At 42.9% G+C, this 60948-nt stretch overlaps 1 pseudogene; it reads right to left on the minus strand.

The window, feature by feature from the left end:
* Positions 1 to 21845: 21845 nt before the first annotated feature.
* LOC113183087 (splicing factor 3B subunit 4 pseudogene) lies at positions 21846 to 60252 on the minus strand (annotated as a pseudogene).
* Positions 60253 to 60948: the final 696 nt, after the last annotated feature.

A 60948-nucleotide genomic window follows, 5' to 3' on the forward strand; every position in this document is an offset into this window, starting at 1 on the left:
ATGGAGTTATAGTTACAAGGATGGATTCTGAAGCCACCCAGCTTTAAATCCTGCTCTGCAGCTTGCTGGCTGTATGACCTTGGGCAGATTGTAAACTTTTTGCACTACAGTTTTCTGTTCTGTCAAAAGAGAAAATAATTGTGAGCTACTTGGGAGAATTAAATGACTTGATGCACACGAAGCACATTGACCAGGACCTGGGGCACAGTTGAAGTATGATGGTAGGGCTCCTTATCATCATTGCTGGAGCTATTATTATTATTATTATCTAGTAGTTCAGGACCATTTCTTAAGGTCTCAGAATCTAGCCTCCCTTGGGGCTGATGCATAAAGAACTGTGCCCTAATTGTAGGCTATGATACTATGATATAACAAGAAATGTATATTTGATCTCAGTCTTCCCCATCCACTTCCTGGCACACAAACCCTTGGAGTCTGCCAGGTACAAGTGGCCTTCAGGATGTTAGTGAGATGACAGGTGGCCCGGGGCTTCTGGATAGCCTGAGGATGGGGGCAGCTGTCAGAATAACAACCATGTGATTAGAGAATTGGAACTTCCAGCCCCACCCTCATCATTTCCTGGAAGCAGGGGGGGGGGGGCTAAAGGTTGAGTCAATCACTAATGGCCAATGCTGTAATCAATCATGCCTAAGGAATGTGGCCCCCATACAAACCCAGAAGGACAGGGTTCGGAGAGCTTCCAGGCTGCTGAACTTGTGTCTCTGTGGGGAGGGTGGCACACCTGGAGAGGGCGTGAAAGCTCTGCACCCCTTGCCCTGAATCTCGCTTTATGCATCTCTTCCACTTGACTTCCTGAGTTGCATCCTCCAACAGGTAATTGGAAGTAAAGTGTTTCTCTGAGTTCTGTGAACCACTCTAGCTAGTGATTGAACCCCAAAGAGCAGTTGTGAGAACCTCTGAAATGCAGTAAGTCAGACAAAGGTTGTGGGTAACATAACCTGGGGACATACTGCTTGCAACCAGCATCTCAAATGAGTGCAGTCTTATGGGACTGAGCTCTTATCCTGGGGGGTCTGTGTTAACTCTGATTAGCTTCAGAATTGAATTCAACTGGTGTAGGACACTGTGTTGGTGTCTACAGAGAGTTACAGAAGTGCTTGGTATATGAGGGGAGGGAACAATGTACTTTTTGGTGACACTGTGTTGTGAGAAGATAGAAAAGGAAATAAGACAGTTACTTTCAGTTCCATATATTTATTGGCAAATGCCATAATTCCATTCTTCTTTATGGCTGAATAATATTCCACTGTGTCTATATACCACATTTTCTTTATCTATTCATCTGTTGAAGGGCACCTAGGTTGGTTCCATAGCTTGGCTACTGTGAATTGAGCTGCTATGAACATTGATGTGGTTATGTCACTGTAGTATGCTGATTTTAAATCCTTTGGGTATACACTGAGGAGTGGGAAGGCCAAATGTTCTCTATGATATGTGGAGGTTAACAAGAATAGAAGTGCAGTGGATTAGACAAAGGAGAATGAAAGAAAGGGAGGGAGGATGGGAATGGGAAAGACAGTGGAACGAATTGGACATAACTTTCCTACATTCATATAGAATATGCAACCAGTGAAACTCCACATCATGTTCAACCACAAGAATGGGAAGTTATACTCCAGTATGTATATGTCAAAATACAGTCTACTGTCATGTATATCTAAAAAGAACAAATTTTAAAAAGTACAGTTGCTTTTTCTATAAACAAACTATAGCTCTTTTCCAAAGTCATTCAAAATGTGCCACCTTCCCTCTCTACCCACTTAGCCAGCGGAAGAGAACAGGCCAGGGGTGGGGGGCGTGGAGAGGGGATGGTCACTTACTCCACACACTTTCAGGGCAGTCACATGAACAGGGGAAGGTTCATCTCTGCTTCCCACGGCAGACCTTGACCCAGCGTGGAAGACACAGGGAAGCCCAGCCCAGGCCCAATGGAGCAGAACTTGGTAGCAGGTGTCAGGCAGCAGGTCAGCCCAGGGGCCTGTGAAGAAGCAGGCTGTCAGCGGGTGCTCACACTGATCCGCATTATCTTTTGTTGCTATTGCTATGGAAACAATTAGCATCCCTATGATAAATAAGATGCCACATAATTTAGTGGCTTAAATGATAAAATTTTATTATCTCCCAATGTTCCTGGGTCAGGAATTTAGGGGCAATTGGGGCTCATGAAACTGCAGCCTTCCTCTGAGTTGACTGGGGCTGGAGGATCTGCTTCTCAATGGTCACCAGGAAGGCTCTGGGGAAGAGACCTCGTTGTCTCCCCCACAGGGGCCTCTCCCTAGGGCTGCTTGAATATCCCCATAACATGGTAGCTGGCTTCCTGAAGAGTACATGATCCAAAAGAGAAAGCAAAAACAGAAGCAGTGTCTTCTCTAACATCCTTGAAGGTCACGTTCCATCATTTCTACCACATTCACTGATCAGAAGTGAATTGCCCAGAGCTGGCCTGGTGGTGTATGGCTGTAATCCCAGTGAATCAGGAGGCTGAGACGGGAGGAGCACAAGTTCTGAGCAACCTGGGCAATTTAGTGAGAACCGTATCAAAATAAAAAATTAAAAGGGCCTGGGTATGTAGTTCAGTAGTACAGCACCTCTGGGTTCAATCTCCAGTAGCAAAAAGAGAGAGAGAGAGAGAGAGAGAGAGAGAGAGAGAGAGAGAGAGAGAGAAAGGAGAAGAGAATCACTCTGAATAAGTCACTCTCTAGACTAGGCTGCATCAAAGGGAGACATTTCAAAGCATATGTGGACTTAACTTTGAAACCCTTGATAACGGTGGTCCACTTTATGCTTTGGATATAGCCCTTGATGCTCTGCCACTGCGACTTAAAAGGACATGTCCCTTTCTCTTCCTCTCTCCTTCCTCCACTGTAGTCTCTCCCCCTCCCTAATTTCTTCCTCCTCCTAGGCAGAGTTCTCTGTCCTTGAGCACACACCCACACAGGAACCAAGTAATTCAGATTTGGAAATGGTACCAGAAGTTCTAACAAATGATTATCTCCCAAATTACCAAGTGAATTACAGCTCCTGGACAGAGGACACTTGGAATGTAGCCTTTGGATCACCTCTTTAAAAAAAAAAAAAAAAAAAACCCTATTCCCGCTGATGGGCAGAAGCACAGCCTCTGGGACAGGAGTGGCCTGTGTTTTTCCTTTGCTAGAAAAGCAATAAAACTTCTTATTCCTTTTTCTCAAACCATGTCCCCATTATTGTATTGTTGGGGACAAAGGTCTGAGCTTTTGGTAACACCTTCAGCGCTGTTAGGGTCTAACGCATTCCTAGACTGAAGGTGGATGTATTTTAATCCACACTGATGCTAAGTTCCTTTGCTAAAGTTATGCAAACGACAGGAGTCACCTCCTTTCTCCCTCCCCAGGTGTTAGCCTGATGCTGGGAGACTGGGGCTCCTGATGCGCCCTTCCCTGAAGATTCCCTTAAGGGGGAGGAATGAATGGAAGGTGTTAGGAAGAAGCTGAATCTCAATAATGAAACACCTACAAAGGAAATGGGCCAGGGTCTACCTGAGAGCTCTCCACAATCCTAAGGTCTTTGAAAATGTTCTCTCTCCTTTGCTCTCATGCCACAAGTCTTTAAAATTTGGGGTGATGTCTAGGTTTACAAGGCACTGTGGATTCATTTTGGGGTGAGGATTCTGGATTTTTCCAGTTTGCACGCTTAAAGGTCAGTTCTGTTTAATAGTCAAATTCCTATGGCCTGGGGATGAGGTGGGGAACCATAACTTAGAATAGTCCCCGAGGACATGTATGTAGAGTGCAATGGCATCCATTTATCTTACAGCTGTCTTTCTCCATTTGGTGAATGGACACACAGCTGATATTCTGAATGACAGGTCAACAGAAGGAGACAGAAGGAATAATAGAAAGTGCTTTCTTAAGTGGCCTTAGGGGAGGTGTGTGCATGTTTTAAGGCAAGAGGAGTGGCAAGTGCATATTTTGCTAGAGAAAGTGCCAGGCCTTCCCTATGGTGGCTCTAAAATTAATGCTCACAACAACTTGTAAAGTGGGTTCCTTTTTTTTTTTTTTTTTCAGTTTAGAAGGATGAAACTCTGGTGATCAGCTTCAATGACTTTGCAAGTAATCAAGTAAATAAGCAGAGATAGACCTCAGTTTTCAAATAGGTAACTTAAACTTTGTCTACCCTGTGGGTAAATTCCTCATTCTTACTACTGTGAGAACAGGTGTGAGGGGCCAAAACCTTCAGAGCTTTCAAAGAACTGGAGTAGAGCTGGGGTTGTGGCTCAATGGTAGTGCACCTACTTGGCATGTGTGAGGCACTGGGTTAGATTCTCAGCATCACATATAAATAAATAAAGGTCTATCAACAAATTAAAAAATTACAAAAAAAAACCCCACAAGTTATTCTTTAAAAAGAGAAAGAAAGAAAGAGGGTCAGGGTTATGGTTCAGTGATAGAGCACTTGCCTTGCCTGTGTGAGGCACTGGATTCAATTCTCAGCACCACATATAAATAAATGAATAAAATAAAGCTCCATCAACAACTAAAATATATATATATATATATATATATATATATATATATAAAGAAAGAAAGAAAAAAAGAACTGGAGTAGCACTGTGTAGGAAAATTCAGGTGCTGACCAGCCAAGATGCCACCTGCTTCTGGCATTGATGGTATGATCTAGAACACATGCCTTTCTCTCTCTGGTTGCTGGTTTCTCACCTGAAAAAGGAAGTAGTGTATGTGTGTGGGGTGGGGGGTGGGGGGGAGTGGCTGTGTGTGTGTGTGTGTGTGTGTGTGTGATTAGTGTTGCCTGAACACAGAGATCACCTGTTTTTTTTGTTTTAAATAAATACATAAAAGGCCTATCCCACTGGGCCTGGCCTTCAAATGAGAACCTCTAGAGTTGGGGGACACCAATCTATTAAACCAACTCTCTAGGGGCTGCAGTTACACAGCCCTTGCCACACATGAGGTTTTGGGAATCACGAAGCTGGCAATCTCTAAAGTCCCTTCAAGTTCCAGTGTTTAATCCATCGTAGGACAAAGAAGGAGGAAGACGCTGTGAAAAGTCCGGACAGTTGGGGAAATGGATCCAGAAAAGGCTACTTTGCTCCCTCTCACCTCCTGGCACATGGCTGCAACTTTCCACTTCATCTTCTCTTGAGACCTTACTTTGTACTATTTGGAGAAATATTTGAATGGAAACTCAACCTCTTTTTAAAGTCAAATATGATAGCCAGCTTAAAGGGGCTTCTCACTGGTCAAATCTGAGCTAATGCAGCATCAAGATAATGGTACCAATTTATTACCAGCTCAAATATAATAGGAACTCATGAGCCCATGTTTATATAAATAAGTAGATCGAGGAGAAGAAAAAGCTGCCCTTTATAATAGACAACCAAATAACAGGTATAGAGAAAAGGACAAAGTTAAAAAGACATCATTTGGTGACCATCATAGTAACCAGCCAAGGATCATCAATGGATGCTAGAATAAATGAGGAAAAGTTTGAAGAGAAACAGAATATCCTCGTAGTCTCACGGTGTATCCCTACACAATCCTTACTAATTACGGACAAAATGCTCCTTAACTTTACAGAGAAACCTGGCTGAAACCATGGTCACCAAGCCCTAGAAGCCAACAGCACCATTTGAGTCAAGAGGACATGGAGCCACCTGACAAGGTCCCCTGAGAACACAGCATCAGTTCACTGCTGTTCCTGCCAAACTAAGGGAACCCCCAAATCTAAAGAGGAAACATCAGGAAAAACCCAGACTGAAGGAATGTCGGCAAAGCAATTAACCTGTGCTCTTCAAAAACGAAAACTGGAGAACTATTGCAGATTAAAGAGATTAAAGAGACATAACAAATGAACGCCTCATGTCACCATGTACAGCATCCAGGACCAGAAAGGAAAGAGTCAAAAATGATGATGTTTGTTGTTGCTGCTGCTGTGTTCATATAAAAGATGTTACTGGGATAACCAGCAAAAGGTGAGTAGGTTTCATAGAGAATGGTCTTAAATCAAGGTTAACATCCTGATTTTGGAACATATGCTGTAGCTATTAGAAGATTGTCCTTGTTCTTAGGAGATGCACACTGAAGCATTTGGGGATACAATTGCAACTTACTCCTGAAAGGTTCAGAAAAAGGCTTTACACACACACACACACACACACACACACACACACACACATTGGGAGACATAATAAAACAAATGTATTTTTCAAGAATATACAGGAAATCTTTTTTTGGGTAACTTTTCTGTAAGTGTGAAATTATTTTTTAACAGGTTAGAAAAAAATTAAAAATCAGATACCTTTAGGTAGGTTATTGGGTCATCGATCATTCACCTGATAGTATGAATTTATCTAACCAGATTGCATTTTTCTTAATGTATCTAGATGACATCAGCTTCCCTGAGGAAAATGGAAGCTTATTGGGTCATGGGCAAAGAATATCAGTTTGAGAATCTGAAATATTTGGGGGAATAGAATATTCAGACAGAATAGGTGTACTACCACTGGCAGCTTAGAAATAATAAAAACACAAAGATCTAAAGGAAAATAACCCAAGGAGGTAGAAGATAAATTCATAAAATTAGGCAGGAAGAAGTAAAACAGTCTTATCAACAAATTCAAGAAAACAAAGTAGGTTTTTTTTTCATTAGTTTACTTAATTTAGTGCCACTGTATTCCACAAACCTGATAGGTGCTTCCTCCTGCCTCTGTGCCAACATTCAGCCTGTTTCTGACCATCCCTCCCTCTTGCTTCCAACCTTACACCCTTGAAATCTCATCCTTCTTCAAGACTCATATCAAACGCCTCTTCCTTCAAGAGGAAGTTCCCTGGGATCATTCCAGTTGGATTTGATTTCATTTCCCTGGCACCTCTTGTACCTCTATAATAGCACAATTATAACCTACTTTGTTTTCTTGAATTTGTTGATAAGACTGTTTCATCCATTAAATCATAGAGTTGCCCAAAGACAGCCTAAAATGATGGTAAAGGCCAGGGCTTTGGAGACAGGTTGTGGGAACCTTACAGATGTGCCCCCAATACTTTGCTATTCTTTTCTTCAAGAGGTGGAGCTTAATTCTCTCTCTCTCTCTCTCTCTCTCTCTCTCTCTCTCTCTCTCTCTCTCTGTGTGTGTGTGTGTGTGTGTGTGTGTGGTTTTTTCCTTTTTCTTTTTTTTTTCAGTACCGAGGATTGAACCCAGGGGCACTTAGCCATTAAGCCACATCCCCAGCCCCCAGCCCTTTTTATTTTTCATTTTAAGACAGGGTCTTGCTAAGCTGCTTAGGGCCTTGGTAAGTTGCTGGGGCTGGCTTTGAACTCACGATCCTCCTGCCTCAGCCTCCAAACCCCTGGTATTACAGGCGTGAGCTTCCATACCCAGCAATTTCCCTCCTCTTGAGTGTAAGCTGGACATAATGACTCATTTCTAACAAGTAGAATAAGGCAGAAGTGACAGTGTGACTCTGACACTAAGTCATAAAAAGGACTGGGACTCCTCCTTGCTCACTCTCTCTCACTGGGTCTAGGCGATTGCAGCTGCCACATCATGAGGACACAGACTGCACTCAGAGTGACTCTGTGGTCTCTGGCCAGCAGCCAGGGAGGAACCAACCACCACCAAGAATGGGTCACCTTGAGAAAATCCTTCAGCCTCAGTCAAGTCTTCACCCCTACAAAGCAGGACCCTGTGGGCCAGTAACCAGGCCAGGTTTCCTGGGAAAACCTTATAGGCCTCCTGAGTTCCATTAAATGAGATCATTCTCAAACATGATATACCAGCCCAGGCTTTGGGTGCACAATTGATTTTTCTGAGTATATTCTGATTTTTTTTTAAAGACAGATTTTTGCAGAACTGAGGCAAATAACTATATTGCCATGAAAAGTAAAGAAGCGTAAGGAGAGTTTCTGATTTCAGGGGGATGGGTGAGATTCAGATATCATCTCACAATGCTACATTTCAGTATATAAAAGCAGAGCTTTGCAAATTGTTGTGGGTTACACAAAGTTTAAGGAGAAAAGGAAAGGGCTTGCTTGCCTTCAAATGTGCAAAAGAGGACATTCAAACATTAACAGTACTCTAAGCCAATAACTACAGTAAGCTTTTCCTCCTCAGTTCATCCAGTCGAGTGCAGCTAACACTGGATACACCGCATCTGTAGGTTCAGACTTAAAACACTGGTAAGGCCGAAAAGCTGCCCAAGTCATGCCTCGGAGACCTATATTTAAATGTTGATTCTTTTTTTCTTTCCTTTTTGAAAAAAAATTTTTTTCATTGATTTATTTTTAAATTGGCTTTATTGTAGTTATATATAAAAGTGGAGTTAACTGTAATAGATTCACGCACGCACGTGACATAGTTTGGCTCATTTCATTCCACTGTTCCTCCATTTCCCATCTCTCCTCCCTCCTCCCTCCCCCTTATTCCCTTTCCTCTACTCCACTGTTCTCCCTTCTATTTTCATAAGAAAATTCCTTCTTTCCCTCTGGCTTTCACACATAAGAGAAAACATTCAATCCTTGATTCCCTGCATCTGGTTTATGTCACCCAGCGTGATATTCTCCAGTTCCATCCATTTACCAGCAAATGCAAAAGTCTATTCTTTGAAGAGTCAATAGTTCCAAGTACCTGGGATAGTCCTTCTCTGTGAGGGCAGTGAGATGGTGCTTTTTTGTTGTTGTTGTTGAAGGCCTGTAGCTGATAGCAGACAAGCATCAGAGCAAAATAAAACTATGTTGGATGATAAGTAACTGGTTAATTTATTATTGATTATTTTTAAATATAAAGGTCTGATGAGAGTTCCTAATAAGAACAATGTAACTTGACAATTAGAGTTTGATTGTTCCTGTGGCATGCATAACAAGATGATAAAGCCATTCCAAGATAGGATTTTAGACAACATGTCTCTAAGAGTAGTGATTAAGCCTATTTCCAGAGAAGTCAGTGAATGTTCTGATTTATAAAAATGGATGAACATAATTTTAAGAGAGGAAAAACTTTGAGATGTAACATAATAATTCTGAGACATAATGCAGTAATATACCAAGATTACAGCAAGCATGTATCAGGAATACACCCAGAGTATAAAGAGATTCAATAAATATGGCATAGAGGTCTGTAGTTTTATGTGACTCCATAGGATAAGTCTGATGTGTATCCCCGGTGTAGAACATACTAGATTCAAGTGAAAGAATTAAGATTCTGACCAGGTTAACATTTTAAATAACCGAAATTAAGACTAATATCACTGTTGTCTAATATCATCATGCAAAATGTCATCAGGATTCTGACTTATGGAAAACTCAGCCGAGTGTAGCTAGTGTTTCCTCTGAAGTTCAATGTGTGGAAAGCAAGGACACTGACAAATATCCAGGGACTGCCCATGAATTATGTAACACCTGAAATCTATATTAAAATATTTTACCTATCCAAATTTAACTGTCTCTTCTGATTTGACAACTTCTCCCATGAAACTTCACAATAGTAATGTATCAAACAACCCTAATTATTTCTAGCGCCTCTCTTTTTATAAGGTGAAAGAACAAATCTTTGCAATTTCACAGGAGCCCTCTGGGAAATCTCAGAATGGATTTTTATATAAAAGATATCCTGAATCACGCTCCCTCCTCCCCTTATAGTTCTATAATTGGATCTGATTTTGAGGAGGCAAAATTCAAAAAGATGTCAGAAGAGATTTAGACATCTTATTAAGATGGGATTATGAGTGCCTGAAAAATGATATTTGGCTATTTAATCAAAATAGCAATCACAATTTTAAAAACTATATAAAGTGAGATGGTAGTAAAAACATTTAAGTTCTTTCGTAGTTGTGATACTTTTTTCTTGAATAATAAAGATTATAACAAAGTTAACATTAAAGAATCTTTGCTATGTAGGCAGATTACACAGAAAGTGAAGAAAACCTGCATCTGATAGGTGAAGAATTAATCAGTAAATCAAGGCAGCAATCTCATCAAAGTAGACACGACTTTGCCAAAACATTAGCACATTTCATACCTTCTCTTAGAAATCGGGTATTATAAACCAAGGCAAGTAAACTTCACTTAACAAGCCTTGTCCTTTATTATGCTCCTTCATTTTCTGGAACAATCTGAAATGTTCCAACATTATCTTCAGGTTTCATAAACCTTAGATTGAAACTAATTTCATAATAATTGTGCTAAGATGTTCTGTTAATGTGCAATGTGTTCCTCACGGCCAACTTCAAATGAAAAGAAGTTTTTTAAAAAATATTTCTCAGTTTTAATTTTTAAGGCAGTATCAAGAGTTACTACCCACACAAAGAAAGTTTCTTGGGAGGGAGGGGCTGTGATAAATTTTTAGAGTGTAAAGGGGCCCCGAGTCCCATTTTGAAAGCTACTGCTCTATACAAACTGACACTCGTGGTACTGGGCCTGTAATAGATAACATGCATGAATTCAGAAGCCAAGGGAGAGGGTGAGGAGTTGCCCCACTTACCATCACTCCTAAGACCCACGGGGAGAACTTATATTTTCCAACCCTGTAACTCTGCCCTTCGTGAGTTTAGAGGTTCTGATTTTCAGAGAAAAAATGCTTCCTCTAGGAGACCCAGAAAGATTCCCATGAAGCTTTTAGTTATGGCTGTCGATGGGCCATTTTGCCTGCTGGTGCCAACAGCAGAGCAGGAAAGCAGTCACCATCTGGTTTGATTATATAGAGAGGGTAGGGTATGGTTACCCCTTGGGGGCCAGGGAGAAAATGCTCAACATCCAAGATTGATGATAAACAGAAGCACAGCTGCCATGGCTCCAAGGCTCAGTCCCTTAGGGTGAAAAGCTGGACAGCTCTGAGGCCAGCCACCTAGACCAACAGAGTGGCCAGCTGTGATGAAGGGCTCTGGAATGGTACTCAGGGAAGGAGACAAGCAGGCTCAGTTGCAGCCTCTATGTGATCTACAGCCATGGGGCTGTAGTTCCTCCCATTTCATTTCTCTTGTAAATTTCCCCAGGAAAAATGACTCACCAGAATTCTGGAGAAGCTGGTCCCAGTATTTAACCTACAAAGCGAGTGGATCCAAATGGCACAAAATGTGGGCTATCAAGGATGCTGCTGTGGTGTTCCTCCATTGCCCTTTTGAAGGTTGATGCACTCATTCAGGATTGTTGATGGACACACTCTAAGAACCTGGGGACAAGCCTAACATTTTGTGCCAGTCACAGACTATTCCTCTTTTGAGAAAGCCCAGGTACCTTCAGTTGAATGCAGCGCATCTTTGTCTATGTTAACACATGAGCCCTTCCTCCTGCCTTAGTGTGCAGGTCTCTTCTTGTCTGGCTGTCACCCAGGATGTGTGTCTGTCTGTAAACTCCTAATAAACTGCATTCTGGGCAATCCTGGATTTGTACACCTCTTTTTTTTTTATTGGTTGTTCACAACATTACAAAGCTCTTGACATATCATATTTCATACATTAGAATCAAGTGGGTTATGAACTCCCATTTTTACCCCAAATACAGATTGCAGAATCACTTCGGTTACACATCCACATTTTTACATACTGCCATATTAGTGACTGTTGTATTCTGCTACCTTTCCTATCCTCTACTATCCCCCCTCCCCTCCCCTCCCATCTTCTCTCTCTACCCCATCTACTGTAATTCATTTCCCTCCATGTTTGTTATCCCATTCCCCTCACAACCTCTTATATGTAATTTTGTATAACAATGAGGGTCTCCCTCCATTTCCATGCAATTTCCCTTTTTTCCTCCCTTTCCCTCCCACCTCATGTCTCTGTTTAATGTTAATCTTTTCTTCCTGCTCTTCCTCCCTGCTCTGTTCTTAGTTGCTCTCATTATATCAAAGAAGTTGTACACCTCTTTTTCTGGTCTCTGTGCACCTTCTGCCCAGGGTACCAGTTCTTGTACCCTGAATTTTTATGAAACATTATTATTTATATTAATATTATTATTAATATTTCCTAGAAGTAGTTTCCTATAGGGCACAGCTTGGGAAATACTAGTCCACATTTTTAAACACTTAATTAGCAATAATTTTGTTTGGCATCTTTAAAAGATAAAAGGGCTTTGGGGGATGCTTTAATAAGTCACTTATAAAAGCCATTTGAGGAAGTTAGAGCTGATGCCTCTGTTTGCTCTCCATAAATTGCTCAGTAAGAGTCAGAGATATTGAAAATCGATTCACTGAACTCCACACTGCCTCAAAGTTGGAGTCAATATTTTGAATAATTAGCTCCATCAGGACTTTAGCTGTAACAGCTCATAAAAATGTCTCTGGAGAATAACTCTACTGAAAGAGTTGAAGTTCATTCATTCATAAATTAAGATGTCTCCTTGCATAGCTGGCTCACAGATGCCCTTTAGCAAAAGGGACTCAAAACCCCTTCCTGCCTCAGCTGCTGTGGCTCTTGCCAAGTGAACTGAGTAGCACAATTCTGATGACCTCACCCCAAATGATGAGCCTGTGGGTTGACTAAATATAAGAAAAGCCAAACCTGTGGGAAGAGTTGACACAAATCACTTCCCAGAGAAGGAGCACTCTATTTGGATGGTAACCACCTGACTCAGTCAAATTCCCTGTTGTTGTGTTTGTACTGGGAATTGAACCTCGGGGCTCTTAACCACTGAGCCACATCCCCAGCCATTTTTCATATTTTATTTAGAGACAGTCTCACTAAGTTGCTGAGGCTGGCTTTGAACCTGGGATCCTCCTGCTTCAGCTTCCTGAGCTGTTGGGATTACAGGCACTCGCCACCGCACCCAGCTCAAATTCCCTATTGTAGGAAGTATATTATGTCAGCTCTCTCCAGAGAAGTTTGTAAACCCATGCAGCCCTGAGCGCTTGTTCTCAGGTATTCTAGTTCTGCATTCACAGTTTTAGCAAAATGTGGAACCAGAGTAAGTGGGCTGCTAGGAGTAAGTGGGCTACCCTGTGCATCTTAGTGTACATTCCCCTTACCAAAAGGAATCTTCCCACTCACATAAAAACCCGACCAACACAGAAATTAACCTTAAGAGTGGAGTTGCAAGAGGGCCTCCGTGGAGGGGAGAACTGGATTCACATGGCGCTGAGTGGTGGAATGTGCGGTAGTCCACATCTTGAGTGGAAGGCTGGCAAGTCTGTGTGTACTGTTGCAGTGAAGCCATGTTTAAGCTCTCTATTTTGGTCTCGACTCCAGAAGAGGTGCCCACCAAGACTGAGGCAATGACAGATGCCGTTTCATGGGGTAGGGCGGAGTCTCCAGGTAAGGACAGGTAAGTTGCTGCTAATGGCTAAGTAACCTCATGTGGAAAAAGGATCGAACTCTGGCTGCAGTCGGTACTGCTCCAGGTAGATAAGGAAACAGTGACTCTATTCAGGACATGTCATTTGCTTTGATTTGTCTTCTGCAGAATGAAATCAGAAATTGATTAGATTTAGAACTTAGGTGGAAGCTGAATACTTTGTTTGGTACCAGGGATTGAACCCAGGGGCATTTAACCACTGAGCCACATCCCCAGCCCTTTTTAGTTTTATTTTGAGGCAGGGTCTCACTAAGTTGCGTAGAGCCTTGCAGAAGTGCTGAGGCTGGCCTTGAACTTGTGATCCTTCTGTCTCGGACTCCTGAGCCACTGGGATTCTAGGTGTGGACCGCCATGCCCAGCAGCAGCTGAATTCTTAGGTAGGAAGTGTTTACAGTCAATGTTATGGCCCCAGCTGGCAAAAACAGGAATTGTAAAAACTAAAGGGATAGCTGGGAATTCTCAGATGAGCCTGTGATTAGCTTATTCCCATTGCAATAGTCTGTACTTCAAAAGTCTCCCAAAGATTCATGTGTGGAAACCTTGGTCTTCAGCCTATGGTACTATTGGGAGGTAATAGAACCTTTAGGAGGTGGGCTATAGTGAAAGAAAGTTAAATCAATGCAGGTGTGTCCTTGAAGGGGCTATTAGGACCCTGGCCCCCTTCCTCTCATTCTGCTTTCTGGCTGTCCTGAGGTGAACTGGCCTCCTCTGTCACAGCAATGGGTCCAAGTCCCCATGGACTGAAACCTCTGAAAATGTGAGTCAAAATAAACCTTTCTCCCTTTTAAGTTGATTACTTGAGGCATTTGATCATAGTAACAGAAGGCTCACTAATACAGCTTATAACCTCTTTCTCCCCTCTGGAATAGTTTTGCTATAAATGGCTCAAGATATTTTTTTTTTCCATGAAGCACCCAACCCTACCATGAATGAAAATCATTATTCTGAGCTTTTTAAAAATAATGACATCTGACTTTTAAATTTTCCTGGGACATTTCCAATTGATGCCTATAATCCTGCCCAATTAGCACCTCCTCCCACTTTCCAAAGAGCCTGGTGTGGAAGGTAAGTTTTATGCCTATCCTATTTCTAAATAAAAGGCATGTTATTTTTCTCAACTTCTTTACCCTAAGCTAATTGGCTATTCTTGACTTACTCTTTGAAGTACCTGTCTTACCATACAGCATGTTTTCACTTTAACCAAAAATAGAATCACTGGAGGGGGAGGGGAGTGGGAATAGTAAAGCAGTAACTTGACAAATAGACAGTGCTCAGAGCAGAGGTGAGGAGATAGGAATGCTGGCTTCCTCCTCCCCAACACATCTCCAGAAGCTGCTATCTCTGTATTTATTGGCAGCTCATCCAAACCCAGAGTGTCGATAAACAGGATGAAGATTCTGTCTTCAGATGGCTGGCACATGAGAAATCGGCTCTTGTGTTTTCAACTGAATGTCAAAAGTGATATATGAGGGGATTCTGGAATCCCTTTGCATGAAGTATCTGCCAAGTCCTCCTCCAAGTGAGAAGTTGGACTAAGCTAAACCTCCTTACACACAGTCCGAGGAAATACAAGCCAGGAATCAGGCTTCATGAGTCGAGAGCCTGTGCTAACCAGGGGCTTACTCTTTAGAGAAAATCCTTCTGCTTCGTGGAAAGGAGGGAGATTCACCTAGGAATACAGGGAAACCCCAGACACAAAGGTTGTCGACTTTCTACCCTACATTTTAGGTAGCTAGAAGCAAACATTCATTGGGATTTCCACGTGTTCTTACTAAGAAAAGCCTTGTGGAGGATCCAAAGACAATCTTTGCCCCCAAGGAATCAGAAATTGCAAACTCAGCTGCTTGCAAGGGATAATCAGGAACATGAGTGACTAAAGATTTGGCATAAGAAAAATGATAACAGCAACTACCATTCAGTCTCCAAGTCCAAGAGACAGTAGGGAATGAGGGGGGCTGGGGGAGACTTGGAAAGTCCACACCTCTATACCAGAAGAAGTATCCACCTCTCAGATCCAGCAGGTTAAGTCTACAAAGATCCACTGCCAGATTTTTATGATTTTCCAATAAAATCTAGAAACATAGGTTTTATTCAATATGTACCTATTCTTTAGCTATTGGTAAATGTATTACTTTTTCTTTTTAAATTCTGTGCCCTTATAACACTATGGACCAAACAAAACATTTCTGTGGAGTAGATTCAGTCCTTGGGCCCCAGCACGTGCCTGGGTGTAAGTTGGCTTCCTGTTACTACAGTGAAATACCTAAGACAATTAACTTATAAAGATAAAAGGTTTTTGGCTCATGGGTTTGAAGATTCCAGCCCAAGATCAAGTGGCCCTATTGCTTTGGTCCTCTGACAAGGATAGCACATCATGGCAGCACTGTGCAGCAGAGCAAACCACTTACATGATGAACCAGAAGCAAAAAGAGAGAGGAAAAAAAACGGAATCCCCCAGTCTCCTATGAATGCATGCCCCACCTCTTAAAATTTACATCACCTCCCCAAATTGCCAACCTGGGACCAATTCTTTAACAACCGGGTCTTTGTGGGACATCCAGCATCAAAACTCTGGCAGCCTCAATCCTAGATTTGCAGCTCATGACTTTGCACATTTCAGGGGGCAAATGGGGTTTGGCACATCCAATACTTGAGATGCAACTGTTCAAACAACTGCTGTCAATCACAGAGCCAGAAGGAAACTTAGAGCTCATCAAGTCGAAGTTCCTCATTTAGCCAAAGAGGAAACTGAAATTCAGATGCAGAAAGAAGGGAGCTAGCCCTGCCCAAAGTGAGATTCTGCCAGCCTGGTGTGAGTCACCGTGGAGACTTGGAGAACAGTTCAGGCAGTGAGGGGGGCACTCAAATGGTCATCCTCCTGTCACACACCAGCTGGCCATGTGCCAGGCCCCTGGAAGGCTGTGCGTGTGCTTGGATGGTTCTAGGTGGCTCCCTGGTCCTGGGGCCTCATCCTTTCCTGAGCCCACTAGGATCAGTTACAGCCTAGAGCGGAGGAGGGAAGAGAGGAAGAACATTTTGGTTGATGACATGACTAGACAGTTAGGAAGGTTCTAAATAGTTCCTTCTGGAAGGTTTTTGGTGGCAAGTTAAATTTAAAGCAGTGATTTGACTTTAGGACCTAAGAAGGTCATCTCCACCATCCCTCTGCCACCAAGGAACATTGCTTTGGTTTTACACTCTCTGAGAGTTTCTAAAGGCAGGATAAGACCAATCCTGTCACTAGACCACTATTCTGCCTTTATTTGGACATGCCTGAGGGAGAACACCTTGGTAATATGGATTTTTTAAAAAAATAATCCCATTCAGATGTTATTAGGTAAACAAAACACACCTTGTAGAAATTTGAAGTGTAAATAAAAGCATACAGAAGACAAAATTGTGTACATATACATATATGTATACACACATTCGTACATATATCCATAAAATACAAGCAGAATTTCAGATTGTTTATATATGCATATATCTATAAAATACAAAATATATACATATATGTATGTATAATGGTATATATATATATATAATTACATGTCTGATATTGAATAAGATATAATATTTATATACATATGTTTCACAATTGTAAAAATTGAGATTACATACATATTCTTTGGAGACCTGTTGTTCAATTTACTATAAATATTTTTGCATGTTTTAATGATCCTTTGATGATTTTTCTATGGTCTATAATATTCCATGACATGAATTATCAATTTCATTTGATCGCTTCTTTGAGGGAATCAGAAACTGCTTAGCAAAGAAGTTTCTGGCACAGTTTAATTCAAGAATCTTGAATCTTTTCTTGGAGGGGAAAAAAAAAAAAGAGCTACTTGATTTCTCCCCAAGCCAGGTTATGGTGACATACAGTCTCCTAAAGTGGAGTAGGAAGAGATGAAGAGGGAAATGTACCTTGGTCACTTCCTGGGACACCTACCAAGTCATATTCAAAATCAGCTGGTTAGCTTTTTTGTGACACTTGGCTTCAAACATTCACAGTGAACTGGGAAAATGTCCTAAATTTAGAGAGACATCGGCCTGGGACTCTGGCTGGTATTGCCCTATGCAAAGCACCAGCCGATTGACAGGGACACCAAAAATGGCCATTCCCTAGGTACAAAGCTGAAGAGGGTGTCGCTGGTGAGCCCAGCAGGGTCCCCGACTCTTCCCCTGCCCACAGCCTCTCCTGGGGCCACTGCGGTGCTGGTGCTGGCAAAGCTGACCTGCAAAGCCCCCTCCTCTGTCCCAGCCGAGCAGGCTGAGTGGCGTTTCCTCCTCCTACCCAGGGCCTGCCCGCGTCCTGCTGACCAACGAGTGACAGGCCTTCTCCAGAGGCAGCTGGGTCCTTCCCAGAAAGAGCCCACAGCAGACCCAGGACATAAAGCTTTTCCTCCAGGGGAAAAAAAAAAAAAATAGAGTAGACACAAGATCCCCTCATGGCACCAAGGCAGGATTCATTGCCTGTAGTTTTTCTGTAAAAAGTCACTCATCTTCCCTTCTTTCCCTGTCCCCCTCCTCCCTGGCCACAGAAGCTATTTTTAAATCGCCCTAGCAACAAGAGGACACAGGCTGGGCCTCCTGTGATGCCACAGCCACCAGGAACAGTGAGTGTGACTGTCCTGCAGAAGGTGCAGCCTGTTCCTGTCCTGTCCTGTCCTGCCGAAGGGTGTCCTCGCAGAACGTGAAGACCCATGTTCTGGGCCCCACCTCTGCCTCAGTTCCTAAGTTGGATATGATTAGATTTTTTTTTTTTCCCTGAAAAAACTTCTCAGACTTCAGCTCCCAGGAAAACTCTGAGGGGGCTCAGAAACCCCCTCTGGTATGGGGACGTCCTGGGCAGGGGTGAGCAGGTATTGGGTCGAGTGGCTCCCTGCTGGTACACTGAATAAAGACCTATGTCATCCGTGGAGACTTTAAAAATCAATAATAATAATTTAGGAGCCAACATAAAACTGGTCTGCTTTTTATTACCATCATGGGGCAGCAATTCTTTTGTCAGTGATAAATAGTCCTTGATGGTCCCCTTCCCTGCTGGTGTACCTGCTGCTTTGGTGGCTCCCCTTCTTTCGGGGGGGGGCCTCTTTGCTTAACTCACTTCCTGTGATGGCGGGGCACCCAGTGGACTGAAGGAAAGGCACTCCTCACTCAAACTCTATCAAGTCCCCTGTGCTGGTGCTTAGCTATGAGAATCAAATCTCCTGGTTACTTGGACAACTGCAATCACAGCCCTGAAAGATGGCATGTCTGTTGTCTGAGGAACCCCACCACGTCCGACTCCCCACCTCCATAGGGCCCTCTCTCCCCCCTCAGAATGTGCCCAAAGCCAGTGGGAGAGATTTACTCCTCCAGGTCCTGAATGGAACATGAACTTCATACCCTTGGCCAAAATGCACTCGGGACGGGGATAGACGGACCCGGGAGAGCTAAGATAAATGGAAAAGGGGGATGGAAGAAATGGCCACAAAAAGTCATTTGCTTGAAAGTTTTGGCCTAGGACCTCCCACTGTATATTTTGGTTCTGAGACCAAGTTTGTAAACACTACGAACACAGGCTAGATGAATGAAATCCTACTGCATGGCCAAGTTTCATGCCATCCCCTGAAGGCACATTTTGTAAGTGCAGCAAGCTCAGAGCTCGCCCATGCCTGGGCTGAATTGGGACCTTTGGTGGTATTTACTCTTTAAAGGAATGAAATGTTCCTTCTGCGTTTTTATACTGCCCCATCTGGAACTGTTCCCTCAACTTCCCTTATATGTTCCTCAGCTGAGCTAAATTCCCTCTCATTTTGGTAAGAGCGCCATTCACACGGAGGTGCGTAAGACCCAGGAGTTCAGGACCTTGGCAATCTGAAAATACATTTGTGGTTTGGATGACTTTTCTCTTTCTCTATTTTTAATCCTCTTGCATATTTACATGGGACCTTTCTTCTCTGGGGTTCCTATTGCTTCTCAGCTATGATCTGTTCTTCTCAGCTTCTCCTAAAGGAGGTGATTAGGTATTGCTATGCCACTCACTCAAGACCAAGAAAAATCCGTCTTCCGATAGCAGGCCCCAGATCTGCAGAATTAAGAACCCCTCACTCCCTACCCCCGGCAACCTTGGGCTAGTCCTGGCAACCTTGGGAAGGGACTAACCCAAGATTGCCGGGGGTAGGGAATAGTATAAAAACTACTAGGGGTAGTAGTATAAAAAAACTAGGGGTAGTGTAAAAACGCATGGCTGTGCATTTCCCTTTTCATCTTGTACTGTTTTTATTATTATTATTTTTTAAAATAACTCTTTGGTTTAGTCACCAAAGAGTCACTTATGAGCATTGCCTAAGAACAGATAGGATAATTGAAATATTTATAAAATTTATTTATTTTTTTAAAGTAAGCCTCCTTCTTTTTGTTAATATTTATTCTTTATAATATAATCACTGCAGCTCTCCAGGCACCTGTCAGTCAGAATGGACCTGCAGGCAGCAGCAAGGTCCTTGGGGATTGGGCATTCACCCTGTACTAGCTGGAGCACGTGGAGGTCTGGGGGGGTCCCAGTGGAGGACCTTGGGAAGAAAGGGAGCTGGCAACACTCCGGGTGGTTCAGGCAGCAGTTCTTTTTCAAGAGTTACAGAAATATTTTAATATTTTTAACAATTGGGGCAACTTTGCCTGTGTGCATTGCCCTGCTGAAGAATAAAGCTCAACATTTTCATTAGCTATCTCTTGAGTAGGATCAAAGCAATTTACTCCGTGTGCTCGCTGGGTTTATGCAGATTAGGATGGAGTAAGAGTCTTATGTGAGTTTTCCTTTCATAGGGTTTCAGAGCAGCCATTCTGGTCTCTGTGCAGTTGGCCTAAAGGTTATAATAACTCTCCTTGAGTCTCCTTTAGTTGAGTTCAGGTTGTATCAGGTTGCACCATATCCCTGACTTTTCCTTCTCTTTCCTAAGGGCTAGAATCACTTAGAAATTACTTAGAAAAGAAGAATAAGACCAGATCTGTTATATGATGTGTACTCTGTGCACTGTTCCATGATGAAGAAACCTCATTTTTAAATTTTATTTATTTATTTTTTTTAAAGTAAGTCTCCTTCTTTTTGTTAATATTTATTTTTTAGTTCTCGGCGGACACAACATCTTTGTTTGTATGTGGTGCTGAGGATCGAACTCAGGCCGCACACATGCCAGGCAAGCGCGCTACCGCATGAGCCACATCCCCAGCCCCAGAAACCTCATTTTTTAGAAAAAGAAATTATATAGAGATAGCTCTCAGGACAGGTATGTGTTCAACTATAGCCAAACAGAGCCACAGACTATGACTTGGGTTTGAGTTCACCTTCTTTTGGAGTCATCTCTACCATTAACTATTCCTTATGCCCATTTGGGACCATCAGGGTATTCCTCAAAAGATTGTAAAAAGAACTTATTTTAACATTTAATATTTGACTACTCATTGTGAGTGTAACTATACTAACCACAATTACTTCACAAGAGTCTAAGTATGCCTTGAGTTACTTTTGATGCAAGTTTCAAGTCCACCAAACTGTTTTCTGTTGTTCATGTAACCTCATCATTCAATTTTTCCTGTATTGATAGTTGCCTGAAATAATGTTATTTTGGATTCAGAGTGTGATTGTGAGAATTCACTTGGGTGCTTGCTATAACAATCTAAATATTTCACTGGGGTCCAGAGGACAATTACCACAGGGATGGTCTGCTAATGAACAGGACATCTAAGATGGCAAGGATAGGGCACCATCTTGGAGCAGATTGTTCATTTCCTTAGGAAGTTGGCATAGAAAAGTAAATCTGCAGAAAGCTGTTTCCTCCAAATGTAAACTTTAGACTTGATGAACTGTAGCTGCTCCAACAGGATGAACTTTCTCAGAACTCAACATAAAAGCTCCTACTTTTTATGATCTGATAGAATGTGAAAGAAAATTTGTTTGGCTCTTGGTTTCCTGAGACCAAGATGGCAAACAGCCCCTCCATGAAGTCATTCTGAAAACATTCAATCCCTTGAAATCAATGGATGATGGAGCCCAATAGCTCATTAGTTAATTCTTATAGAAAATTGTTCAAATTATAATTCTTTTTTTTTTTTTTGGTACTGGAGAATGAACTCAGGGGCACTCAACCACTGAGTCACATCCCTAGCCTTATTTTGTATTTTATTTAGAGACAGCCAAATTGCTTAGCGCCTCTCCATTGCTGAGTCTGGCTTTGAACTTGCGATCCTTCTGCCTGAGCCTCCTCCTGAGCTGCTGAGATTACAGACATGCACCTGGCTCAAATTATAATTATTTTTTTTAAAACAAGCAACATAGTTTTATTTTCTCTGGGCATCTGCAAAACACTTAGGACCAATGTAAAAAATTAAAAAATAATAAATAATTAGAAAAAGAAAAGAAAAACCTCCTTTAAAAACAATTGCATTGGCGGGGGACTGAGAGGGATTAATGCCCTAGCCCCAAGGAGCTATAGCAACTCTGATTGGTCCAAGGAATGGAAAGGATATCAGAAGGATATAACAGGAGGAAGAAGAATGAGAATTTACCAAGGGAAAGGGCCCCAAAGTGGGCCACAACAGGGAACTGGAGGTGGGGGCATCTGGATGGCGAGGGGGCCCCCATTGATAGCCATAGTGAGGGCCAGTGTATCCATGAGGTGGCATCAGTGGAGGAGGCCCACACACACCAAGAGGAGGCATAGGACCTGGGCGACCCATGGGAGATCCAAGTGGAGGTCCTGGCAGTGGGGGCATGCCCACTGGAGGAGGTTCAGGATGAGGCATTCCAGGTGGTGGTCAGGGTGGCGGTTGCCCCCCAGAGCGTGGAGGTCTAGCATGTGAGTATCCTAAGCCATGAGGGCCATGTAGGCCAGCTGCATATGGGACATTCCTGGATGGGGCATCCCACCTGGTGGGAACAGGTGAGGGTGAGAATGTCCATGACCAGGATGTCCAGCCCCTGTGGTTCCTGATGATGGAGGGCTATGTCCTCCAGCCCCAGGAGGCATAGGTGGTGGGGGCATGGCCGGAGGTGAGAGGGCTCCAGGAGGCGGCACTGGAGGTAGCAAGGAGGAGGCATGCCTGGTAGAGGAAGCCCAGACCCCAATGATGGCACCCCAGGATTGGGGGTGGAAGTGGAAGGGGTGCATCTGTGAATAGCTAATAAGGACGGTCAGTCTGGGAGAGTGGGTTCTGGGCTACTAGAAGTTGTTCAGCTGCTGAGACATGGCGGTCCCCCTTAGAGTTCTTCTTGAACAAGTAAGATATAGTGATAAGGCAGTTACAGAGGCACTGCTCATTCATGGCCTCAATGGCTGCATCTGAATCATCAAACGAAGCAAAATTAATAAAGGCTTAACCTTTGGAGTTGCCTGTATCAGGGTCCCACATAATTTTAGGTATTTGTAAGATGAGCCCAAAGGCGCTGAAAGTATTATAAAGCAGCTTCTCATCAATCTCTGGGTCCAGGTTCCCAGTGAAAATGTTGGCCCCTACATCCAGGTTTTTGTTGTGAGCAGATGCCCTGTTTACACATATTGGCTGTCCATAGAGTTTGATCAGGTTCATGATCTTAATGGCACAGTCAGCATCTTCCTCACTCAAGAATTCAACAAAGTGCTGACCAGTGGCTCTATATTTTGGCATGTGGGTGTTGACCACGGGCCCTGCCTGGAGAAAGAGTTCCCACAGAAGTGGTTCATGAACCTTCTCACCTAGGCCCCCCACGTACACTGTGGCATCCTGGTTCTGTTCGACCCGACAGCCATGGCGAAAGAGCTCCTGCCGTCTCTAAGCACCAGCTCTGCCCTCTTAAATTATAATTCTTAATCTTTCCTTGGAGTAATGAGGTTCATTATTCTCTTCAGAATGTTAATACTTTTATTGCTAATCATATCTGTTAAACGTTTTTTATTTATAGATGAAGTCATTAAAAAAATCTGGTATCACATGATTACATTTCTAGAACGACATAAATCCTTCTGCCCAATTGGGTTTTCTTTAACATTTGGCAATCGGAATTCTGTTGGTGGTTTTCTAGTCTGGAGGCCCCCGTGGTTTTTATAAAAGAATATTGTTTCTGATCCATGCTGAATTCCACTCAGAATTAACCCACATCCTAATAGGGGTAATTGATGGCCATGACATGTTTTACTCTTTTTAGCTCCACAAGCTTTTTGGAATGTGGAGGCTGCTATCCCTGTTGAATACTGTACCACTGCTCTTTGTCTTAACTGGAACTTTGGATGCCTGTCACCTTATTAATATAATTTGGCTTACCTTAATCACCCCCTGGCTTCATAAAATTTTGCAAGATTGTTCCCATTAGACTGACATTCCCAAATCAGGATGTTTGATATCAGTTTCATTCTTTTCCACATGACACGAAATATTAACGAAGGCCAATTCTTTAATTGGCTCCCCTCTTTCTAGTTCATCATCCAGAAAAAATGTTTCTTTTTAAAATACCTTTTACTTCCTGTCTTTTAGCAGGTCCCTGGACACAATGGGGGAAATGAGTAATCATTGATGAATGGGAAATACTGCAATAAACTTTACACAGATCTTCTTACAAGGTTTTGAAAATATCAATAATGCCCACTGATTCATTTTCTCATGAATGTTCCTTCTCAAACAATGTGGTATATAATATGGCATAATCTTATGAGAAATGTTCTTTAATTCCATCACCACACACAGATATATTTGCCTACTGGTTCAATAGTTAGATCTTTCAGTTTAGCATCAATCAAGCCACCTAATGTGATTGTAACTGTTTCAGTGCTATAGCATCAAAATTTCGGTTTTGTGTTATTTTTCCTGAAAGGAACACATAGAATACCTGGTCCAAGTTCTCCTTTTGATAGATGTGGAAATGGAGTCCCAGAATACTGATACGACTTTGTTAAAGCTGCCAAATGAGTATTTTTTCAGGTCAATGTTCTCCCTACCCTTCCAGCATTTTAACATGCCCATTTAAATTTTCCTGAGTTGGCATTTCCCCAATGTGTTCACCATGCAGTTGTCCAAAGGGATGGGTTTTTACTCAGTTATCTCCATTATCAGCTCGTTACATTGCTTCTTCCTGAATACTTTGGTAGGCTCTTGACCTGACTGAAAAAATGATTCAGATTTTATGCTTGGGCAGATGATTTGCAGATTGTTTTTATCTGCATCATTTTATGGTTATATATTATTGACAAGTGTTGTTTTTGTTTCTGTTTTTAGTATTAGGGTTTGAATCCAGGGGCACTTAACCACTGAGCCATATCCCCAGTCCTTTTTATATTGTATTTCAAGACAGAGTCTCATTAAGTTTCTTAGGACCTCACTAAATTGCTGAAACTGGCTTTGAACTTGCAATTCTCCTGCCTGTTTCAGTGCTGATCTGCTGGGATTATAGGCGTGCACACTGCACCCAGCTACTATTGACATTTATGTTTCCTACACAACATGGTAAACACCTTAAGACAGTGGTTATTCTCAATTAGTTTATCAGTCAGCTTTGCATTCCTACAATTATATACTTGAGTCAGCTAACTTATGGAGAAAAGTTTTATTTAGCTTACAGCTTTGGAAGTTCAAAGTCCAGAATCAGAGGCTCCATTGGTGAGGGTATGGAGGGTGACGCATCAGGGTGGAAGTGCATGTAGGAACAGTCACATTTTGAACAAGAGCAGAGAGAAAGAGGATGGGCATGGTCAGACTTTCACCAAGAACTCAAGTGGTTACATGATCTAAGGACTTCCCACTGGACTCCACTTCCCAAAGTTCCACCACTCCCCAAATACACCACCACAGGTGCCAAGACTTTAATCACAATGGATCCTTGCTGGATACTTAGACCAGACCTAAACCATAGCATTTGGTATCAATAGCATTTTCAAGTATTTCGGATACTTGAGTAAATGAATGATTGAAAGAATTACCAAGAACACACAGGTAAGCATATTGAAATCCACTGTATGTTTACTTAACTGCCCAGTAAACATATGTGCAGGTTATTCAAAGTGGTTCTGACAATCAGATTTCCAAATGTAAAAAAAAAAAAAAAGAAACTTGATCAATGCCTGGCATCATAATTAAAAATTAAGTAAAAATGGATTTTTTATAGATCTAAATGTAAAACACTAAAAAATACAACTTCTAGGGAAAAAACTTTTGTGGCCTTAAGTTAGAAGATTTGTAGATATAAAATCAAAAATTATAATTCATAAAAAAGATAAATTGAATGTTTTCAAAATGAAAACATCTGTTCTTCAAAAGATGCTTTTAAGAGAATAAAAAGACAAGCACAAAATGGGAGAAAATATTTGCAAAACACATATCTGATAAAGTCATTAGTTCCAGAACATATAAGGAACTCTCTGGATAATAATAATAAGACCAAAAACATGATTTTAAAAATTGGCAGATTTTAGCAGATCCTTCAGCAAGGAAGATATGCTTATGGGAAATAAGTATATTAAAACATGTCAACATCGTTAGTTATGAGGGAAATGCAAATGAAGTATATTTGAATAGCCATGAGCCTGGTGTACAAGTCTATTAGAATGGTGAAAAATAACAAAAGCTGGCAAAGATGTTCAGCATCTGCAACTCTCAAACATTCTGGGTGGAAATGCAAAATGGCACAGTTACTTTTGAAAGCCTTTTCACTGTTTTTTATAGAGTTAAATGTGTATTAACCATTGATCCAGCAATCCACCACCTAAGCATTAAAAAAAAAAACTATGATAATAACATGAAAAAAGGCATTTATAATAGCTTCATTCATAATTGCCAAAAACTAGGGGCTGGGGGCGTTACTCAGTGATAGAGCATATAACCATAATTGCCAAAAACTGAAAACAATATACTTCTAATGTACTTCAACCAGTAAATGAATAAATTGTTGTGGTATGTCTTGATTGTGGTCTTAGTTACATAACTATATGAATTCATGAAAAGTCATAGAACTGTATAGTAGGAAGGTGAATTTTACTCTACGTGAAATTATAGTCAATAAACTTGGCTTTAAAAATAGGCTTGTTGAATTTTGCCTTTTTTTCAGTTTCCCATATTTTGAAACAAATTATTTTACTTGGTAAAGATTAGGTTACTGGGCCTTAACAATAAAAAACTCCTGGGTATTATCATTAAAATAAGAACATCAGATCAGATGGGGGGGTACCCCTACATGCCCCCACTGACCACCTCTCTTCAGACTCAGGTGAGAACCTTCACTGTATTTCAGGATTACAGTTATTAAAATGACAGTTAAAATATTAATACCCAGGAGTTGTTTATGGTTAAGGCCCAGTAACCTATTCTTTACCAAGTAAAATAATTTGTTAAAAACATATATACTTTGATCCAGGTACAGTGGCACATGCCTGTAATCTAAGTGGCTCAGGAGACTGAGGCAGGATGACTGAGTTCAAAGTCAGCCTCAACAATTTAGTAAGGCCCTAAGCAACTCAGTGTGACCCTGTCTCTAAATAAAATACAAAAAGACCTGGGATGTGGCTCAGTGGTTAATCGCCCCTGGGTTCAATGCCTGGTACCAAAAAAAACAAAAAAACAAACAAAAATATATACACTTTGGGGATATCAGACCCTAAAACAATTTCACACCACATACCTTGCTTCCTTTACCAAAACAGCCCTGCTAAGCTACTGGTGGTGAGTGGCATAGTAAGCACACAGCTATTCCACACCTGTCTAGTAAGCTGTGTGAATACACGAAGAATTTATGTTAATATAGGGGTAAGGAAAGAATACAACTGACATTAAAAAATGTTTATGTCAAAGTGCCAGAATTATAGTTTTTAAATGATAAAATCTTTAAACAAACATGAAAGAAAATTACACAGTGAACTCACCAAAGACAGAAGATCACAGTTTCTGTTTTGGCGCTTTTGATTACTTTTTTATTAGTTCATTTTAGTTATATGTAATATTAGGATTCATTGACATAATTATACAAACATGGAATATAATTTTCTCTAATTCGGTCCCCAGTGCTTCCCCTTTCCCTCTCCTCCCCCTCCATCCCCTATTTCCTTTCCTCTACTCTACTGATCTTTCTGCTGTTTATTTATAGTATTTTTAAAAAATTTGTGCCTTGTGGATACACATAACAGTGAGATTCACTGTATTACATTCATAAATGTATGTAGAAAAGTCAGGTCAGATCCATTCCACCGTCTTCCTTTTCCCTGTTTCTCCTCCCTGCCCCCCTCCCTTCCTCTGCCTCACTGAGCTTTCTCCTATTTCCCTGAGATTCCTCCACCCATTTACGATCCATCCCCCACCAGCTAATTTTAAAAAGCATAATTGTCCTTACATATTTATAAAATAATACACACTGGTTATAGCAAATATTTGAAAATACTAAAAAGTACATGTGAATATCCACAAGTACAAATAACTAAACATTGTCACGTGAAGCACTTGTGGCACCGAGTTCCACTCTTATGTATACAAATGTTTTCCACATTCTTCGACAAACGTGGACCCAGCCTACTTTGTAACAGTCTCTTTTCCACTTAATGACATTTCATCATTCCAGACTCCTCTTCGTCTGCACCCTCTGAAATGGGCCTGACTGCTGAAGACTAATGGGACTGCTGCAGCCTGATTTGATAAGCAGCTTGCACGCCAAGCAGACTGTCTTTTTCCAGTGAAAGTTTTTTAGGCTAATGGAAGAAAAATGTATAAGTGAGATAAATGCCCCTCCGTGTTTTCTTGAGTGTCATCCAGCCTCCCCGAGGCTGGCTCATCTGCAAGGGGTAGGGGAGGGAAGAGGTTCTTTTCCCTAGGCAGTCCCTGGCTTACCTTGGCTATCATTAAAGAAACCCAGGAGCTGAAGGTGTTTGGGGCATGTGGAACCACCCAAGGAAATTCACTGTCACTAAATGTTCCAGGGCTGTTCTCTTCTAGATCCACAACTCACTTCAGGGGGCCCCACACCTGCCCTTTGGAAATCCTTACTTCCCATCTAGACAGTGTGGCTAGGCTTATGCCCCAGGAGAGTAACTGCTAAGGAGCTGGCTTGGGAAGGTGCATGGCCAGAGATTGAAGTTGTATGCAGGACACATTGGAGCTAAGAGGGCTTTGAAGACAGGGACCCTTTAGTAGCCACCAGAACAGTCCAGTTACAGAATTTCTGCAATGGAGAGGTAAGTGATAGGTAGGAAGGGCCTGGGAAATGCCTCCTTTCCAGTGATCAAGGATCAAAGCTTAGACACTATTAAAAATGTAATAGTTTCTATGAATGTAATAGTTCACAAAAGGAAATCCAGAAAATACATAAAAGTAAAAATAGAAAACTCACTCTTAATGCCACTACTCACATTTATGCATTGTAAACAGGTGTGGAGATTTCTGATCTTGCTATGTGTATAGAAAATTAGAAAATGCCATACATACCCCATTATAGCCTACCTTTTTGGGGGGAGGGGTGTACTAGGGATTGAACTCAGGGGCACTCAACCACTGAGCCACATCTCCAGTCCTATTTTGTATTTTATTTAGAGACAAGGTTTCACCAAATTGCTCATCCCTTTATCTTTGCTGAGGTTGGCTTTGAACTTGAGACCCTCCTGCCTCAGCCTTCCTAGCCACTGGGTTACAGGTATGTGCCATGGCACCTGGCTATAAACCTACTTTTATTTGCTTAATTTTAGGGAACACATCCTTTTCCATCTCTCACTGTAGTACCTTGCTGAGAATGGACAGAGTGGACACAGTTTGCCACCAGGTCTCCAACATCTCTCTTCTTCACCTCTCTGTCAGGGTCCTCTCCCCAGCACCACCCTCAGACAGCTGTCAGTTTATCTATGATAAAGTGCTATCCCTTCCAAGGCCACGTGCCTTTTGTAAGAAGTTCTGAAAATCAGATCGTCTTCACCAACCCCCATTTAGTCACTCATATCAAGGTGGGGAGAGATTTTGCACTTCTCACAAGGGTCTGCTCTGTCAACTCTCTGACTGGGATGGAATCTGAAGAGAATGGGGACACCCAGGCCTTTGGCGGATGTTGTAGAAATAGCTGAATTTCCCCCTGGAGACTGACAGGATGTTTCCAACTAATCCATCCACACATTAAGATTGGTTGACTATTGATAAACAGTTTTGAAGAGACTCACAACTTGGGGTAACAGTAACAATATGGGATTGGAGACACATAGCTATATATTAAAATTCTGGCTCTGGAAGTTTTTAGCTGTGTGACCCAGGGCAAGTGACCTAGTTTCCTTACCTCTAAAAGACATCACCTCCCTCATGGCTGCTGTAAAAATTAAAATAGGATAAGACTTGTAAGTATTTAGTCTGAGCAGAGACCTCAACAATAGGTAGATACTAATTATGAAACAACAAAAGCAACAGCACATGGCTTTTGAAAAGATTTGGCCAGCAGTGGAAATGTATAGATGCAAACCACATCAAGAAAATTTGATAGATGAACACCTCAACTATCATAGCGCAGTAAGATCGGATTGGTTATACTATATAGAATAATTTGCTTTGCAAAGTTTTGATCAGTCAACAAATATTTGCTGCCTTCTACATGCCAAGCCTAGGACTATATCTTAGATACACAAAGGTGAATAGCTCAGTCTCTGTTCTGAGGGGTCTTACATTTTAGTGAGGAAGATAAATAATTAGTTCATTATTTCAGATTTATGATCATAGATGTTGTTATGGTTTAGATGTGGTGTCCCCCGAAAGCTCACGTTGGACAGTGCAAGAAAGTTTGGAAGAGAAATGATTGGGTGACAGCCTTAGCCTAATCAGTGAGTTAATCCGTGAAGGAATGGGATTAACTAAAGTGGTAGGGTGTGGCTGGAGGAGGTGGGAATTGGGGTGCAGCTTTGGGTATATATTTGTATCTGGCAACAGGAGTGTCTCTCTCTGCCTTCATCGTGATGTGAGCTGCTTTCCTCTGCCACCCTTTCCTGCCATAATGTTCAGCCTCACCTCAAGCCCCAAGGAATGGAGCTGGCCTTCTATGGACTGAGACCTCTGAAACTGTGAGCCCTCAAATAAACTTTTCCTCCTCTATAATTATGCTGGTCAGGTCCTTTAGTCACAGCAGCAAAAGACACAGTCACATATATAACCCCACCCCTTGATGGCAGGTAGCTAAAGACACAGTCACATATATCACCCCACCCCTTGATGGCAGGTCCATACCATGAAGAAGGAAAAACAAGATATTCTGGTAGAAGATAAGTGGCATGGGGATGCTTTACCTACCACGGGACCCTCTGAGGAGATGACATTTGAGCTGTGACCTCAGTGATGAGGAAGCAGCCATGTGTAGGTGTGGGGACAGGACAAAACAAGCAAGAACTACAAGGACAAAGATGACAGGTGGAGGACTGAACTTGGCAGGGAGGGGAGAGGAAGCCGACAGTGACTAGAACACAGGGGGTTGTGGACAGAGAGTCAGGAAGGAGCCAGATGGTGAGAACAGGCCTGGCAAATGGTTTCCACCAAAGGCCAGAAAGTTACTAGCTCAGGCTCAGTGTCTGCTGCAGCTATGCAATGCTGACCTACTGCGCCGCCAAAGGAGCCATGGACAATCCGTACCTAAATGGATGTGGGGTGTTCAAGTGAGATTTTATTTACAAAAACAAGCAAGGGAGGAAACATATTGGCTAGAGTTTGTCCATCTTTGATTTAGAGTTTTTGAAGACCTAGATGAAGAAACTGGCCTTTATTCTCCATAAGGGCTTGAAGCAGAGGAGCGATAGGGTCTGACACCTCCAAAGGATTGCTCTCTTCTGTGGAGGATGGACTGGAGAGGCAAGTGGAAGCAGGGACCTGGGAAGAGGCGGCTGAGATGGTTCAGTAGAGGTGACAGTAGTGTTTGATGGGTGCAGCAGAAGGGCTGAGAGGTGAACCGATCCTCATTTTATATTGGATCAGAATCAACAAGATTAGGAATGAATTAGATGTGAAGATCAAAGATGAAAGAGAAATAGAATGATTTGAGGATTTTGGCTTTGACCACCCATAGCCAAAGCTACATGCAGTGACGGGGACACTAGGGCAGAGACGTATCAGGAAGGAGAAACAGCAATAGTTCAGTTTTGCCCCTGTTGAGTTTGAGATGCTCATCAGACATGCAGCTGGAGATGTGCATCAGGCAGTGATGTGTGTCCAGCTAGGACTCAGGGAGAGCTCCAGCTGGAGATGGAAATGTGGGAGTCATCGGTGTGTGGGATCAGACAGCCCCCAGATCTATCTAGGAAGAAGGAAATTAGTCAGGAGGACCAAGGTAAAAATGTAGGTCCCTTCAGAGGATGGAAGTCTGGTAGAGGCAGCAAGGACAGCAGAGGAAGCTGGGGACCTGGGGGGGCAAGGCGGGTGAATGTGAGGGTCAAGGAATCATACCTGTCTCAAGAAGGATGCCCTGGGCCACTGCGCTGGACTCTGCCGAGTGATCCAGGTAAGAGGAGGTTTCTAAGATTCACACCTGGAGTCCCATAACTCCTATTGTGCTGTCCAGGATATTGAAAATATGATCCAATTTACAAATATACAAAAATTCAATTTACTCATGACTTCTCGGTGACATAAATCAGCTCAACCAGTGTTGAGTTACTACCATGACTCACCTTTCTGCTTAGAAATCATTGGAACAAAGGCAATATTACAAAATGTCTTAAATAAAGCAGCCTACACTTTGTGGGGGCAGATCATAATTTCCTGTACTTCTAGGGTTATAAAGGTAATAAGCAAAAAAAGAGCCTGTTTTCCATCACCTCTGCCAATCAGAAACATAGAAGGGAAGGAGAATCAAATCCATCAGTAATTCCCAAGGGCCACACACAGGTGATCTATTTCAAGCAGTGGTTTTCATCTCTTCCACCACTGACATTCATCTTTAAATTACAGGCATTGAGAAGAAAGCCTAATTTGAGTTTCTCCACCCTTCTCCCTCTTCACTTTTAGGAACAGTTGATGATCATAAGAAATGAACTGGCCAGTGTGCATATACAAATATGAATCAACAAATCCCGTCACCATGTTCAACTATATGCACCAATAATAACTGTGGAAAACTAAATAAATCATATGTATTGAATTAAATATATACTTATACATATTGGATTGGATTAATATTATATATTATATTAATAATTATATATTAATTGAATTGAATTAAATATATATATATTATAGCCTGGCATGGTGTTGCACACCTGGAATCCCAGCAGCTTGGGAGGCTGAGACAGGAGGATTGTGAGTTCAAAGCCAGCCTCAGGAAATGCAAGGCATTAAGCAACTCAGTGAGACTCTGTTTCTAAATAAAATACAAAATAGGACTGGGGATGTGGCTCAGTGGTTGAGTGCCCCTGAGTTCAATCCCCAGTACCCACCCCCCCCAAAAAAAAAAAAAAACAAATAAATGAACTGGCCAAAGAACCAGGGAAAGGAAGAATGATCAGAAGGCTTCTAGATGGCCATCCGTCTTTGTTGTCCATCTTGTTCTCTGTTTTCTGAAGCAGCAGTGGGCACCTCAGCTACTATTGCTGGTGGAGATAGCCCCCTCCAGGCATGTCAGTGGCCCTATCCACATTTTCCAACTTGCATTCAAAGGATGGTTCTCTTGGACCTGTTGGGTCACTCAACTGCCTCTTTAATGGTTCCCTTTCTCATTTCAATCCCCTCCTTCCCCTGACTGCGTTTCTTATTCCAGCTCCAAGAAAAGTGGTAAGGCCTCTGGAGGCTGAAGGGGAGCAGAGTACCTGCTCTGTGAAAAGAATTCTGAAGCCTTCCCCAGCTTTGGCCTGAAAGCCTGAGCCCAGCAAGGCCCCCCAGGGATCAATGAACTAAAAATAGCCAGAGGCTTGTAAATGAACTGGAACGGTTTCTGCTGCCTTCTTAGTCCTTCACAGAGCGCTGGGGGGGGGGGGGGCAGGGGAAGTGCACAACTCCAGCGCCTTTTATTTTTCTAGCCAGGCCTGTTGGAGCCAAGAGCCCTACCCCTGCTGCTTGGTGGATTAACGATGGCATTTCCACCCTCTCGCTTCCCAGTCTCCCTCCCATGAAGGTACAACTTGTCCTGTTCTGGGACACCACTTGGCAGTCCTCCTGGAGGAAGTGGATTTTCTGTTGCATTTCAAAAGAAATGGAATATCACACCAATGTGCTCTAAATGGAGCGCTCTCTCACTGCCAGAAGTCCCGGTCCCCCAGCTCTGGTTCTTCTCCCTGAGGACACTCCCTGCTGAGCATGGTGACAGTATCCACCCACCTCTCTGCTGATATTTTCTGAAAGCCTGTTAGGTGCTATATAGTATGCAAAATATTTCTGAGTACTATGCTAGATGCTCAGAATTCATACATGAATAAATGTGGTTTATTTATAATTTACCGTTTTCTCTGAGAGGCAAGGAGAAGGGGAAGGGTGTTCACAGGGTCTGTCAATATGGCCCAAGAATTGGCAAGTTCAAGAGCACAGTGAGGAGGCGGCGGCCAAGATCATCTCCAGGGTCTGGGGATGAGGAAGGGGTTTTCCTCAAGGTCCAAAGCCCCTAGCTATGGACTTGGTTACCTTTGTCTTATGCCATATTTTGGCACCCGTAGCCCTCCACACATGGTTATAGAGTATAATGATTAAAGTTGTGGGGTTTTGGAATCTGACAGGACTTACACGCTTGCAGGGGACCTAACTTCTCTAGGCCTAAGTTTCCTCATCTGTAAAAAAGGGGTCATGATTAAACCTTCCTCAAAGGGTGGTTGTAAGGATTGAGTGAGACCATGTGTCTAAATCAGTCATTCTCCTGCATGGCATAGAATAAACAACAAATGGTATTATTTTAAAATGTGGTGCATTAATAGAAATTTTGAGTTACAGTAATGTAAACAGATCTGAAGATGACTGTCATTAAGAGGAGACTTTGCTACTCACAGTTCTCAAGAAGAGAGGCATGTTGCGCCATGAGTGCAGGACATGAGGAAGCTTAAGGTCAATCAGGATAGAGGAGGAGAAGGAGACAAGAACCTTTATTGTGGTTTCTACAAGAAGCACCAAGTGAGGCAAGGAAGGAAATCTTGTTAGCTAGTGTGAATAATTTCAGCGGGCTCTGGGATAAAGGGACTGTCTCTAATCATCTAATACCTCGCCTCAGATGATCAGGACAGGTGGATAGTGTCTGAGTGTGAGAATGCTGTGAAGGAGGAGTTTGGACGTGGAGAATCTGAGTTGGTTGGCTTGCATTTGCAAGGGATAATCTCAGACAAATCATTTTCTGTCTCTAGGAATTGACTGAACTTCAGAGGGCAGACAGACCCTCAGAATATACTAATGTGTTAATCCTCTTTTCTTTGCTATGACCAAAATACATGACAAGAACAATTTAGAGAAGGGAAAGTTTACTTGGGATCATAATTTCAAAAGGCTGAGTCCACTGTTGGCCAACTCCACTGCTCTGGGTCTGAGACAGGAATCATGGCTGAAGGGCACAGTGAAGGAAAGGTTCAGCTCATGGCATTTGGGAAGAGGAGTGGGCAACAGAGGGGTCAGTGATAAAATATAGTCCAAGGACATGCCCCCAGTTACTCACATCCTCTGGCCTCACCCCACCATCTGATTAGATCAGCTCATTCATTATCAATGGATTAAACACCAAATGGATTAATCCACCTATGAGATTGTATCAGTCATAATCTAATCATCCCTGCATTATCTAACATGTGAGTACATCCAGAAAGCCTCTTCAAATTTCTCCCCAAAATTTGAAGTAATAGTCTATGGGGAAAGGCCAAATAGGTGCCCCACAGACTGTTCCCTCTTTTACCTGTACATTCACCTAAACAGTATTTCTCAGCCTTGCTTGGTGTTAGGTTGGTAATGTAACTAGATAATGGAATATTAGGTTAGTGGAAGTGGTAGGGGCCACCCTCAGACTTGGCTTGTGAAAACCTCCCTTCTGTACTCTTTTCACACTCACAGGATGGATGCCTCATTTCCAGAGCAACCTCAGGGGCACATGTTGGAGATGGCAGAGGGTCTGGCTCACAGATGATCACACAGAACAGATTCCTCCCAATCCCACTGCCTCCAGCCCCATACTGAACTGTTATGTGAGAGAAATAAACTTCTATTATGCCAAACTGTTGCACTGATCTATTTGTTTCTTACTGGAGCCGATGTTACCTTAACAGATATGCCTTCCTTTGAGGATTTCCTTCATCCAAATACTTCATAATGGTTGATTTACATATTCATCAACTCCATAAGATATTCTCAAATCCCCAACACACACATGAGAGTGAACTGAATTAAGTTCCATTGAATCCCAAAGGCAATTTTGAAGGGAAAAAAAATTACAAAAGGCAGCATGCAGGATACATACCCAAAGAGGGAAAGATAGTAGAGTTTATAGGAGAATCAACTTTGCACTCTATTAACACTTAAACTACAGTGGCTTCATGGCTTTCGTCAAACATAATCTAGAAGCTTACTTCCATACCCACCACTCAGCTGCTCTGGGGGCTTCAAAATCTAGGATGCATAAAAATTACCTGAGGACCTTATTCTATGACATATGTCTGAGGTCCGCTTCCCCCAGGTTCTAACTGAGCAAGTTGGTGCAGGGTCCAGACAAGCACATCTCTAATAAACCTTCCCCCAGGTTCTCAAGGAAAGTTACTCATACCCAGATGAGACATTTGGACAAATGCTTCTCTAATGCCACCTCTGAGCCCCAGTTCTCTATAGGCTACCAACAAGCTTGGAGTGGCCATCAGAGCCCACAGGTAGAATTCATGGGGCCCAGTAACTTTACCAGTTTGATTCTTGGCAACTATTTTATAAAAGATATGGTGTTTTATGCACTGGTCTGAAATTTAATTGCCAAGTATTTAGTAAATGTTTGGGAAAATGAATTCCAGTTTAATTAATTACAAGCTATCTTTGGAAATAAAAACCATTCTTAAGCAGAATCTGTCTTCATAGGTGAAGAAGGTACATCTAATGTTAGACAAATAAAAGTATTCTCTGAGTAAACACTAAAGTTAGCTCATGGTAGATCTGGTGGGCGCTAGGAATATCCACCTTCAACAGACAACCCAGGGCTCTGGTCTGGCTGATTGGGTTGATACGCAACTTCCTCATCTTGTCCCATCTTCTCAATTCTTAACAAATCTGCCTTCCTTTTTTTTTTTTTTTTCATTATTTACTTAATATTTCTCTTTAAACTGACACCTGCACACTTATAGGGGTTTTTGGGGGGTTTTTTGTTTGTTTGTTTGTTTGTTTATACTGAAAAAGAAACTCTTGTGTAAGGAGAAAATATGTATTTGAAAATTAGGAAGGATCCTGGACCCAGAAACAAAGTGATGCTCCAGAGTGAGAGGTCGGGATCATGCAGACCAGGAGCTGCAAGCACCTACAGCAGGCGGAGGAGGCAGAGAACAGGCCATGGGGGTGGGCAGCCCAGACAGGAAGAGAGAACTCCTGCAGGGGAGAGAAAGTTGGCTGGGGACACATGGAGGAAGACAGAGGGAGGTCAGAGAGGCCACATGTGGGAAAGGAACTCTGGAGACTGGGAGAGGGAGGTGCTACAGGAGTAGGGACGGGAACTGGGGGAGAGCTGCCAGGCATCCAAGGCCAGAGTCGACTCAGTCTGGGAGCTGAGGTTCCTGCAGGCTCAGGATATAGGGGGGAGCCATGGATGGAGTTCCAGGGAAAGCTGAGGCCCAGTATGAGATGTTGGGGGAAGGTGTTAATGATATAGAGGTTGGGATGGAGGAGTTCAGAGAAAAAAGAGCTAAGAGACCACAGCAGGGCATGTGGGCATGAGGAAGTGCTGGGGGCAGGTACAGAGTGTGCACCCCATGGTGCTAGGCTGCAGGGGTTGTCATGGGCCCAAACTGGAGCAAGGTGATTTGGCCAGCAGCCAGAGAGATGGTGGGTTTTCATCTGCATTTCCTCCTCAGGAAGAGACTATGTTAATTTGTTCTCTAAACAACTTTCAGGTCACCAGAAGGAGGGCTGCTTGGTGTGAGAGGGCAAATGGGCATATGCCAGCCCTGCCCATTCCGAGCTCCACTGATGGGGTGGACTTGCTCTGTCTGGAAGGAGATCCACTAGGGCAAGAATGGGTAATTTCCTATTGCCCCCGTGTGCCAGAGCAGTTCCTAGCCTACAGGAGCTCAAAAACATTTGTTGAATGAGTGAGTGCCCGTGTAGGTGGCAGGTGGCATTTACATATGTGGTGAAGGTGGCTGAGTCAGACTCAGCCCCGTGTTGTTCATATGTGGTGAAGGTGGCTGAGTCAGACTCAGCCCCGTGTTGTTCACCTTTGGATTCTGACAAGGAGCAGCTGCTAGGCCATCGAGCTCACAAGAACCCTTGATCCACCTGCCTGAGGGAGGGAAAATTTCCTGATGCCAGACCCAGCCTGCACTCTGCTCGGACAGTCCATGGTTCCTTGACCAATGCACAGCTCTCTTCTAACCCAAATTATCAATTTTGGACACAAATTCATTCTCAGTATTTTGGAAAAAAACAACCTTCTGAGTCTGCCAGATGGATACCAGGCTCTGGATCCTGAACTTTATAAAAGTATCAGCAATAAAAAAGATAAAATTGCTGACCCTTATACCAGGCATTCTACCTTAACATACATTATCTGAGTTGGTCCTGACCACCCCATGAGGAGCATCCAGCAATGACCCTGTCGGAGGAGTGAGATTTTTGCCTAAATATGAATGTACTAGCAAGTGGTGACAGCAATTAATTGCAGGCAGGGAGACACAGCATTCAGGAGTCAACCATGCTTCTTTTCACTGTCTGTTTTGAATTCCACCAGGGTCACCCCCTTTGCAGTGCCCCCGCCTCCACCTTAAAACTTTTGCAAGGTAGTCTAAGAGCACTGGACCAGGAGACAGGGACTTGGATTTGACTTTTCTAAAATTTGCTGTCTATATAGCTTTGAGAAACTAGGCACTCAAGTTTCTTTGAGTGGAGGAGGCAGAGAACATGCCATGGGGGTGGGCAGACCAGACAAGAAGAGAGATGAGATCTGCTTAATGCATGTAATCCCTTTCCAGTTAAATCTAGTAGGTAGCATAGATGGTCACTCAGCAAGATACACAATGCTGTGTTGAAGGGATGGTAATCATACAGATGATTAGAGCAGGTGGATGGGGACCCAGATCCAAGCTGTTACTGTGATTGTTTTGGTTCTAAGGGAACAGCATTGGCTTTTTACCCTTGCTCTGAGCCCTGACTTGGGATTCACCTTTCAAAGGAGTCTCCAGGGTAGTGGTTCTATCTCAGTGTGAAATCCAGGAGGTCAGGACAGCAGAGGACCAGAGATGGAGGAAAGGAGGGAGGAGATGTCCATGCTCCTTCAGATAAGGATAGAGAAATTGGGGACCTCTCCCTCACCTGACCCTATCTTCAGGTAAAAGCCAATCGCGTGTGTAAGTGCTGTCTGTTAGTGGTGGTGGGACATCCTGACTCTGACCTGCTAAGGTTGCTGGCTGAGTAGGACAGTCTGGAATCTGCTTCCCAAAGTCTTCAAACTGTCCTTCAGTTTCCTGAAATGCTGGGCTCAGGGCCGAGTCTCAGAGCCTGATAGCTTCTCCCGAGTTGGAGACCAGTCTACCCTCTTAATACCCTGGATGCCGTTCCAGCCTCTGGTCTCCTCCCACACACATGCCCACAGGCCCAGGGGAGTCTGAGTGGTTCCCTGAAACACCCAGGCCTGAGGGAGGAAGCCTTCATCTGGGAGTGGGCACGGCCATTCCCCAGATGGACACCTCATCTGTTTGGACAGAAACTTCAGGCTTCTTAGAAGCTTATCTTCAGCTCTTGACCTCTCTGACTGTTTTCTTTTTCCACTTAAAGGGAAAAAAAAAATCTATTGGCCAGGCTATTTTAGGTGAACTCACTGAAAAGACAAAAAAAAAATAAAAATTAAAAAATAAAAAGAAGATCAACGTGAGGACGTCACAGCTATTTTTAGCTGGATCTCCTCTCCCTCCAGGACTCAGTCTCTATTTGGGAACCTTGTGTCTTGGTGGGCAGCCAAGCTTGTGCTTTTTCACAGAGTAATCCCCTGGCAGAGGGCAAAGGCTTCTGGTCCTTCTCACTGTTTTATGGAGAGCCTTAGTCCCTGACAGTTGTGGCTTCAAGCTCCCAGTCTCCCACAGCTCAGCGACTTTTCTAGGGTGCAGACCACTGAGCAATTAGGACCCCCGGCTCTGCCCCTCCAGGCTGCAGACACTTGCGGGCAGAGCAACTTTCAACAAATGAATGAATTTGCATTCCGGGTCACATATTGTTATGGAAAATCACCCATTATAGGTGATTATAGGCTGGCCTGAGGATCCTGGTTAACTGGAGGCCTGGTGCCTAAATCCAGACCCAGAAATTCATGTGCACTTTTAACTCACATAAAAGAAGTTACCTCGCTTTTGAGATGGATCACCCTGAGAATTGGGGGAAAGAACAGACAGAAATAAATGGAATTGAAATCTACCTGGGACCAAACCTCAGGGAGCTGAGAGGCTGGTCAGCATGGGCAGGGGTGAGATTCCATGTGACAGGCGATCGGTCATAGCACAAGGTCTCAACAAAATGGACACGGGGTATGGGACACAGATCTGGTAATCTCACTCAGAGAAAGGGCCACTAAGAACGGCAAAGTCTTGGATCCCAATTTCTAGTTTGAAGCTGAAGGAGTGAGAGATTGCTGGGAATCCGATCTCTCTCAGCAGGTTGAAGGGGCAACAGATGGATTTCATCCTCAGTAAGGCTGAATGGTCATCCACAGAGGGTCGTATTCTGGGGGGACACATGGATGATGTATTTATTTCTTCCAAAGTGGAAATGGCTTTTTTCTCTGAGCATAAATATAATTTATGTGCATTATGAATAATAATAATAATAAAAAATCATCCCAACACCACCACCCAGAGATCACCATAGTGACCATTTCCGGGAATAACTTTCAGGCATGGGCTCAGATACATATGTACACAAACACACTGAAGCTCACAGAATTCTTGAGGCATGGTGGAATTTTGACTGTGGGAGTCCTAGTTATTTGCTTTTTTTGTTTGTTTGTTTTTGCTTTGAGGGTTTTTAATTAATTTATTTATTTTTGGTACCAGGGTTTGAAACTCATGGGCACTTCAACCACTGAGCCATGTCCCCAGCCCTGTTTTGGATTTTATTTAGAAACCGGGTCTCACTGAATTATCTAGCACATCATAGTTATTGAGCCTGGCTTTGAACTCGAGATCTCCTGCCTCAGCCTCCCGAGCTGCTGGGATTATTTGTTTTTGACTCAATGAGAGAAGAAGAGAGGCCTAGGTTTCCAGGGAGTGGCAGGGGAATGAGTTACTTCCTCCCATCCTTCCTTTCTTTTCTTCTTCTTCTTCTTCTTCTTCTTCTTCTTCTTCTTCTTCTTCTTCTTCTTCTCCTTCTCCTTCTCCTTCTCCTTCTCCTTCTTCTCTCCCCCTTCGTCCTCTTTCTAGTACTTGCAATTGATCTCCCACTGAGTTGCATCCACAGCCCTTTTTATTTTTTATTTTGACATGGAGTCTCACTAAGTGGCGAGGCTGGCCTTGAACTTGCCATCTTCCCATCTCAGCCTCCTAAGTCTCTGGAATTCCAAGTGTGTGCCACTGTGTCCAGCACTAGTTTCTTTTTCTTGACATCATCTACCATACTGCCAGTCTAGGCTCACTTGTCTGTCTGGAGGGAGCTGCCTTCCTCTGGAGATGCACTGACCCAGCTGGGCCTCTCCCCGTCCTGTCTCTGGTGAACCCTGCTCTAGAGCTGGGCACAGAGGACTTTTGTTAACTTTTCCCAGAGCAGCTAGGAGACCCTTTCTCACTCAGAGACTGCAACCCCAGGTGGATGCCACCCTGGAGGGGGTCAAGGGCTTCAGAAATGAAAGATCTGGATCCAAGGAATGGCCATGATTTAAAGGGCTTATTTGACTGCTGACTCTAGTAGTCCTAGTAAGATTTGGGCTGGGGTTGTAGCTCAGTGGTAGAGCACTTGCCTCGCCAGTGTAAGGCCCTGGGTTCAATCCTCAGCACCACATAAAAATAAATAAATAAAAATAAAGTTATTATGTCCATCTACAACTAAAAAAAAGGAAAAAAAGAGGGGAAGATTCTCTGAAAATGAACTCTGCTTTCTCAAGACCTGCTGCTTGCTTCTCTGAGTCATCCTCTGACCCTGGGGCCATCCAGTAATGGTGATAGTTAACACTTGTTGACTACCAACTTCACCTAAAGTATGTCATTTAGTGTCATCCTCATTTCACAGCTAAGAAACAGGCCCAGAGAGGTTCAGTGGCTTGCCCAAAGTCACACAGAAGGGGAAGATATGGCCCCAGGTCCATGTCTACTTGAGTCCAGTGCTTCATCACTATGTTATGGTAGCTGCCTCAGCGGTGTCAGGTAGTACAGTTTCTGATGGTTAATTTATGCCAACTTGAATAGGCCATGGGATGCCCAGATTAATCATTCTGAGTGTGTCTACGGGGGTGTTTCTGGATGAGATTAGCATTCGAATCAGTGGCCTCAATGAATTGCCCTTCTCACTGTGGCCCAGCCTCACCCCAGCTATTGAGGCCTGGGTGGAACAGAAAGGCAGAGGAAGGCAGAGTCCGCCCCTTTTTGCTTTCTGTCTCCAACTGGGACATTGGTCTCCTGTCCTTGGGCTGGATTTGCGCCAGTTCTCTGGCCTACAGTTGGGCTGGAGCTGTGCCACTGGCTCTCCCGGGTCTTCCGCTCGCTGACTACAAATCTGAAGCTCCAACTGGTTTAACTTTGTCAGGGGGCGTTTCTTCAGTTTGGCTCCGAGTCTTTTTGAGACCACCTTGGCCTGATAAGACGTCCCAGGCTGCTTTGGCATATCTCCTTCTGCAGACCTGTAACCTGTCATTTCTCAGAGGGGCCTTGGTTCCTTTGCATGATAAGTACTTTAGGGACCACAATCTGGGCATTAGAGATGCGACCCACATGACTTCTGACTTCACCTACAGAAACTCATTTGGTGCTCACGGCTCCTCTGTTATTTCAGGCAGATTTTCCACCGCTTTGACCCGACAAGAACAATTTTCAGGAGGAGATGTTTATTTGGGGCTCACGGTTTCAGAGGTCTCAGTCCATAGAGAGTTGACTCCATTCCTCTAGGCCTGAGGTGAGGCAGCACGTCAGGGTGGAAGTGGGTAGCAGAAGAGACAGAGGGAGAGAGAGAGAGAGAAAGAGAGAGAGAGAGAGAGAGAGAGAGAGAGAGAGAGAGAGAGAGAGAGAGAAACTTCCTCAACAAGGGCACGCCCCCAATGACCCACCTCCTCCATCCATACCCTGCCTGCCTACAGTTAACACCCACTTAATCCCTATTAGAAGATTAGTGTCCTGATTAGGTTGAGGTTTTCAAATTTCAATCACTTTACCTGGAAATTTCTTGGATTGTTTCACACATGAACTTTTGGGGCACACCTCATATCTAAACCATAACACCATGAACTTGTGTTATTCTCATTTGACAGCCAAGAAACTTAGGCCCAGAGAGAAGGAGCATCTTGCCCAAAGCCACACAGCAGGGAGAAAGGTGACCTCAAGTCCATGTCTCCTTGACAGGCAGGCTGCTAGTTGGTGGTTGTTTCTAGTTCTTTTGAATGGACTAAGGAAATGTGGACTTTTACTGTGACTAAATGCAGAATGAATTCATACTGATAATTTAATTTAATTTTAAGACTACCACTATATTGTGGGACCATCTGATATTGTCATTTCTTTAAGTCACAAATACTTAAATATGGGGAGTTTTGATTGGTTCCGTCTGATATATTCATACCCCCCCTTTTTTAAAAAATAAATGGCAATATGTGACACCTACTTTTATCCTCCCTTTTTTTAATGTAAAATAATAACCTTTGTTTACTTTCTAGGCATCCTAGACAAAGTTCTAGTATTCCTAGAAATCAGTTAAAAAAATCAATAGAAAATCAAAGGTTATCATCTTAGCCAATTTGGACAACTATAACAAAGTATCACAGACTGGGAAGCTTATCAACAACAGAATTTACTTAAATTTATTCCTCACAGTTCTAGAAGCTACAAAGTCAAGATTCAGAAAGATTTATCTGGTAAAGGCCTCTGGTTCAGAGATGGTGCCTCCCCTCTGGCGTCCTCACACTGCACAAGGGAGGCAGGAAATCCCTGAGGTCCCTTCCACAATCCCATTCATAAGGGGTCTCCATTCCTTCCAAAGGCCCCACCTCCTAATACCATCACTGGTGATCAGGCTGCAGTATATGAAAGGCAGGAAGGGACACCAACACTCAGACTCTAGGGGCTGGGATGCAGCTCAGTGGTGGAGCAATTGCCTGACATGCTCAAGGCCCTGGGTTTGATGTCCAGACCCACATAAAAATAAATAAATGAAAGATTGCAGACTTATTTCTTTAAAAAAACATTCAGACTATAGCATTTATCGACATATACTTTACATACAGGAACCGATAAAAATATGCTCAGCTTTACTCCAACTAAAAGAAATGTCGATGAAAACTACCAAAATACACTATCTTTTCACAGTTGATAAGTGATACTCTTTGGGTAAGTCTTTGAAGAAAGAATAACTCTCATCCATTGATGGTAGAAAATGGAAGTTGGTATAACCACTGTGGAGTACAATTTGGCAATATTTACCAAAATAAAATAATAAAAGTCAGCAATTCAACATCTAAGAATGTACCTTATTAATTATACAAGCATAAAATGACACATGCATAAGGTTATTTACAGGTTATAACAGCATTGGTGTTTGTAAATAGCAAATAAATGGAAGTGACCCAAATGTCCATCCATAGAGGACTAGCTAAATAAAATGTAGTTTAAAGAGAATGATGAATCTATGTTCTGAAATGGAAAAAATCCCCAAGAAAATCAAAACTGTAAAACTATACTCTAAAACTTTTGTGTAAAAATGTGGAGGAAAAAAATGGAATGTACATTTGCATTTTGCTCATGTATACTAGGGAAATTTGGGAAGACACCCCCACCCCCAAGCATTGATGATGGTGGTTACTTGGAGCAGAGATGGGAATTGTGTGGATGTGGGCCAAGGATGGCAGACAGACTTTTTGATACATATATTTACATATTTAAATTTTATAAACTGTGTGAACCATTACAGATTCAGAACTTTTTTTTTTAAAGAGGCAAGTAAAAAAGCTAAAAAAAAAAAAAAAAAAAAAAAAAACTGATGCCCCGGCTCAGCTTCATTCCTGCAACCCGGTTAGCATTCACCATTGGCGACCTAGAGAACGAGACCTCTACAAACCACAGGCACTGAACCATGCCACACATGACTAACAGAAATAAATTAGATTTGTGAAAAAAAATAATAACATAATTAAGAAGGGAGAGAACTTGAGGCTGACTTTTTGCAAAGGGAAATCATAAGCTCATTAATTTTTACAAGTTATTTGAGTGTTAATTAAGTATCCTGTCACTGAAGTAGAGTTTATCTTTTGAAAGAAAATTGCCAAGAGGAGAATAGGAAATAGTGTTTGCTCACTGCTATGGTTGAAATCCAGGTGGTGTCCCCTGAAGGGCCATATAAGAAGGCTTGGTCCCAGGGTGATAGTGTTGAGAGGTCCTGTGGACCTTCAAGAAATGGGGCCTATCTGGGTGCAGTGCAGTGATACACACCTGTAATCCCAGTTACTCAGGAGGCTGAGGTAGGAGGATTGCAAGTTCAAGGCCAGCCTCAGCAACTTAGTGAGACCCTGTCTCAAAACAAAACAAATAAAAAGGTCAGGAGATTTTTAATACTGATTCACAGACTCAGTAGTAGAACACCCCTATTTAATCCCCAGAACCATAAAAAGGAAGGAAAGAGAAAGGAAAAGGAAGAAGGACAGGAGGGAAAGAAAGAGACGGCAAAAGAAAAGAAAAAGTGGGGACTAGTGGGTGATCCTTAGGTCATTGGAGGCATACCCCCAAAGTAGATGGTGGTACCCAAGTGTCCCTCTGTCCTTCCTTTCTAGCTCAAGATGTGAGTATTCCCTCGAACAGATACTTTTACCGCAATGTCCTGCCCTTGCCAGAAACATAAACCAACAGGGCTGCCTAATCTTGGACTTGAACCTCCAGAACATGATCCAAAATAAACTTCTTTTTTTTTCATAATAGCTTGTGTCAGGTATTTCATTATAGTAATGAAAGGTCTACTACTACACCCACCATTCTTCTCAGTGAACATACTTTCTGCAAGATTTTTTTTTAACCTTTTTTGTATCCTGTATATTCTGATGAGCTTCAGATAGTTCTCCACCCCTTTCTCTATGTTTTGGACTCAAAACAATCTACTGGGAATCCCCCACATATCTCACAGGCTTCCCAAACTCGGCCTGCCCAGAGCTCAACTCAACACAATAGTTTCCCCAATTTGTGGTTTTGCTTTCCATGGTTTTAGTTACCTGTGGTCAACAGTGGTCCAAAAATATTAAGTGGAAAATTTCAGAAAGAAATAATTCATAAATCTCAAAGTGTGCCCCATTCTGAGCAATGGGATGAAATCTCACACTGTTTGGCCCCTTTTCACCCTGAGTGAAAATCATCCCTTTGTCCACGATACCCATATTGTACGTACTACTCACCCATTAGTCACTAAGTAGTCTTCTCAGTTGCCAAATTGACTGTCTTGATTTTGCAGTACTTGTGTTGAAATAATACTTATTTTACTCGACAATGGTTCCAAAGTACAAAAGTAGCAATTTGGATGTGCCAAAGAGAAGTCATGTTCTCTTTAAGTGCAAAGACAAGTTCTGTACTTAGTAGGAAAAACATGGTAGACATAGGATTTAATACTGTCTGTGGTTTCAGGTATTCTCTAGGATTCTTGGAATAGATTCCCACAGATAAGGGAGAAGTATGGTATATGTCTACAAAGTCTGGTCTAGATGACTGTGGATGGTGCCTCTCCAGTATCATCTACCCAGTTCACTAATTAGGAAAGTGAGGCTGTTTATTCTTCCTCTCTTCCAATTATAAAATCTCAAAGATCTTGCCTCCTCCATATATTTTTCACAGTTTGGTAAATCCTTTTCTTCTGTTTTTACCCATTACCACCACCACCTCCATTCCAGTCCCACTCTATCTTGTGCTATCGTAACAGCCTCCTAAGTGGTCTTCTAGCCGCTGGCCTGTCCAATCCATTCCTCCAATGCGTCTTCCATATTGGTGTCCAGATGACCTCCAAAAAAAGTAAGTCTAGTTTTGCCACCTCCCTATTGAGACTTTGTCATGTCTCCCCATTGCACATAGGATGAGGTTCAGTTTCCTTAGTGTGGCCTCTAGGTGAAATTGACTATGCCTCCCCATGAACCAGGAATATTCCAGGTTAATACGACCATCTTGAGATACTAGCTGGCTAATAGTCTCTCTTGCCCTCAAATTATTCTGACTTGGATAATAAATTATTTGGTCACCTTAAGCCTAAATTCTTCCATAATATGATTTTTGTTTGCCTCTCCAGTATCATCTCCTACTACTTTGCATTGCAGTAATGTGAAACTAGAGGTTTCCCACCTCACATTTCTCATCGTTGGGCTTTTCTCCTTGTCTTTGTGCTGGTTAGTTTTCTGTAACAAAATACCCAAGACAAATCAATTTAAAAGTGGGAAAGGTTTATTTTACTTATGGTTTCAGAGATTTTAGTTGGTGATCACTTGGCTTCATTGCCTTTGGCCTGGTGGTGATGCCATCTATCACGGTAAGAGCACATGGTGGAGGAAACTGTTCACTTCATGGTAACCAGGAAATGAAGAAAGAAGAAGGGGAGAGGCCAGGGCCCCAATATCCCCCTTCGAGATTATACCCCCAATGAGCTAACTTTTATCCACGAAGAGGTAGAGACCTAAATGCTCCACCACCTCCCAAAAGTACCACAGTCTGGGAACCAAGCTTTAAACATGTGGACCCCTGGGGGTGGAATTAGCCAATCAGAGCAGCTTCTCTGCCTGGAATGTTGGGACCCTCCTTCTTCCATACACTCATCTTTTCCTTTGAGACTAGCTCAGCTTCCCTCTGCACAAAGTTTTTCCTGAGTGTCTTCCTGGATCCATGTGCTTACACGACTACACACACCAAACAAATCTCATACACACAAATACACCACACCCACATACCCACATGTGGTTAGTTCATTTCTCTGTATCCGTTGTGTCTTTAGCAATCTCTATTCCTGAATTTAGAAGACTGCATTGTAATTGTCAATACACTCATCAATGTCAATGCCAATTGTCATGGCCTCCCCTCACCAGCCGGAAGAGTCTTAAAGAAAAGGACTTTCTACCTCTAGAACTTGAAAAGTTCCTGGATTCCGGGCAGAGCAACCCACAAGAGTGAAAGCACAGTGGTTGAAACCAGGAGAGGATGTTTGGGGAACAGAAAGAAAGTAGGTCTGTGTGGCTGGGGCAGAGTGAGGAGGAGAGTCTAGCACAGGATGGGGCCACTGGACGGGGCAGCCAGACCAGGAAAAGGCCTCTGGGCTTGGTTGGCAACCTGGCCACCAGACTACCCCGCACTGTGCTTGAGAGAGTGCAGTGAAGGTGGGATTTGAAGTCCAACCGACTTGACTTTGGCAGCTGGGTCTCTTCCATATCAACTAGGTTAAGGTTAATGTCTCCAAGTCTCAGTTTCCTTGTCTATAAGATGGACATAACGAAATTGTGGTGAGGAGGAAATGAGGCAAAACCTATTAACCATCTGGCACAGAGTCTAGCATATCAGTTTACTTCATTAAATTAGAGATATTATGATTATTTCTCAGGAGAGGTTGCGGAAGTTCTGAATGTGGAGTCGATATTCTCAGGGATGAGAGAACTTTCTGTGTTCTGAGAAGGGCTGAGAGGTGACAGCAGTGAGAAGACCCCTCAAGGTCAGAAAAGTGGTGCAAGTTCAGATTCTGCAAAAAAAAAAAAAAAAAAAAAATCCATTTTGCAAAAGCCAGCATGCTTTGTGCACAGCCCATCCCAAGCTCTGCCTGATCAGAAGCAGGCCCTTGGTCCATCAATAACGAACTGACTGAGTATAATTTTTTATCATGAGAATCAATAAGACAATCTGGTTCATTTGAAGACTCTCACCATATGGCCGCTTTTCCAGGAAGACATCTTTTCTGTATCATGAGAGATCCTTGAGCAGACCTTCACGGGTACTCAGTCCCCCTCCCTCTAGAAAGACTGCATCATCTGCAAGTTACCTCTGATGCAAGAGTATTCTTATTCCAACTCAGCATTTCAGACATTGCTTAGCTTCCAGGGCCCCATTCCACAGTTTTAATGAGCTCAAGCAGGAATGAAGCAAAACTACCTCAAGCAGAGACCCGGGAAGGCTCTGATGCCCAGTGATTGTCCTGCGGGGCTGTCCAGGGTGGCTGGGGTGCTAAGAAAGCACCCAGGTGGCATTGGGTACAAATCAGACCACATTTTTACAGTCACCTCAGCTTTTCAGTGTGTATCTCCTGCATGACAGATGGGGACAGGAGTTCATATGTAGGAAATCTATTCAGTGGTGATCATTGCTTTATTCCCCAAGCATTTTCCACCCAGCAATATGGTGTGGTTGAAAGGTATTCAGATGGGAAGTTCAGCTCATGGGTCCTCATCTAGGCCTTGCTTCTTATTATCCGTGTGATAGTTGGCAAGTAAAGTTCTTCATGTGTAAAACGGGCTGACAGGCTGGCTTAGTAGGGATAGTGTGAGAATCAAATAGGATAATGCCAAGTCTAGCCTAACACTTAGTAGGTACTCAATGCATGGAAGATTTTTTTTTCATTATTCTCTCCAATAGCCAAGAGGAAATTGGTTTAATCAAAGCCAGATTTGAGAGCAACTATTTTCAAGGTGACACCGGACAAAGGAGACATTGATGCTGGTGTCAGAGTACCTTCAGTTGATTGTTGGGTGAGCAACTCCCAGGGAAGGCAAGACAGCTACCAGGAGCTGGCTGAAGCAGATTCCTGCAGCCCACCCTCCCAGCCCGCAAGGGAAGCACATGCGGAGTATCCAACTTTTGCCAGCCCTATTGTCTTGGTTTTTGTTTTGCAGTGCTGAGGATCAAACTCTCGGCTTTGTGTATGCTGAGCAAGCACTCTATCACCATGCCACGTCCCCAGCCCTGAAGTCCCTTTTGAAGAAGGACTGCAGGGCACTGAGCAGGGGTGTCAATAGGGAGAGTGTAAGATGACCGTCTACCTAGGATCATGAGGTAGGAGAGGGGTGGAGGGGTTGGTGCCTGCCTTTCCCCATCCTGATTTTCTTCACCTCCTGCTCACCACTGTGTTTTGGCAGTTTAATAAGGTTGCCATGGGAACAACCTGCATGGTAGAAAGAACAGAAACAAGCAGTCTGAAGATTTGGGTCTAAATCCTGGCTCTGCTGTATTCTGGCCATATGACCTTGGCCATGCTATTGAATGCCCAACACTCTTCTTCCATGACCTTCACTTCTTGAAAAACAGAGATTCTGAGCATTCCCTGCCCATCTGGTACAGTTGTTGTGAGCTTTGAAAGACATGTATAGGTAATGAATTTTGTTAATGTACTCTCCAAACTCAGCGTAAACGGAGTTTTCCTAGACCTACCAGCAAATAAGTCATCATTAACAGCTGCTAGTTTTATCTCACAGGCTGCTAGCCTTGCAACTCAAGATGGGCATTGACACCTATAAAGGGCCCCCTTAGGATTTCTCACATCCTGGGGATACCCCACAGTCAACCACACAATCTGAGTCTGAACAGGTGCACAACTTCTGCACCTGTTCTCCTCCGTGGTTAAGCACCCCTGTGTTCAATCTCTGGTACCAAAAATAAATAAAATAAAATGCTGGTGACAACCCACTAAGCCAATTTCACAACACACTAATGAGGTCTGACTTATGGTTTAAGAAGTCATGACCTACATAAAAACCATCTGGTAATAAGCTCTCTGGACTTCCTAGCCCCTCCCTTTAATTTTAATTCAAATTCACTTGTAGTGAATATTGGGACCTTGATGTCCTCCATCAGCATTTCAGCTAGAGCCCATCTGTTGCAGGCCCTGAAGGACTGTGTTCTCCTCAGAGGTGTCTAGGACTGCCTCCTGGGTCATATCTGGGGTATGGGGTGCAGTGAGACCATCACCAGGGTCACTCCAATTAAATTTAAGACCACAGATGGGGTGTTGTTATTTGCAATAATAAAAGTAGTGATTCATAGCACATAATATTGTAGTAAGCATACCACCTTTAGCCCAAAGACATCCAAACATTCCCAAGCACAACTGGATCACTCATAGACAGCTCATGAAAGTGTTTTGTTTTGTTTTTCCCCAAAAATTCAATGCCTGAGGACTTTTGACTTTGGCTGCTTTGGATGAAGGCCTTGATGTGGAGAGAGACAGAGATGATGAACAGGAGAGATGGATACCTGTCTCCTGCTTGGCCTGGGGATTTGAATTCAAGCTCTAGGGAAAGAGGGGCTACAGAAGTTGTGACTCTGCAAGTCTCTGTTGGCACCCCAAGGAACCCAGGGAATTGTGTGTGATGTGAGGTGGGCGCAGGAGAGAGGGTGCAGCACTGCCCCAGCTCTGAGGAGGTTCTTGGGCATTGGCAGCATGCCCCCAGGGCACCTCCAGAGCAAGTGAGGACCAAGGTATACTCAGGAGAACAGGGTCTCACTGAGTTGCTTTAGGACCTCACTAAGTGGCTAAGGCTGGCTTTGAACTCGTGATCCTCTCGCAATAATAAAAGTAGCCTCCTGAGCTTCTAGGATTACAGGAATGCACCACTGCACGTGGCTTGTCACCAGCACTTTAAAAGATGAAATAGGATAGGATTAAAATATTGGAGTGAATTACACATAATAAGACTAAGTATTGTTTCATGACATCTTTGTCTCTGTTGTAGAGATTGAACTATATGGAATTGCCATTTTTAGGTCAAAAAATCAAATATCTACAATTTCATATAGTTCATCTTAATAATATGTGTTTATTTGGCCATAATATGAATTTTTTTTCTGTGAATTACAACTTGAAAAAACTTTTGAAAAAGACTATTGTTTTTGGAGTCCAAAGATGTGCATTTTGATTCTAGCAGAACTAGTTGCTCCCTGTACACTCTCAGCCTCAATACTTTTTTTCTTTTTGTGCACAATAAGGATGTTCAGACTAGTGTTGAGAATTGTGGGAGAGAACACATGTGGCAGCACATAGTAAGTACTCGCTAAGCATGATTTAAATCTGGGAGAACAGTGTGGGAGTCAGGATTCTCAACCTGCAAGTAATAAACTGGATGCTGAGCAGCTGCCTTGGTCTGTTTTCCACTACTATAACAGAATACCACAACTGGGTGATTTATAATGAAAAGAGGTTTATTTATTCATAGTTCTAGAGGCTGGAGAAGTCCAAGGTCTATGGATCTACATCTGGCAAGGGCCTTCTTGCTGTGTCATCCTGTGGGGGAAGGCAGAAGGGCAAGCGATCAAACTTATAATGGACATTAATCCATTCCTGTGAGTGGAGCTCTCATGACTTAAACACTTCACACCGGACTCTTCTTTTCAACACTGTTATATTGTGGATTAAGTTTCCAAAACATGCTTTGCTGGGAGGCACACTCAAACCACAGCAGCAGATATAGAAAAAAAAAAAAAAGTACCCCAGGAGCTGGGTGGCCTCAGAAATAACTAGATGGGGAGACTCAAGTCTCTGTCACTCCTACTCCTTAGCTCTACTTTTCTTTAAGAATGGAGCTCTTATTCAGCAAGAGGAGAGGGGAGCATTGCTGCCCACAGATCAAGTCTGTATCATCCCTCTAGTGGCTAACAGATGCTCCCAGAGAGGCACTGGGACCCAGATTGCAACACATGTTCATCTATAGTGTGTCTCTATGACAGAGAGACAGGATGAAATCGCCTGTGTGGTTCAGCCTCCCCTGTGGTCAGAGGGTAGGATTTTGCAATTAACCATCCCAGGAAAGACCTGGCAGGGCAGTTCCCAGAAAAAGAGGAAGTTGTTACCACCAGAAGCAAGAGAAAGGAAAGAACACTGGTCAGACCAAGATGAGTAAGAGGATTTGAGGTGCCAGTGTAGGGAACATGGAACACTATAACTGATTATGGGTGTCTAAGATGTGTATCCACATAATATATACAGCATACTCATGGGGCAGCCCATCTACTCTTATAAGCTCTCTGAGCATGGCACTTGCCTGTAATCCCAATGGCTTGGGAGGCTGAGGCAGGAGGACTGCAAGTTCAAGGCTATCCTCAGCAACTTAGCAAGGTTGTAAGCAACTTAGTGAGAACCTGTCTCTAATAAAATAAAATATAAAAAGGGCTGGGGATGTGGCTCAGTGGTTAATCACCTCTGGGTTCAATCCCTGGTCACCCCCCCCCCCAAAAAAAAAAAAAAAAAGAAAAAAGAAAAATGCTTCTTTCTGGTCACGGCAATATGGACCTCAATGCTGAATTAGGCCAAGTGAAGGATGAGGGCTTTCATAAAGAACATACCCATTACCGAAAAGTGAGAGAAGAGATGGGAGCTGAGAAGATTTAAGGCTACCTGCAAGTTTATAATGCTCATGACCGTGGCACCATGCAGAGGAGAGCAGACCTGGCAGAATCTGGGCAGAGGGAAGAAATGCAGGAGTGTCTGGTGTAGACCATAAACCTGGCCCAGGGAGAATATAGTCACACGGGGACTGGTGCCATTCAGATCCGCTGGAACGTCATTTGGCTAATGGTTTCCCTTCCAGACTATTTTAGCTGCTAGGGAATAAAGGAAGTAGATACATTTTCTAGACCAAATTCTAAACTATAAGGAAGCTGAGATGATGACGTGGTGGGAGGCCAGGAATGGGGTGGAAATGAACTTGGGGAAAATGCTTCTGAGTAGCTCCTGATGACAGGGGAACAGACAGACACCTGTACGAGCCAAAGATCCACCTGGGACTGGGACAAGCAGATATCAGAGTGTTTGCAAATAAAGGCCTGATTTCATGACTGGGGGAGGCTGGAGAGGGTCGGGAGGCTCCCAGAAATACAGTCCTGATGGCGTAAGTACAAAAAATGAAGAGGTGGTGGTGTCTGAAGAAACAGAAATGGGGATAATTCACATAAATGACAGATGAGTTTTCTGTTTACAGTGGAACAAAGTTCCCTAAAAAATCATTTTTAACTTCTTGTTAGCTTCCCAAATATCCATCTACAACCAGCGACCGTGCTGACAGTTTAATCTCTTTCTCTATCTCATACATATACAAGCACACACAATTACTGGTTCTCCAACAACTAGATTCCCTATTTCTTTAACTTCCTCTTTCTCTACTATTGACAGGAAACTTGAGCGGTCACTACTTTTTCCATCAACTTTGAGGTGTCATGCTATATTTGGTACATACACTCAGAAAGTCTATGTTATCTAAAATTCAAATTTAACTGGACATCTTGGGTCTTGTTGTTGTGTTTTGTTTTTTGTGTTTCATTGTTTGTTGTGTTTTCTGTTTTGCATGTGTGTGTGCACACGCAAAATCTGAAACTCTACTTCCCACCCCAGCCCCTCATTTTAGGAGGCTAAGATAATGGCAAGGAGTCTTGGCACGGGGTGCATCTTGGGGTAGGGTGCTATGGTCAGATCTCACATCTGTGGGTTCTGGATCTGTGGATTCCACCAAAGCAGATCAACACTATTAGGAAAAAAATACACCTGTACCCACCATGTACACACTGGGTTTTTTGTGCTTTTTTTCTTTTCTTTTTTTCTTTTGGTCATTATTCCCTAAATTAACTACTGTTAGACTGTGAGTTGTGACTCACATTTTAAGAGATGAAATAGGATAGAATAGAAATATTAGGATGCATTACATGCAATAAGGTTGAATATTGCTCTGTGACATTTTACATACCATGCGATTGTATTAGTTACTGTAAGTAATCCAAAGATGGCTTAAAGTATACAGGAGGTATACTGTACGTAGGTTACATGTACAGGACGTGCAAAGGTTATATGCAATACTACACCATCTTATATAAAGGACTTAAGCACCCTTGGATTTGGATCCGAGGCGTAGTGGGCGGGTCTGGGACCCATCTCCATGGATACCAGGGACAAATGTAACTCCAGGCTCCAGGGATTCCCCAGACTCCAAGAAGGGGAGGCTGCCGCTCCCACCCTCCCAGCCTCCTCATTCCACTTGGCAGTTCCTCTCCCACACTCTGAGCCCAGCCACCCACAAGGGAGGGGGACTTCTCAGTGCTGCTCTTTCAACTGCGCCACTCCTAGTAGGCTGGTTCCTTTTCTGTTTCACAAGCAAAGAGCTGTGAGGAGCCAGTGCTTTCTCTCAGGGGCATTGCTTCTGTGAGGAGGAGTGTTCTTCTGTGGAAACCCTGCCTCTCCTGTTATTGGAGCCCCTCAGGATTCTCCAGGCCGGACTCTTCTTCTCTGCTTGTCAGTGTTAACACTGCACCTCTGCCTCCTTCCTCCTCTGGATGCTTGGTGGGGCCTCTCTCCCCTTCTTTCAGGCTTTTCTCCGTAGTCCATTAGATGGTTGCTGCAGGACACACTCCAATTTGCTGTGGTCTTCCAGAAACAAGCTGTGCACAACTAATCCCAGCTTTGCAGGCTTGACTCTTGAGGAGGAGCCTCCAGGCCCATAGGGACAGGGTGTAGGGGGCAGCCTAGAAGGTCAAACACAGCCTCTGACCCTTGGTGTTAGGCTGCCTCACCTGTCCAACTCCCTTTTACCAAGTATCTATGAATTAGAATTATTTTATTTAGACATTTCTGTTCTCCCTCCCCCTAATCAAATACTGCTTAATTAGGATTAATGAATGCAACCATTTGGGTAACTGTGGAGTTCACATATACAGGTTCCATAGTTGCACGAACAGCATTCCATTTCCTTCTTGTATAAGTTTTTCCAATTCAGAGCTAATAAAAAAGAATTGATCCCATGAAAAGCAAATCAAGGAGATCTTATTATATACTAGCTTAATGAAATTGAGAAGTCATTTGCTCTTAGGAAAGCATCTTATGTGTCTGGAGGAAATACTTTGAAGATGATAAATAAGTTCAGTGGGGTGGATGGATGGACATTTTTCCCCAGAGGGCTATTCAAGGATCAACAGATTGTCATTAAATTACCTTCGAAGGAGAGTGGGTGGTCTCGGTGGTTAGAGACCCTTCATTTCCCTTAATCCCAGGAGGAGTGTAAGTCTGTGAAGGTGGGAACTCTTATAAGAGGAGGAAAAAAAACATGATGGGGTGAGGCTACCTAGGAAGAAGGAAAGAACTAAGAAAAGCAAACAAAAAACTTCTGCCAGCACTCTAGCTACATGGGGGCTTCTGATTTAATGTAAATCAGAGGTGGTTAAGAGATGGGTTTTTGAAAGTCGCTTGGTGTAGGATATACAAGGTAAATCTGGCTTGTGTCTTCTTATGAAACCTTCAGGAAGAGCCCACATTGCTCATTGTGCTTTGGGTTGGACTAAGTCCTCTTAGAGAACCCAAAGAGATGCTGGGTTCTGCAAGTGGGTTGTACAGGGAACAAAGAAAACAAGACTGAGCTGGAAGACAAAGGGCAAGCCAAAGCGAGGCCTGTACTTGTGAATTATTAGCCCCTACTAGGTTAAGGAATTTATGTATCCATTAAAAGTGATGCCCAAAAATCAGCTGGGGGCTGGTGGTTCAGAGGTACATGTTTGCCTAGTATGCTGAGGCCCTGGGTTCAATCCCCAGTACTGGGGGTGGCAGGGAACTATATTGAAGAAACTTGCAGAAAAGTGATGTCTATGAAGAATTTAAAAAAAAAATTTTTTTTTTAGTTGTAGATGGACACAATACCTTCATTATTTATTTATTTTTATGTGGCGCAGAGGATGAAATCCAGGGCCTCACACGTGCTCCTCAAATGTTCCACCACTGAGCCACAACCTCAGCCCTATGGGGAATTTTTGATACTATGAGAAATGGTTTATGCTAAATGTTACAATGAGAGTGCAAGGTTTCAATTATACATACTCTTTGATCTCAATTATGTGAAAATTATAGAAAAATGACCAGAAATGTACCAGAAGGTTAACAGCTGAGAGGGTAGAATTACAATGACATTTTTCCAATACTTTATACTTGTATGTACTTTCCAAATTCTATGAAATGAAAATATACTACTCTAACAACAAAAACAGAAGAAAGAAAGTAAGGCTTCTCAAAAACTCCTTGTGATCAATAGAAACTCTGTATTTGACTCCCTCCCCCAGGAGTCTCTAATGGAACCCAGAAGAACCATGCTGGGACCCCCCAGCAACCTGGGTGAAAGAAGAGGTGTAACTTAGTAGACAGAAATTGGAAAACCCTAATTCTGTTGCGATTGCTGCTCCTGAGATACAGATGGACTGTCTTAGAGAATCCAAGACAGAGAAGACTGGCTGCTGTACCTGGAAGGCCAGGTGCGAAAAGTGTCTGTAATCCACATGATTTTCCATACACGTAACCAATGGCTTCAAGGAGAACCACCAACAGCACCTATCAGTATTAGACATGGCTCTTTGATGGCGAGCTTCTAAGAATTTTTCCCTGTTAAGCTCAGAATAGACATCCAGGGAGAGACTGTGAGACAGAGAAACTGAAGCTAAAACTCAATCATATTAACAAGGATAATATTGGGGACTATGAGAAAGTTGTAATTTGGAGGTCATTTTTATGCTCAGGGCTCATTCCTTTTAATTAATTAGATCATTTATTCATAGATCCATCCACTCCTCCATTCACTCACTAAACATTTGCACAAAGCAGTGTTCATGAACCATCAGACTCATGCCAAATCCTCTCTCCTTGGTGGTGCTAAGGTCATGAGCACACTGAGGATATTCATGATCTTCTCTAAGTCCGTGGATGATGCACATTGGTGACTTTAGGAGCTGGGAAGGAATTACCTCATAAACCCTCCTTTAAGTCATTCACACCTTGTCCCACTGCTTCCTGTTTCACCAAATTAGAGTTTAACATTGGAGAAGGTTGGGGTCACCAAGATCCACAGAAGTTTCTCCCGACCTGTTTTTATTTGTATCTCCTAAGGACTGTATGTTGATAGCAGTAGGAATCTGCTCAGGACTGAGCCCAGGAATTTAATAAAAATAACAACTGATTCCTGACATGGGCACAAAGCTTTAAAGGTGTCAATCGGCCTGTAAGTCCATTTTAAAATGTAGTCCCAACATGACGGCTGTGAGCTAGTCAGGAACTACACTTTCCATTTTTTCGAATGAGAAAACCAGCTTGGAGAGGTGAAGTCCTCTGCTCACAAATAGTAACAGATGGGACCTTCAGTTCAAGTCCTGGTCCTTCTTCCAGGTTCGTGGCTTTTTGTTATTGCTCATCCAAAGAGTTGAGGCTAACTCCAAGGGAACAGCAGGCCTGTGGCATACGCAGGTATGGGTGCAGATGTGTAGGTATCGGGGGCAGGATGAGGCTGGGTGTATCAGCTTCCTATGACAGCTCAAATAGATTACCACAAACTCAGTGTCTTAAAAAGAACAGGAGTTCTTTGTATACTGGAAATTAATGGTCTATCTGAGGTGCAGGTGGCAAAGATTTTCTCCCATTCTGGAGTCTCTCTTTTTACATTCTTGATTGTTTCTTTTGCTGTGAAGAAGCTTTTCCGTTTGAATCCATCCCTTGTGGTGATTCTTGATTTTACTTCTTGTGCTTTAGGAGTCTTGTTAAGGAAGTCAGATTCTAAGCCAACATGATGTAGATTTGGGCCTATTTTTTTTTTCTTCTATTAGGTGCAGGGTCTCTGGTCTAATGCCTAGGTCCTTGAACCACTTTGAGTTTTGTGCAGGGTGAGATGTAGGGGCTTAATTTCATTTTTCTACAGATGGATTTCCAGTTTTCCCAATACCATTTGTTGAAGAGGCTATCTTTTCTCCAATGTATGTTTTTGGCACCTTTGTCTAGTATGAAATAACTGTATTTATGTGGTTTTGTCTCTGTGTCTTCTATTCTGTACCATTGGTTTATGTGTCTGTTTTAGTTCCCATATCATACCATTTTTGTTACTATATCTGTAGTATCTCTAGCATTTAGAGAGAAATGCAAATTAAAACTACACTGAGATTTTATCTCATTCCAGTCAGAATGGAAATTATCAAGAATACAAGTAACAACAAATGTTGGTGAGGATGTAGGGGAAAGGTACACTCATACATTGCTGGTGGGACTGCAAATTGATATAACCACTCTGGAAAGCAGTATGGAGATTCCTCAAAAAACTAGGAATGGAACCGAATCTTGACCCAGTTATCCAACTGCTCAGTTTATACCCAAAGGACTTAAAATCACATACTACCATAAGACAGCCAAAAATGAATGGATAAAGAAAATGTGGTCTATATACAGAATGGAATATTATTCAGCCATAAAGAAGAATGAAATTATGGCATTTGCCAATAAACAGATGGAACTGGAGATTATCATGCTGAGCGAAATATGCCAATCCCAAAGGCTGAAGGCTTTCTCTGATATGGAGATGCAAACTTACGATAAGGGGGAAGAGGATAGGGAAGAATAGAAGTACTTTGTATTAGCCAAAGGGACATGAAGGAAAGGGAAGGAGATGGGAAGAGTAGAATGAATTGGACATTACTATCCTCTGTGCCTATTTTGACTACATGACCAATGTGATTCTATATCATGTACAGTCAGAAGAATGAGAAATTATATTCTATATTATGTATGTCAAAATATATTCTACTGTCATATATAACTAATAAGAACAAATAGAAAATGCAAGCACTTTCCCTCACAAATGTAAAGGCAAGAAGTCCAAAATCAGCACTGTGGTGCAGAAATCAAGGTGTCCACAGGGCCACACTGTCTCCGGAGGCTCCAGGGGAGAAGTGTTCCCATGCCTCTTCCAGCTTCCAGTGGCTGTTGGCATTCCTTGACTTGTGGCTATATCACTTGCTCCAATGTCCAAGGCCAGCATATTCAAATGGCTTTCCTCTGTGTGTCAAATCTGCTGTCTCTCCTAATTATATGTGATTGCATTTAGGGTCCTCCTGCATAATCTCCTCATTTCAGAATCCTTCATTTAATCACATTCACAAAGACCCTTTTTTTCAAATAAGGTAACTTTTCCAGGTTCCAGAGATACGAACCTGATATCTTTTGGGGGTGAGTGGGGGACTTTATTTAGCCTACTACACTGGACTGAGGGCTTGCAGGCTACAGTGACCTCTTCTGTCTCTGGGTAATTGCACAGTGAAAGCTGAATATACTTGTGAAAAAGGAAATGTGATATGGTGACAAAAGAATTCTGGGAAAACTATGTGGAAGAAGGCAAGATGAAGATAGCCTTCCTTAAATAGCATGTTTGGTCACTGCAGCCTCAAGGCGTCTATTGATTCTGTCTTAGATCTGCCCCTCCTGCCCATGCGCCTGCAGAGTTGGCCCAAGTTCCCAGGCTCTTAGCCTCTGTTCTCTCCAATCAAATCCAGGGAAGATGAGCTGGCTCTGCAATCCTGGAATGTCAGAGTCAGTCAGGTCCCTGGAGATCACACTGACCAGTCCCCATTCCATCCTTCACTGGTGAAGAGTCGGATGCTTAGTGAATAACCTGGCTTACTGACCCCCCTTCCCCATAGACTGTACTAGCATTGCGTTTGCATTTTTAAAGGGCCAGCAGAGTAGACCCCAAAAGGCCTCAGCTCTAGGAACACCAGCATCAAGGCAGTAGTTACCAGGATCCACTGAATATGTGGAAATCATCTTGGGAGAAAGACAGTTGTCTGTCTGCTCCTTCTTTGTCCTTTCTGAGCCTGGCTGTGGTGCTTCTCGCTCATCCTTACTGGGGTTCTGGGCGATCTGTCTTTCACTCTCCCATATCTGGTCCTCCTCATTTGCTGAAGCCTCTGCCTCCATCTTAGCCTCTCCTCCCTGGCCTTAGCTCTCAGTCTGGAGGTTGAGGCAGGACTCCCTCTTACCCTCCCTCCCCTTCTCTCTTGGTGTTCTCAGCCTGCACTAGTATGGCCTCCTTGGCAGTGGCTCTTTGGCTAGTAAGATGAAACAGAGAAGCACAGTGGCTTCCCAGGACAAAGAAAAACAATTTGGGGGGGCGGGGGAGGAGGGTGCTAAGTTTAAGGCCTCCAAAACTCTGAGAAAAATAATAAGGAAGGAAGTGGGGGTTTGAGGGTGGAGGGTTTACCTTAGCTTCTCTGTTGTGGGTTTCACTTGCATGCATTTTTCTGTCACCAGAATGATGAGCAGTGGTGTGAGCATCCACTTGTGTAACAGACGCATGAGCACAGGAGCAAGAGAGACCTCCATTCCTTGGGTGGTCAGACTGAGCTGTACTTCTACAAGTTCCAACCTCATTTACTAGCCATGTGACCTTTGGAATTACCTGTCCTTGTCTTTGAAAATCATGAGGATAAGGATATCTACTTCACAGGGTTTTTATGAAGCATAAATGAGATAATGCCTGTGAAATCCTCTGGCACAGAAATTAGTACCAGTTGACAGTCGGTAAATATTCCTGGAATTGATATCCAGGTCATTTCCCCTGTGACAAATTTTCTGATCTCCTACTTGAAGAGAACTGACCTGTCCTTAGTGACC

Source organism: Urocitellus parryii, chromosome 2 (genome assembly GCF_045843805.1).
Source record: "Urocitellus parryii isolate mUroPar1 chromosome 2, mUroPar1.hap1, whole genome shotgun sequence".
Taxonomy (NCBI): Eukaryota; Metazoa; Chordata; class Mammalia; order Rodentia; family Sciuridae; genus Urocitellus; species Urocitellus parryii.